At 47.5% G+C, this 71,174-nt stretch overlaps 3 protein-coding genes, 1 long non-coding RNA gene and 2 pseudogenes across 6 annotated transcripts; 2 read left to right on the forward strand and 4 right to left on the reverse strand.

The window, feature by feature from the left end:
* Positions 1-1,256: 1,256 nt before the first annotated feature.
* On the forward strand, positions 1,257-3,938 carry LOC100502193 (uncharacterized). The gene is made up of 8 exons (NM_001196670.1): positions 1,257-2,162; positions 2,267-2,497; positions 2,611-2,676; positions 2,801-2,869; positions 3,009-3,086; positions 3,194-3,400; positions 3,504-3,600; positions 3,690-3,938. The coding sequence occupies exons 1-8, from the start codon at positions 1,506-1,508 to the stop codon at positions 3,725-3,727; spliced, it is 1,443 nt and encodes a 480-aa protein (NP_001183599.1). The 5' UTR covers positions 1,257-1,505; the 3' UTR covers positions 3,728-3,938.
* A 4,934-nt stretch (positions 3,939-8,872) lies between these two features.
* LOC103636365 (uncharacterized) lies at positions 8,873-10,665 on the reverse strand. Its single transcript, XR_557962.2, has 3 exons — positions 10,564-10,665; positions 9,282-9,403; positions 8,873-9,117 (listed from the first exon to the last, which is right to left on the reverse strand). It is a non-coding gene; the product is annotated as an uncharacterized lncRNA (long non-coding RNA).
* A 12,357-nt stretch (positions 10,666-23,022) lies between these two features.
* On the reverse strand, positions 23,023-23,779 carry LOC100280555 (cysteine proteinase inhibitor B). The gene has a single exon (NM_001153474.2). The coding sequence runs from the start codon at positions 23,653-23,655 to the stop codon at positions 23,188-23,190; it is 468 nt and encodes a 155-aa protein (NP_001146946.2). The 5' UTR covers positions 23,656-23,779; the 3' UTR covers positions 23,023-23,187.
* Positions 23,780-29,745: 5,966 nt separating this feature from the next.
* Positions 29,746-31,267, forward strand: LOC103636366 (uncharacterized). Its single transcript, XM_008658722.4, has one exon. It carries the CDS (start codon positions 30,095-30,097, stop codon positions 30,959-30,961), a length of 867 nt encoding a protein of 288 aa, XP_008656944.1. The 5' UTR covers positions 29,746-30,094; the 3' UTR covers positions 30,962-31,267.
* A 2,186-nt stretch (positions 31,268-33,453) lies between these two features.
* Positions 33,454-34,663, reverse strand: LOC103637488 (pyrophosphate-energized vacuolar membrane proton pump; annotated as a pseudogene). The gene is made up of 3 exons (XR_004549274.2): positions 34,073-34,663; positions 33,943-34,002; positions 33,454-33,848 (listed from the first exon to the last, which is right to left on the reverse strand). The product of XR_004549274.2 is annotated as a pyrophosphate-energized vacuolar membrane proton pump (transcript).
* A 238-nt stretch (positions 34,664-34,901) lies between these two features.
* Positions 34,902-35,397, reverse strand: LOC103636367 (uncharacterized; annotated as a pseudogene). Its single transcript, XR_557964.3, has 3 exons — positions 35,344-35,397; positions 35,123-35,176; positions 34,902-34,944 (listed from the first exon to the last, which is right to left on the reverse strand). The product of XR_557964.3 is annotated as an uncharacterized protein (transcript).
* Positions 35,398-71,174: the final 35,777 nt, after the last annotated feature.

A 71,174-nucleotide genomic window follows, 5' to 3' on the forward strand; every position in this document is an offset into this window, starting at 1 on the left:
GTGGTGGAACACGCCAAATCTTACATGTTTTCCTCGCCGCCGTTTTTCATATTCAAAGCGTTGCAGCGTATTTCCTTCCGTTGCCGGTGTGTACAACATCATCTGAGTATCTTGTAGTTTGCCTTGCCTCTCCCCTCCAACGCTCATTTCTGATTGGTCTGTTTTTAACTTGATGATTCTATCTGCTATATTTCTCACGATCACCACTGACACGCTAGCCCAACGCGCGAGTGACGCAGGAAACAAGTGCCTGGGCACGCGCGGAGAGGATTGGGCAGTGGCGGACCGACGTTGAGCTGAGGCCCACTCAATTTTCTTGGTGTAGTGGATTTTTTACCTTATTTACTATAGTTACAAAGGTTTATAAATTTAACAGCACTTCATTTAGGCCCCTACTAATATTTAGGCCCCCACTTAATATTTGGGCTAGATCCGCCACTGAATTGGGGAGCTTTCTGGCTCACCAAAATATGCGGGAGATGCAAACTTAGGGCAGGTACATTTAAAGTGAGTATTTGTAAAAAAAAACAGTAGAGTCGTCTTTTCGCGAAGAAACGTTTCTGGCTCGTAACGCAAGTAGCAACAGACGTCCAACTTCCACTGTACGAATTTATCGTCTCTTCTATCGATCCGGTACTATACAAACGTATTTAATTCTGTATTTATTAATATATTACATTTGTAGACATTCCGTTGTATAATATATTCTCTTAGTCGCGAATATCTCCCCACTATACATACCCTTAGCGGGGATAGTGAAAATATTGAAAAAAGATGAGGGAGTTGTTAGAGCCGAGAAGTCCGTCATTTCCTACTAATATCACTGTTTGGGCGGTTTTTTTAGCCGCGTTGTTAGAGTTGGTCTTAGGAGAACAAACATTATGAGCTGCTAGAGATGTTCTTAGCTGATATGCTAATTTGTGTGGCACATGCACACGAAAAATGTAAAATTTAGGACTAGTTACTGTTTTTATGATAAATTTATAGTTACCGTGATAAAGCTGATGAAAACAACCTCTGTCACTGTCAAATAGTTGGATATCCTTCTAACCTCTTATTTGACACATGCCATCGTCGCTCTCTATACATACTGCCAGTGCCACCCAGAGCCGGCACTCGCAATGTCTACTTGTCTACCGTCGCTGCGCTAGCCCTCCTCCCTGCTTCTTGCTTTTGCCTGAGCCTGCAGCCTGCTGCAAGCTTTTGCTTTGGTTTAGGTGCTTCTTTTCCACCCCTTTACTGTTCCCCCCACTTTTGCTTGCTTTGTCACGCACACGAAAAGCTCCTGCCTTTACCTTATCTCCGCACCCGTAGTGGGATTTGGTGGGAGCTGCGCTGCTCGCCCCTCGCGTTTCTTTGCTCAATTGGGGGTCACGGTCACGGCCCGCGGGTGCTGCGCGTGCTCGTGGGCGGGCGGAATTCGGGGTTCTTGCGCGGTCCCGGTCCCCTCGGCGATTGCGGACGCTCTCTGCAGATCTTCGCGTAACTCCGGGAGCGCGCCGGAGATGAACTGCGGGCCGCCCGACCAGCTGCCGCCGGGGTCGGCGCCGTCGTGCTTCCTCAACCTGAACTGGGACCAGTCTATGGCCGCCGACCAGCTCGACCCGGCGCTCAGCTCGATGGTCTCCTCCCCGGCGTCCAACTCGACGGCCGCCGCCGCGGTTACTGACGGCCGCGCTCTCCACGGGATCTCTCCGCAGCAGCAGTACGGAGGCACTCCGCTCAGCTCGCCCCCCAAGCTCAACCTGTTCCACCAAACTCGCCCCCAGTTCCACCACTTCCCGCCGCCGCAGGTCGGCGGCCTGCCAATCCTGGAGAACCTGATGCCGATGGGCCATCTAGACCAGTTCCTCGCCGACCCAGGCTTCGCCGAGCGCGCGGCGCGGCTGTCCGGCTTCGACGGCCGCCCCGGTGGAAGTGGCTATGGAGGCGTCGGCGTCCCGGGACAGTTTGGCATCCCGGACGCCGGCCCCATCGGCGCATTGAAGGAGCTGGAGCTCGGGAACGGCCGGGACGAGTCGTCGGTGTCCGATCCGGCGTCCGGCAGCGCGGAGATGGCGCTCAACAAGGGGCCTTCCGACGGCAATGCGAAGAAACGGAAGGCTAGCGGGAAGGGCAAAGGCAAGGACGGCCCCGGGTCCGCCGCCGCCGGCGCCGCCAAGGTACGCGCGCACACAATTGCGTTGCTTTGGTTCCCCCGATTCCCCACGCGGTTCAGGTTCGGGGCAAAAGGCTTCATTCCGGGCGCGTTTTTACCTTTTTACAGGAGGAGTCGAGTGGGAAGCGGTGCCGATCGGCGGACGAGAGCAGTGGCGCGGAGGACAACAACCCCACCACCAAGGGCAAGGCCGCGCAGAGCAGTAGCGAGAATGGTGGTGGCAGGAAGCAGCAGGGGAAGGAGAGCGCGACGAAGCCCCCCGCCGAGGCGCCCAAGGACTACATCCATGTCCGGGCGCGGCGCGGCGAGGCGACGGACAGCCACAGCCTCGCGGAGAGGGTACGTTTTGCACTGTTCTTCCTTGCCATCGTCGTCCTTTATTTCCTCGCTGGCTGCAGAGATTCGTGTGCTGAGTTTTTCTTTTCTCTCGCTTCTTGTGGTCATCAATTCAGGTGAGAAGGGAGAAGATCAGCCAGCGGATGAAGCTGCTGCAGGATCTCGTGCCGGGTTGCAACAAGGTACTAACCGAGAAGACACTCAATCACTCACTCGATCGACATCAGGCACCTGCACCTGCTGTCACTCGGGTACGTAGTTCGTTGTACCCAGGTCTGAATTCAGGGGAAATGTTTCTCGTTTCAGGTGGTGGGCAAGGCAGTGATGCTGGACGAAATCATAAACTACGTGCAGTCCCTGCAACGGCAAGTCGAGGTATAGAATATATATCCCAACTGCCAATTCACAGCTGGAATGGCTGCGAAACCGCGGTTCCTCCGCCGTTCTAGAACGGAACAAACAGCGTGTTCTAATCTGAAAACCCTTTCTCCCTTTCTCGCGTTCCGTCTTGCAGTTCCTGTCCATGAAACTGGCCACCGTGAACCCGCAGCTGGACTTCAACAGCCTGCCCAACCTCCTCCTCCCTAAAGACGTGAGGGGGACACGCACGCATAACATGATCGCTCGCTTCGCATTACTACGTTTGGTTCCTAGCTCACACGAGTCATATTCCATTCCTGTCTGTCTGTCTGTGATCAGATACACCAGCCCTGTGGGCCGCCGCATTTCCCGCTGGAGACCTCAGGCGCTCCGCTGCCGTACCTGAGCCAGCCTCACCATGGGAGCCCTCTAGGCTGCTGCATGGACACCCAGGGGGGCTCTATGCACCCGCTCGACGCGGCGTTCTGCCGGCCGATGAACCCTCAGCATCCTTTCCTCAACGGTGCTAGCGACGCGGCGTCTCAGGTAAAGGAGAGAGAAGAAGAAAAAAAAACGCAGCCAGTGTCTTGTGACTCCTGATCATACTCATGCAGCGACGACACTGACATCGATTCATGTCATCACACAGGTCGGGACTTTCTGGCAAGACGACCTTCAAAGCGTGGTTCACATGGACATCGGCCAAAGCCAGGAGATCGCTCCCACCTCTTCCAACAGCTACAACGGTATGAACCAACGTCCTATACGCTACGCCGATACATCTAGCTGACAAACATCTCGCAGTATGCGAAACCTGACACCGAATTACCACCAGGTTCATTGCAGACAGTCCACATGAAAATGGAGCTTTGAGGCATGGCCGGGGAAAAAGAAAGAAAGAAAACCCCAGTCCGAAGCTCGACGCCGTCGTCCCCCCTGTACATACGGAGAAGAGAGGACACAGCTCGCACCGGAAGCAGCGGGCTCTTGGGGGGTCCAATCCAACCTAACGACGTTGGCCCCTAGCAGTGTTTCAGCCTCTAATTTTCCCCACCCCCGCCCAATGGTGTGACGATTCTTTCTTTGAACAAGATGCGGAAGACCGCCGCGCCGGCAGCTGCTCGCACCATCCCCGTCGCCTGTTTCGTTTCAGCTTTAGCAAGATCCCGCCGGCGCGGTGCGTCCCAGACTCTCCCCCAGTATATTCCTTCCCGATCAGAGACCCCCCGCACGTAATGTCATTTGTATTGCCGTCATATTTGTAGCTGATATATATATAGTGTATATTTAAGATCGCCATTTCTCGTCTTCTCCCTGTGGGGTTGGTTCTGGAAATGAATTCTGCCGAGATGCGGGACATGGACAGAAGGAAGAAGAAGCAGGTTGTGCTGGGAGTGGATTTGCGTGTGGGTGCCTTTTAGCTGTATGGCAAGTATACCAGGAGAAAGGGACACAGCATAGGGCAGGGGCAAGCATTCAGCGCGACGCTACGCTGCTTCTGCTTGCTCGCCGATGGCTGCGTCGAGATTTTTTGAAACAAAAAATAGGGAGAGAGGGAGAGAAAAGATCCCTCTCTTTAGTCGTTAAGCAGTTAAGAATTGAGCTACCGATCCACTTCGGTCAGTCCAAATCATCCAGGCTGTGATCACGCGCCGGAACGGAACGGAATCAGCGGAGCCAGCTAGCTGTCTCCATCGCTCGCTTTCTCGAGAAGCCTGAGACGACGAGCTTGTGCAGGAGCGGGATATATCTGAGCAACAAGCCACTACTTGCTTGCTTCCTGCCAGAGGACTGCGGCCGAGATCGACCGTTGCCAAGTAAATGCCCAAACGGGCCGGCCTGGCTCGACCCGACACGGCCTGTTTTAGGCACGGTCCGTCAGGCTCGGATAGTGAACCGTGCCATGCTAAATGGGCCCACGTATCGCGATAACGGCCTAGGCATGGTCCGTCAGTCTGCTAGCCGTGCCGGGTCGGTCTGATGGCACGTTGGCCTATCTAAGTATATTGTAAAAATCAGCAAAAAAATGTGTAGATATGGTGACTCAAACACACAACCAAGTGTATAAGTGACTTAAACACACCCATCTAGCTAGTGTGGCTGTAGTTTTATTGTGTTAAATGTTGATTTTTTATATTTAATATATGTAAACTATTATTTTTAAAATAAAAATATAACCGTGTCGTGCTCGTGCTTGCACTACGGGTCGAGATTGTGGTCTAGGCATGACACTATAGCCGTACCGTGCCCGGCACTGGCACTATCCTTGCCGGACCGGTTATACTTAGGTCGTGCTTTTCTGTGTCGTGTCTGGACTGGTCCATCGTATTAGTGCCAAATGACCATCTATATGGCCAAGCAAAAGCAAGGAAACCGTTGCCTTTTGTTAATTAATCACAGAGAAAATATCCAGCGGTAAGATGATCTTTTGTGTAGTATGATTTCTGAGAGGACCACGGGATACACCGACTGGTGCGTGGATTGGATTGGGCCCAGGAGTGGGCCGCCCGCCTCGTCGTCTTTCCATGTCGAGGTGCTGCAGGCCAGCTGCAGCTGGATCGAGCGAGGCGTCATTTCGCGTTGGCTTTGAAGCCAAGACTAGTGCGTCACAATGCTGCATTACAGAGGGGATGGGGACGGGAATGGGATGCGATCGCAACCACAACCGCAAGTCAAACGCCTCGCTTTTGGCCCCTTTTTTTTTCTTTTTGGTTATGTGAGAAGATATATATGTGTGTGTATCCACAGCTGGACCAGCGCCAGGCGACTGGACTGCACTGCGTAGGGATGATGACACGAAAAAAAAAGCTGGGCGCCTTTTTCTGAAGCCATCGAGTCTGAATCTTATTACCACTCCTATACTAGCGAGCATACTACGTGCAAAAGAAAATAAAGGGCTCTGAACTGTCCGTGTCCGTTCCAGCTTTTTGTATCGCCCATGCAATGCTGCAATCGTCAAAGCCGAGATCAAGTGATGAAGCCATTGCTGACCTATGTAGCTCTAGAGAAATCGTATGATTACATAACTTGGTAGCTAGCTAAACGATAGCTAGAGAAGGGTTTTACTTTAGCTAAGATTGACTGTATTAATTAGATGGTTATAGTGATACTGATGCAGGTATATTATACGTATGTATAGACGTGTATGAATAGTATCGACCCATATCAGTACACCCAACGGGTAGAGGTTCTTGTTCATTAGCATACCCGTGAGTAAAAAAATCATTCCGTACCTGATTTTATATCAGATAAATATCGTCAGAATTTTGAGCTTCGGGTACTCATTGCCATCTCTTAACCTTGAGCCGCAAACTCGAGATTTCCATCATTGCCTTGCACACTATGAGTAAAGACCGAAGCGATGATTAGTGGCCCACGAGACAAGACGGAGGCATGTCATGTTTCAGGTTTAGCTCATCGATCATCAGAGGCGAGAGAGGGCCCTGCAACCGCAACCGCAACCGCAACCGAGGCGTAGGCATGCCAGCAGCACTGGCTCGCAGTTGGCATGATGGAGATCCCCCTCCTAATCCGCGCCACCTCACTCCGCGCCCACACCCACACCCCGACAGAAGCAAGCGCGCGAGGCGGGGGCGCACAGGCACAGTCGCCCTCGCCCTCGCCTCTGCGTGCATTGCATGCCAATGGCTGGTGACCCGTCGGCGTTGTCGCGTATCCCCATCATCGGTAGACGGCAGGTATAGAAGATAGACTCTCGGTGTCTCTCGTCCATCAAAGCTCGCCTCGCTGCTCTTCATCGGACCCAGTCCACACCGTCGTACGTAACGTAACGAAACGAATGCGGTCCAGCGTGACCTTGTGTTAGTAGCGAAGCGTAGCGTGTGTGTCTTTTGAGAGGGGATTTGGGATTCCCTGTGCAGGTTCTATGGTGCAGGAGGCATGAAGGGGGGAGCGGTAGGTCGACAAGTGGGTGAGGGAAGATGAGATGAGGAGCAGGAGTGGGCCGTACGTCTTGCAGCCTCCTTCCTGTTTCCAGGGGCCTGCGTGCGTTGGTATGTGCCTATCATATCAGACCGGCTGCTCTCCCCGCCCGTGGACCCCCACGGCAGACGGCACACAGCCGGCCCCGCACAAGATTAAGATCTTCTGGATCTAAATTCAGTCCTGCCCCGTAGGGCTTGCGATCATCGGTCAGCCAGCACCCTTCGCGCGTAGGCTCCTCGCGCACCGCTTGGGTTGGGTTGTGCGGCCTGCTGCCTGCGGTCCCGCCGGCCCCCCCAGCCTCTAGAAATCTTCACGGCCGCGTCCGGAAACGAAACGGGTGCGGTGGCGATGGCGATGGACTCCGCGGGGTGGGGTCCGTTGGTTCGGCTCGCGACGGGGAGCGAGGACCGACGTGACAGGGTTCCGGCCTCCGGGACGGACACACACGAACGACGCATCAGATCGGTCGGATTGGCGGACGGGACAGATGGATGATGGGAGGCGTCCCTGCGCCCGTCACGTGCTGTGAGGCTCGACGAGTCGGCCGGCGTGCAGGGCCAGCACTGGTCTACGTGACTCTCGCTCGCTTCCGGTCCTGGTGCGGGCGGGGTGAGCCGGCTGACGTGCACGTACAGGTACAGTACAGGACCGCGCCTTGTGTTGTTGTTGTTGTAGCAGCTGTACTGTGCTTGCATAGAGTTCAGTTCAGCATCTGGGTTAGCCTACAAAGGCTAGGCAGGCTACACACAGCTATTAGCTGTCGTTTCGGGTTCGGTTTCGGTTCGGTTCACGTGGCCTAAACTGTAATCGAGCATCTAGCCAGGTCCAGTCCAGAACGAGACTTTATTGTGCATAGCCGAGATCGACTTTATTGTGCACAACAGTAAATAAAGCAGTCAACATTTTCGATCCATTTTGATCGTACAAGTTTAATATGAACAATACCAAAACAATCATACGAACCAGTTAATTTTAACAGGGAAATCACGTAGGTACGGTAAACAAAGAAGAAGAAAAAAACCGCACTCCAACGGGGCCTAACTGTTGGGGAAAAAAGAGAGGCATGCAGAGACACTGCAATCAATAACCAGCTTTGGCATTAATCTGAAATAAACCCAACACAAAGTGTACTTGCGCTACAAACCGTAGCGCGTTGATGGAACGAGGCACGCACTTCAACTATAAAGACGGTCGATAGATGCAGCTAGGCATCTCATGCGCTGGTGCACGATCTCCCATTCTCCCTCGTCAAAACGGGGAGAAGAAGGTGAATCATATATCCATTAATATTCTACAAATACTTATTTACAGGGTACACGTCGTGTAGTATTGCACCTCCGTTTCTCGCGTTATTTGGGCCATTGTATTTTCGGCCCAAATTTATCCTCGGCCAAATGCTGCCAGCCCAAACAAACAACGGCAAAACAGGCCCATCAAGTAACCCAGCTCGTAAGTTACCACATCCCCTCCGGCCTCCGTCCGAAAACACCAAAGTAACTTTTTCTTTTTTATATATATTTAAAAATCGAAATTTAAATTTTATAATCTGACTCCAAAAAATCAGAAATAGGTACATGTCTCTCGGAGGAGAGACGGGTACCAAGTTGTAATTATTTTTTCCCATTTTTTTTGCAAAATGATCCATGTCGCTTCGGGAGGGGGGAAAGCCCCTTGGCGCCCGATTCGGGACGGCATATGTTGCCTCACCTATAAAACTCTTCCGCGCTTGTTTCATGGCGTAAGGGTATCTGGGGTGGAGTAAGGATTGATAGAGTTTCATGGCGACAAAGCCTTGCCGGACTTTGCGCATACCGTGACTCGACATTCAACATATATATATTAATGTTCATGTTATTTAGTGGACTAGTTTGTTAGTTGTCTAAATCCTACGTTGTTCCTCCTTGGTTTCCTCATCGGTTGTGCATAAAGTGGTTTGTTTTTTCCTTTAAACTAGTTGCTTGCATAATTATGAATCATTCGAGTTGAAAATTGTTAGATACTAGTAACTTACTCGCGCCTCGCACGAGTTTTTGACAGATACGTTTACAAAGTCAACAGTGTGTTATCGTAGACATGTAGACGAAGCAATACGTGTGGATATATACATATAGAAATAAAAGAATTAGCTAACAAGCTACAATAGTAAAACATCCCAGACTATAAATACGTGTAGCTCAGACCTATTGGTGCAAGCAGGAGCTGGCATCACCACCACTTCTTGCTAGCAAAAGCTTAGAGCATTGGGGATTAGTCCAAGGATCTTGAACATCGTCTGGTCCATGTCAAAGTTGTTGTTTGCAAGTGTGAGAAGTTTCTCGCTAGCAAAGATGGAGTTGGTCTCAGGAACGAAACAAAGCACTTGTTCTAGCATGGAGAACCATATTACAAAGACATAGATACTCTTTCCATGCATGTGATGTAAGATCGTGCAGCAGCCGCAACCATCTAAACTATATAGAAAATAATTGGCAGTGCGAGATACCTTCTGATCCTCAAGAGGAGTGCCTTCATTAATATGGACACTCTCTCAGTGTGTAGGCAAGGTGGCAAGTGTACCCAACGATCCTACCCGGTCCTCTGCTTCACCAAGACCAATAATTGCATCTAAAAATCAAATGGAGCGCCAAATTATGCACTATAAAACTAAAGAGGGAGGAGATATATTTTCCAGTTTTTGTAATCTGGAAGATGGCAGAGTATAGTTCTCAGTCCTAATAAAAGCAACAAACATCAGTGACTTCATCGATGCTTTCTGAGATTTCATTTCTTTTTTACTTTGGTTAATAAGAATTGGGTACTTATTTATTGTAGTGTGAAAGTAATGCACGCTCTGTAAAATGGAAAGATGGAAGTATGCAGCTTCTGATTGGCAATGAGGTTCTTGATATATCTATACATGAGGCTCATCATGACCAATTCCAAATATTTTTAGGCATAGGAAGGTTAGTCTATTAATTCCAAATTTTGATTCAGGGAATTCTATAGTCGCAAGGAAGGCCTTTGCCCAAAAAATGTGAATTATTAACTGCTCCAATTGATTTTCCATCCTTCTTGTATTCAAAGTCACGTCACTTATTAACTGCTCCAATTGATTCTCAGAATAAGAAAACTGTTAAGATGCAAAAAATGGTTTGAGACTAAGGATCTTTAGAAAAAAAATGAAAATGAAAGGAGTGCTTGTTCGGCACTTCTGATAACTCCCAACCATCTATGCATGTACATATGCATACAAAATTGTATTATATAGAATATAGAAAAATGCTTATTTTTCAAATATTCTCCATGATATCATTTAGGAAAGTCAGCTATATACATAACCAGTGTATATCTTTTTTTCTACTTGTTACATATACTGTAACGCTCCGACAATATATGTAATCAAAGCATGCTACTTATATTCTTTTCTGACCGGGCACTGGGCTTTCAAGCACGCCCTTGCTCTGCCATATAATGATAATTTAATTATGTTTTAATTAAACTTGACCAATTTTGAGTCAATAATTTTGAACCTATAGGGCCTTTGAAATGATATTATTTTAGCAAGTTACATATGCTGTAAAGAAGGCAAGCGTGGCAAATACTACTTCTCTAGACATTTTATCGAGCATTTTGTGAGCACAATAGTACTCAATCTATTTTGGCACATGAAACAACTGAATATCTGATGGACAAATCAGCGAGCAAGAAATAGCAAGCAAGGAGAAGCACACAGAATCGTTGTGCCAACAGGTACGGGTAATGGTGGAGATGGAGGGTGGCTTGACCTGATCTTGATGAGGAACTCGTGGCTTCTTGCACAACCCACGCAAGGCCATCCACTGCTAACACTGGGATGGTGGCCTCGAGAAGCACCTCTGTGAGGAGTGTGAGAGCACCTAGAGGGGGGGGGTGAATAGGTGATCCTGTAAAACTTAAACTTATAGCCACAAAATTCTTGGTTAATCGTTAGCACAATAACTGCCAAGTGGCTAGAGAGGAGTCAAAACACAATAACCACAAGAAATCAATCACAGAGATGACACGGTGGTTATCCCGTGGTTCGGCCAAGTACAAAACTTGCCTACTCCACGTTGTGGCGTCCCAACGGACGAGAGTTGCACTCAACTCCTCTCAAGTGATCCAATGATCAACTTGAATACCACGGTGTTCTTCTTTACTTTGATCTTTTCCCGTTTGCGAGGAATCTCCACAACTTGGAGTCTCTCGCCCTTACAATTGAATTTCACAAAGAAACACGGAGTAAGGGAGGGAAGCAACCCACACAAAACCACAGCGAAATGCGCACACACACGGCCAAGAAACGAGCTCAAAAGACTATCTCAAAGTTCACACTAGAACGAGCTCGAATCACTGAGAATGACAAACGAATGCGCAAAGACTGAGTGTGGATGATCAAGAATGCTCTAAGGTTGCTTGGTATTCTCCTCCATGCGCCTAGGGGTCCCTTTTATAGCCCCAAGGCAGCTAGGAGCCGTTGAGAGCAAATCTGGAAGGCCATCCTTGCCTTCTGTCGTCGGGCGCACCGGACAGTCCGGTGCACACCGGACACTGTCCGGTGCCCGATTTCTTTCCTTAACAGGCGCAGCCGACCGTTGCCGACCGTTGCAGATCTGGCGTACCGGACAGTCCGGTGCACACCGGACAGTCCGGTGCCTCCTTCCGACCGTTGGCCAGACCACGTGTCGCGCGCAGATTCCGCGGCCGACCGTTGGCTCTGCCGACCGTTGGCTCACCGGACAGTCCGGTGCACACCGGACAGTCCGGTGCACACCGGACAGTCCGGTGAATTTTAGCCGTACGCCGTCGGCAAATTCCCGAGAGCGGCGTCTTCAGGTCGAGACAGCCTGGCGCACCGGACACTGTCCGGTGCACCACCGGACAGTCCGGTGCCCCAGACCGAAACAGCCTGTTGGCTGTACACAGCCAACATTCTCCTTTTCTTCTTCTCTCTGTTTCTAACACTTAGACAAATATATTAGTACTCAAAACCAATGTACTAAGGCTTAGAAACATACCTTTACTTGTGATTTGCACTTTGTTCATCCCTGGGCATAGATTCACATTTAAGCACTTGTGTTGGCACTCAATCACCAAAATATTTAGAAATGGCCCAAAGGCACATTTCCCTTTCAATCTCCCCCTTTTTGGTGATTTATGCCAACACAACATAAAGCAACTAGAACAAGTGCAAAATCACTTCAAATAGAACTCAAATCTATTTTGATTCATTTTTGGCATATATGGATCATCCTTTGCCACCACTTGGTTTGTTTTTGCAAATCAAACTCAAATCTCTATCTCTAAGTCAAACACACATGTTGAAGCATAAAGAGAGTCATTTCAAAAGAGATTGATCAAAGATTTCAAAAACTCCCCCTTTTTCCCATAATTACTACTTTTCCCCACAAGAAGCCAACTTTTCACAAAAGAGACAATAAGAGAGTTTTGACAAAACAAAAGCTCTACTGTACTATTTTCAAATCTCTCAAGTGGTAGCTGATCCATTTATTGCTTTGGCCTTTATTTTCTCCCCCTTTGGCATCAAGCACCAAAACGGGATCAATCTTGGCCCTTTAACCCCATTGCTTTACCAAAATCTTCAATAAGAGCAACTGGCAATAAGAGTTCATGAGATGAACTTGGAATAAGTTACCCTCTCATCGGAGTGCAGTGGAAGTCTTTCATGGTCCAAGTCCACCTTTTCCCTTTCAATTTTCCTTCGAGACTAAATCAAGCAACTCAAGCATATGGTTAGTCTCAAAGGGTCAAGTTGTAACATAACTCCCCCTAAATATGTGCATCACTTACACAAGGACTTGTGAGGTCCAGGGAATGTTTGTACAACTTGAGCACCACAATAAGCAACAAAATGCAGAATGAACATGATCATAGGCATAAACACATGTATGCTACAATTCAATCCAAGTTCCGCGAATCTAAGACATTTAGCTCACTACGCAGCCTGCAAAAGGTCTTCTCATCTAGAGGCTTGGTAAAGATATCGGCTAGCTGGTTCTCGGTGCTAACATGAAACACTTCGATATCCCCCTTTTGCTGGTGGTCTCTCAAAAAGTGATGCCGGATGTCTATGTGCTTTGTGCGGCTGTGCTCAACAGGATTTTCCGCCATGCGGATAGCACTCTCATTATCACATAGGAGTGGGACTTTTGCTCAGATTGTAGCCAAAGTCCCTGAGGGTTTGCCTCATCCAAAGTAGTTGAGCGCAACACTGTCCTGCGGCAACATACTCGGCCTCAGCGGTGGATAGGGCAACGGAGGTTTGTTTCTTAGAGTTCCATGACACCAGGGACCTTCCTAAGAATTGGCACGTCCCCGATGTGCTCTTCCTATCGACCTTACATCCAGCATAGTCGGAATCTGAGTATCCGACCAAGTCAAAGGTAGACCCCTTTGGATACCAGAGCCCAAAGCACGGCGTAGCAACTAAATATCTAAGAATTCGCTTCACCGCCACTAAGTGACACTCCTTAGGATCAGATTGAAATCTAGCACACATGCATACGCTAAGCATAATATCCGGTCTACTAGCACATAAATAAAGCAAAGAACCTATCATGGACCGGTATGCTTTTTGATCAACGGACTTACCTCCTTTGTTGAGGTCGGTGTGTCGGTCGGTTCCCATCGGAGTCTTTGCGGGCTTGGCGTCCTTCATCCCAAACCGCTTTAGCAGATCTTGCGTGTACTTCGTTTGGGAGATGAAGGTGCCGTCCTTGAGTTGCTTCACTTGGAACCCAAGGAAGTAGTTCAACTCGCCCATCATCGACATCTCGAATTTCTGCGTCATCACCCTGCTAAACTCTTCACAAGACTTTTGGTTAGTAGAACCAAATATTATGTCATCGACATAAATTTGGCACACAAACAAATCACCATCACATGTCTTTGTAAAAAGAGTTGGATCGGCTTTCCCAACCTTGAAAGCATTAACAATTAGAAAGTCTCTAAGGCATTCATACCATGCTCTTGGGGCTTGCTTAAGTCCATAGAGCGCCTTAGAGAGCTTACACACATGGTCGGGGTACCGTTCATCCTCGAAGCCAGGGGGTTGCTCTACGTACACCTCCTCCTTGATTGGCCCGTTGAGGAAGGCGCTCTTCACATCCATTTGGTACAACCTGAAAGAATAGTGAGCGGCATATGCTAGCAAGATACGAATTGATTCTAGCCTAGCCACAGGAGCAAAAGTCTACACAAAGTCCAAACCTACGACTTGGGCATAACCTTTTGCCACAAGTCGAGCCTTGTTCCTTGTCACCACCCCGTTCTCGTCTTGTTTGTTGCGGAACACCCACTTGGTTCCCACAACATTTTGCTTGGGACGAGGCACCAGTGTCCAAACTTCATTGCGCTTGAAGTTATTGAGCTCCTCTTGCATGGCCAACACCCAGTCCGGATCTAGCAAGGCCTCTTCTACCCTGAAAGGCTCAATAGAAGAGACAAAGGAGTAATGTTCACAAAAATTAACTAATCTAGACCGAGTAGTTACTCCCTTGCTAATATCACCCAGAATTTGGTCGACGGGATGATCCCTTTGAATCATCGCTCGAACTTGGGTTGGAGGAGTCGGTTGCGCTTCTTCCTCCATCACATGATCATCTTGTGCTCCCCCTTGATCACACGCCTCCTGTTGATGAACCTGTTCATCGTCTTGAGTTGGGGAATGTACCATAGTTGAGGAAGAAGGTTGATCTCGTTCAACTTGTTCCTGTGGCCGAACTTCTCCAATCGCCATGGTTCGTATAGCGGTCGTCGGAACATCTTCTTCATCTACATCATCACAATCAACAACTTGCTCTCTTGGAGAGTCATTAGTCTCATCAAATACAACGTCGCTAGAGACTTCAACCAAACCCGATGATTTGTTGAAGACTCTATACGCCTTTGTATTTGAGTCATAACCTAACAAAAACCCTTCTACTGCTTTGGGAGCAAACTTAGAATTTCTACCTTTCTTTACCAGAATGTAGCACTTGCTCCCAAATACACGAAAGTAAGATACATTGGGTTTGTTACCGGTTAGTAGCTCATACGATGTCTTCTTGAGGAGGCGATGAAGGTAGACCCTGTTGATGGCGTGGCAAGCCGTGTTCACGGCTTCCGTCCAAAAGCACTCGGGGGTCTTGAACTCTCCTAGCATCGTCCTCGCCATATCGATGAGCGTCCTGTTCTTCCTCTCTACCACGCCATTTTGTTGTGGTGTGTAGGGAGCGGAGAACTCGTGCTTGATCCCTTCCTCCTCAAGGAACTCCTCCACTTGAAGGTTCTTGAACTCGGACCCGTTGTCGCTCCTTATCTTCTTCACCTTGAGCTCAAACTCATTTTGAGCTCTCCTGAGGAAGCGCTTGAGGGTCCCTTGGGTTTCAGACTTATCCTGCAAAAAGAACACCCAAGTGAAGCGGGAAAAGTCATCAACAATAACTAGACCATACTTACTCCCTCCTATGCTCAGATAGGCGACGGGTCCGAAGAGGTCCATATGCAGCAGCTCCAGCGGTCTTGAAGTGGTCATCACATTCTTGCTGTGATGAGCTCCTCCCACCTGTTTACCTGCTTGACAAGCTGCACAAGGTCTATCTTTTTCGAATTGAACGTTAGTCAAACCTATCACGTGTTCTCCCTTTAGAAGCTTGTGAAGGTTCTTCATCCCCACATGAGCTAAGCGGCGATGCCACAGCCAGCCCATGCTAGTCTTAGCTATTAAGCATGCATCTAGACTAGCTTCTTCTTTTGCAAAATCAACTAAGTAAAGTTTGCCGTCTAATACACCTTTAAAAGCTAGTGAACCATCACTTCTTCTAAAGACAGACACATCTACATTTGTAAATAGACAATTATATCCCATATTGCATAATTGACTAACTGATAGTAAATTATATCCTAGAGACTCTACTAAAAACACATTAGAGATAGAGTGCTCATTAGAAATTGCAATTTTACCTAACCCTTTTACCTTGCCTTGATTCCCATCACCGAATATAATTGAATCTTGGGAATCCTTATTTTTGACGTAGGAGGTGAACATTTTCTTCTCCCCCGTCATATGGTTTGTGCATCCGCTGTCGATAATCCAGCTTGAACCCCCGGATGCATAAACCTGCAAGGCAAATTTAGGCTTGGGTCTTAGGTACCCAACTCATGTTGGGTCCTACAAGGTTAGTGCAAATATCCTTAGGGACCCAAATGCAAGTTTTGTCTCCCTTGCATTTTGCCCCTAACTTCCTAGCAACTATTTTCCTATCCTTTCTACAAATAGCAAAGGAAGCATTTAAAGCACAATAAATTGTAGAAGGTTCATTCACTACTTTCCTAGGAGCATGAGGAATATTCTTTCTAGTCACATAATGAATAGCATTTTTCCTAGACATATTTCTACCATGCATATAGGAAGAACTAGAAGCAAACATGGCATGAGAGTCAAAATCATCATATGCATTATAACTCCTAATAGCATTTCTAGTTTGTTTCCTATCATGATACATAAAAGCATGGTTCCTTTTAGTACTAGTAGCCATAGGGGCCTTCCCTTTCTCCTTCGCGGGAATGGGAGCCTTATGTCTTGTTAAGTTCTTGGCTTCCCTCTTGAAGCCAAGTCCATCCTTAATTGAGGGGTGTCTACCAATTGTGTAGGCATCCCTTGCAAATTTTAGTTTATCGAAATCATTCTTGCTAGTCTTAAGTTGAGCATTAAGACTAGCCAATTCATCATTAAGCTTGGAAATTGAAACTAGGTGTTCACTACAAGCATCAATGTCAAAATTTTTACACCTAGTACAAATTACAACATGTTCTACACAAGAATTGGATTTACTTGCTACTTCTAATTTAGCATTTAAATCATTGTTGACACCTTTTAAAGTAGAAATGGTTTCATGACAAGTAGATAGTTCAAAAGAAAGCATTTCATTTCTTTTAACTTCTAAAGCATAGGATTTTTGTGCTTCTATGAATTTATCATGTTCTTCATACAATAAATCCTCTTGTTTCTCTAAGAGTCTATCCTTCTCATTCAAGGCATCAATCAATTCATTGATTTTATCAATCTTATTTCTATCCAATCCCTTGAACAAGCTAGAGTAATCTATTTCCTCATCGCTAGACTCATCATCACTAGAAGAAACATAAGTGGTGTCTCGAGTACTCACTTTCTTCTCCCTTGCCATAAGGCATGTGTGACGCTCGTTGGGGAAGAGGGTTGATTTGTTGAAGGCGGTGGCGGCAAGCCCTTCATTGTCGGAGTCAGAGGAGGAGCAATCCGAATCCCACTCCTTTCCGATATGTGCCTCGCCCTTGGCCTTCTTGTAATGCTTCTTCTTTTCCCTCTTGTCCCCTTTTTCCTGGTCACTTTCATTATCGGGACAGTTAGCAATGAAATGACCAATCTTACCACATTTGAAGCATGAGCGCTTCTCCTTTGTCTTGGTCTTGCTTAACTGTCCCTTGCGACCTTTAAGCGCCGTTTTGAAGCGCTTAATGATGAGGCCCATCTCCTCATTATTTAGCCCGGCCGCCTCAACTTGCGCCACCTTGCTTGGTAGCGCCTCCTTGCTCCTTGTTGCCTTGAGAGCAATGGGTTGAGGCTCATGAATAGGACCGTTCAACGCGTCGTCCACGTATCTTGCCTCCTTAATCATCATTCGCCCGCTTACGAACTTCCCAAGAACTTCTTCGGGCGACATTTTGGTGTACCTGGGATTCTCACGAACATTATTCACCAAATGAGGATCAAGAACGGTAAAGGACCTTAGCATTAGGCAGACGACGTCGTGGTCCGTCCATCGCGTGCTTCCATAGCTCCTTATCTTGTTGACAAGGGTTTTGAGCCGGTTGTATGTTTGGGTTGGCTCCTCCCCCCTTATCATAGCGAATCTTCCAAGTTCGCCCTCCACCAACTCCATCTTGGTGAGCATGGTGACGTTGTTGCCCTCGTGGGAGATCTTGAGGGTGTCCCATATCTGCTTGGCATTGTCCAAGCCGCTCACCTTATTGTATTCTTCCCTGCACAAAGATGCTAAAAGAACAGTAGTAGCTTGTGCATTTCTATGGATTTGTTCATTTATAAGCATAGGACTATCCGAGCTATCAAATTTCATTCCATTCTCTACAATCTCCCATATGCTTGGATGAAGAGAGAATAAGTGACTACGCATTTTGTGACTCCAAAATCCATAGTCCTCCCCATCGAAGTGTGGAGGTTTGCCAAGAGGAATGGAAAGCAAATGCGAATTCGAATCATGTGGAATACGAGAATAGTCAAATGAAAAGTTCGAATTGACTGTCTTCCTGTAGTCGTTGTCGTCGTCCTTTTGGGAAGAGGAAGATTCGTCGCTGTCGTAGTAGACAATCTCCTTGATGCGCCTTGTCTTCTTCTTCTTCCCATCTTTTCGTCTATGGCCTGAGTCCGAGTCGCTGGACTTGTCATCCTTTGGCTCGTTGACGAAGGACTCCTTCTCCTTGTCGTTGATCACGATTCCCTTCCCCTTAGGATCCATCTCTTTGGGCGGTTAGTCCCTTTCTTGAAGAGAACGGCTCCGATACCAATTGAGAGCACCTAGAGGGGGGGGGGGGTGAATAGGTGATCCTGTAAAACTTAAACTTATAGCCACAAAAATCTTGGTTAATCGTTAGCACAATAACTGCCAAGTGGCTAGAGAGGAGTCAAAACACAATAACCACAAGAAATCAATCACAGAGATGACACGGTGGTTATCCCGTGGTTCGGCCAAGTACAAAACTTGCCTACTCCACGTTGTGGCGTCCCAACGGACGAGAGTTGCACTCAACTCCTCTCAAGTGATCCAATGATCAACTTGAATACCACGGTGTTCTTCTTTACTTTGATCTTTTCCCGTTTGCGAGGAATCTCCACAACTTGGAGTCTCTCGCCCTTACAATTGAATTTCACAAAGAAACACGGAGTAAGGGAGGGAAGCAACCCACACAAAACCACAGCGAAATGCGCACACACACGGCCAAGAAACGAGCTCAAAAGACTATCTCAAAGTTCACACTAGAACGAGCTCGAATCACTGAGAATGACAAACGAATGCGCAAAGACTGAGTGTGGATGATCAAGAATGCTCTAAGGTTGCTTGGTATTCTCCTCCATGCGCCTAGGGGTCCCTTTTATAGCCCCAAGGCAGCTAGGAGCCGTTGAGAGCAAATCTGGAAGGCCATCCTTGCCTTCTGTCGTCGGGCGCACCGGACAGTCCGGTGCACACCGGACACTGTCCGGTGCCCGATTTCTTTCCTTAACAGGCGCAGCCGACCGTTGCCGACCGTTGCAGATCTGGCGTACCGGACAGTCCGGTGCACACCGGACAGTCCGGTGCCTCCTTCCGACCGTTGGCCAGACCACGTGTCGCGCGCAGATTCCGCGGCCGACCGTTGGCTCTGCCGACCGTTGGCTCACCGGACAGTCCGGTGCACACCGGACAGTCCGGTGAATTTTAGCCATACACCGTCGGCAAATTCCCGAGAGCGGCGTCTTCAGGTCGAGACAGCCTGGCGCACCGGACACTGTCCGGTGCACCACCGGACAGTCCGGTGCCCCAGACCGAAACAGCCTGTTGGCTGTACACAGCCAACATTCTCCTTTTCTTCTTCTCTCTGTTTCTAACACTTAGACAAATATATTAGTACTCAAAACCAATGTACTAAGGCTTAGAAACATACCTTTACTTGTGATTTGCACTTTGTTCATCCCTGGGTATAGATTCACATTTAAGCACTTGTGTTGGCACTCAATCACCAAAATATTTAGAAATGGCCCAAAGGCACATTTCCCTTTCAGAGTGCCAGGGCGACACCATGGGTTCCCATGGTCACAATCTGCAGCAATCGAAGGCAGAGCCAATGACAGGCATGATGAATAGATGGGGCTTCCGTGAAAGGAAAAAGGGAGAAAGAGGCGAGGCCGTGGGAGGCCGGCATGGACAACAACGGCCATGGGCGGAGCGAAGTTAGGTGGTCGGAGGGGAGGGCGGCATGGGCGTGACGAATTGTCGGAGGAAGAAACTGTGGCCGCCCATTGGGAGAGGTGGTGGCAGAGCCTGGAAATGTCGCGATGCTAGGAGACAGTGAAAAGCTGATCCGACTGTGTTCGTTGGATGACGATCTAACGACTATTAAGAATAGGGACGACGTGGATGGCCTGTGAGACGAGCTTTGCGTCGGCCTTTGTATATAGGAAATGGCTCTATTTCCCTATTGTACATATATAGAACTCTATGTTGTACCTGTGTATATATACACATGTACAACATAGTGGTTGATGCTCGTACCGGAGGTTGTTAGCACGGTTTGGGTGGTTCAGATACACAATAAAACATGTTTTTGCTACTCCGCCGTCTTATGGCCTCTACATTGACAGGAGTTGCTCGTTCTGTAACTCAACCCTCCTTACCTACAGTTTTTGTTGTTGTTTCTTAGCTTTCCACTGAGGGACTACCTCCACCATCCACTTTAGGTATGTATATGTGGATTCTAGACTCAAATGTGTATTTTCATATGACCCCACTTTGCACGAGTCTCTTATCTACGAGTCCTTTCTCTCGTCCATTAGTCTATAACGGTAGAGACTAACAAACTAACAAAAAATAGAGGTTAACCATGTTAGGGTGTCCTCCACCGAGAGGATAAGGGGGAGCTCTGACAGGGGGCTGAGAGCACCTAGAGGGGGTGAATAGGTGATCCTGTAAAAATCAAATACTAATAGCCACAAAACTTAGTTTTAAGTGTTAGTACGGCTAAGTAGCTTGAAGCGAGTTCTTGTGAACACAACAATCACAGAGAAAGCAACACAAGACACGCGATTTTTATCCCGTGGTTCGGCCAAGTAGCACTTGCCTACTTCCACGTTGTGGCGTCCCAATGGACGAGGGTTGCACTCAACCCCTTTCAAGTGATCCGATGATCAACTTGAATACCACGGTTTTTTCCTTTAGAGTATTGTTCCCGTTTGCGAGGAATCTCCACAAATTAGAGTATCTCGCCCTTACAATAGAGATCACAAAGAAAGCACAGAGTAAGGTTGGGAAGAGCAACACACACAAGACCCAAATATGCAGCACAACCACACGCGCAAGTGAAGACTTGAGCTCAAATGACAACTCAGGGAGTGCACAACTCGAATGGAGCCCAAATCACTAACACAATGAAGCGAATGTGCGAGAGCAGACTCTGGATGCCTTATAATACTTAGTGAATGCTTAAGTAGCTCCTCCAAGCGCCTAGGGGTCCCTTTTATAGCCCCAAGGCATCTAGGAGCCGTTGGAGACAAACTTGGAAGGCCATCCTTGCCTTCTGTCGAGTGGCGCACCAGACAGTCCGGTGCGCCACCGGACAGCTACTGTAGCATGTCCGGTGCGCGTTTTCCTTCCAAATCGGGCACAGTCGACCGTTGCAACTTCGGGCCCGTTGGCACACCGGACACTGTCCGGTGCCCCCTGCCGACCGTTGGCGCGACCACGTGTCGCGCGAAGATTGCGCAGCCGACCGTTGGCGCTGGCGACTGTTGGCTCACCGGACAGTCCGGTGCACCACCGGACAGTCCGGTGAATTATAGCCGTACGCCGCCGTCGAAACCCGAGAGCGGTCTTTTCACCGGAGACCAGCCACCAGACAGTCCGGTGTGTGAGACTGAGCTGAAGTTTGTTGCACATAGCCAACTCTTTTTCCAATTATTTTCTCACTGTTTCTAGCACTTAGACAAAACACATTAGTACTCAAAACAATGTACTAAGTCTAGAAACGTACATTTTTCTTTGATTTGTACTTCTCACTTTACTTGACACATAAAAACTTAATTAACCGTGCTGGGCACTTAATCATCAAAACATTATTGAAATTGGCCAAGGGCACATTTCCCTTTCAGGGGCGCCACATCATCCAATGTTCGTGGCCCCAGTCACCAAGCTCCATATAAAATAGAGGTCTAGGCGCCGACATTGTGAACCAACATAATTACTACTCGCCTAAACCCTAGCTCAACAGTTGTCATCCTGATCTATTGACTGCATTTGTAGTGACCGGAAACACCACAAACGATGGCGACAAACGGGGGTCGTGGATACCTCCCCAACCGCAATGAGGAGAAGACACGCATGGAGGAGGCAATCAGGCAACAACGCCACCTAGGACGCCGCACGACATCGTCATTGTGGCCATGAACAACAACAAAAGGTATGGTTTAGATTTGACCTTACAGTTAGTTTAGGAATCACACATCACAAAGGTTTTGGCATTCGGATAGGCTTTTTAGGGTCTTAGACAACATCCTAGAGTTATTGGAATCAATAAATGGCATCGGAACCACCTTAGTGACCCTAGATTCCCAAATCCATTTTAAATTAAGAACAACTCTCGGGCAACATGTGGATGGGCCCAAAGAGTTCATCCTTGCCCTCTCACCCTGAGCGAATAAGATCAGAGAAGAAGTGTATGTAGAAAAAAGCATATCACAAAAAATAGATTAGGTTAGGGTCTCGGGTTAAATAGATATTAATCTTAATTTCTAAGAACCAGAAGAAGAATAAGAAAAATGGAGGTTTAGGTTTTAGAAAAACACTAACCCTAATCCCGAAATGGAGATCACAGAAACACAGGGGCTCGATATTTCAAGGTCCACGACCCAAATCAACCGATCAAGAACAAAGATGAACACATAACCAATTTCCCCCAAAATCGACGGATCAAGTGCACATTTGCACCAAGAACTCAGTAGGCCCTAAACTGAGGCAAATGAAGTAGGCCCTTAGAAAATTAGGTAATTGCCGTTGGCAAGAACACGACTGCAATTAGATATCTTATGCCGATTGAAAATTAGGTAATTGCCGTTGGCAAGAACACGACTGCAATTACCGACTTGTCCATTAGTCTGTAAAAGTTAGATGTCAACGAAACTATAACAACAAAAATCACCTATTTTTCATGAGCGTAGATTTATTTTCATTAACCTCTAATCTAAAAAACTAAATTTTTTGGATGTAGGCTTATTTTCGTTAGACTAGCTAGAAAATTATCCAGATTAGTGCTCACTAGTTCAATCGAAACTCGATCACTCGTTCAAATTTATATAGAAACTGAATAATCATAATTCGGGATCTCTGGTGAACAAAACAGCATGATTTGTTATAGAAGCACAGCGATTTAATTATTCTCTCTCAGTCTCAGACTCTTGTCTCCTCTATTTATGGAACAGCCTTTCAAAAAAAAACATCGATCTGCGCGCGGCAGCGCAGAGTTCGTCCATCTTCACTCTCTAGTACGCTTCGCTTATACAAAACACACAAGACTTTATTCAGCGTCCATGGTCTCCGAGAAGGGTAGACCAGAGATACTACACTACACCGGCGGTAGCGCCGCGCTTACTTGGCGGCCGCGGGCGCGAACGTGAGCAGGGTACGCGAGTCGAGCCAGGGCTTGACGACGACGACGGCGTCGAACACGCGCTCGCCGCCGTTCCCCGCGCCGCCGCCCTCCTCCACGGCCACGACGCGGAGGTAGTACTTGAGCCCCGACACCACCTGCCGCTGCGCCGCCACCACCCTGCCGAACTCGAGCCTGCCGCCGCCGCCGCCACCTTCTCGGAGCTGCCGGTTGTACTCGGCGACGGAGAACCGGCCGAGCTCCTGCACCTCGCCGTCGCCCTCCACGTCCCGCACCTCGGTCCTGGCCCCCACCTTCCTCCCGCGGTACTCGCCGCTCGGCTGCCGTATGCCGGCCCCGCTGCCCTGGTCGTCGTGGGCGCGCGCGGCCGCCGCCGGCGCCGGCGCCGGCGCCAGGGCACCGAGCAGGACGGCGAGCAGCACGCAAGCGCCGAGCGCACGAGCCATCGCAGTCCGCGCCGCGTGTCCTCCCGCTCTGCTTCTCACTAGCGGTGCCGTGGTGTGGTGTGTGTGTGTCAGTGTGATTGTGTGCTGAGTTTGTGACAGCTTGTGATGAGCGCGCGCGCACGCAGTGTGCGGTGCTGTGGTGTCGCCGTTATATACCATAGCGGGAGGCGGCAGCTCGCCTGCTTGGAACGGAAAGGCGTCGCCAGTTTTGGAAGGCTCTGTGTGGTGCGGCCAAACGCGGCGCGGCGCGCAGTGGGTGCATGAACTGCGCGTCCCGAGGCGGCGGCGCGCGGGAGGGATAGGGACGACGGCATCGGAGCGGAGGACACGTCGGGCGTGCTTGCGAGGGCGTGGTGCCGCGTAGACGGGGCTGCGTCCTGCGTGGGGTCGGCTCCTGATGGGCGATGACGTGGCGTGGCGAGGGGTTGTTTGTGACCAACAAACTGAGGGTTTTGTCGCGGCGCCACCTGCTGTGCGGCGGCCGGAGTGACCGGCACCACGGCTCCGGCTCTGTATCACCCCGGCCCTTGCTCAGCTCAGCTGCTTGCCTAGTTGCACCCGTAATTATACAGGCTTGACTATGCTGAACTCTTAATCCCACGCTATATCACACTGATTCCGAGGTCAATGATGAACACAGTCAGCTCGTGTCCATTTCCTCTCCCTCCGGGCGTGTTTCAATGTTTGGAGGTCTCGATTGCTCTTGCCTCACCTTGTCGGGCCAGAAACTAAAAAAACAATGGTTTATTGTTGTATTTGGATCTCTTACTAGCTGCTTGCTTGCCTCAGTCTGTGAAAGCAAGGTGTTCTTTGCTCGCTTCTGTAGTTGTGCTATATCTTTTTGGAATCTTGCTCTTAATCTCTAACCACTAGAACATATAGACCTACTAACAATTTACCTTTGACAGTAGAGCAATGACCCATGCCTCTGCTTGGAAAATCAAAAGAGGCACAGCACACAAGACCGACGATAGACATAGGTCTTTACGGTGCTTCGGACTCCCCTGATCGGTGAGTGCTTAGGGTATCAATAATGTCGAGCACCCTACGACCAAACCAAAGGGTATAAGCCAGTTAGTTAGGACTATCCAAGTACTATCCCTACTTCAACAACATGACCTTCGTCCTCAGTTGAATGGTGGTAGCTGGACCCTCGACGTCGACGACGAACGACACAATGGGCTTTGGAATGACGACGACTTTCTCCTCAGGAATAAGGGAAGGGTGATGCATCAAGCAGTGACCAAATATGCACATACATCCAGTGGCGGAGACAGGTATAGGGCCACTAGGGCTTAGCATTACTCTTGGGCCAAAAAAATTATATGGGCCCAAATATATTATGAAGGAATGAGAAAATTCGTATAATTCGTTCATTGTCATGTGTCATTATCTATGCATTTGTATAATTTAAGATTTTCTAACTGATATAAATATTTGTTAGTGTTATATCAGGCCCTACACTTCCTGGCTCCGCCACTGCATACATCCCTCTTGCATGATGTGCCCAGGAAGGGGATGCCCTTGATTTTTATGAGGACCTTGAAATGAAAGGAGCCAACAAACACCATGAACTGCCTAGTCCAACGCTTCTAGACGAGATAGAAGGGCGTGCCCCTCGGCAATGACGCAAGGAGGACATCGGCCATGCATGTCTTCCTCGAAGAGAGGAAATGGACGAGGCAGGAAGTCCTCAGGTTCCTCAAAATGCTTTACTATAAAAAACATATTTTATGATTACTCAAATAATGCTTATTTAATACTATAATAAAATCAATATTTTTTCCTATAAATTTGATAGAACTTCCTGTTCGCATGTTAAATCTTTGCGCGTTCTTATACTCATGGTAATTCTTTGCGTTCTTATACTGTTGCTCACTGTGGATCGGATCGGAGGGAGATACATCTCCACACAGATGAACGGAATAATAGAAGTCCAAATCCGGCCCATCAGAATCAGAAGGAATGTATCGTTATTGTATCGACCAGCGGGCCCGAGGACAAGTACGGCTTCATATATAAACAGCCGAATAATTGCACGGCCACGAATTAATCATCAGATAGTGCTCATGATCATAGCTAGAAATTTATCACTTCAAATGTTGATGGAACGTAACCGGAAGTGGGCCGGGCCCCAACGACACGCATGGCTATTTCTCGGCCATTCTGCTGGTTCAGCCCACAAACTAGGTGACATGACATATGGGTATTTTTATTTAGAGCGGCAGTGCTCCTTGACAGATGTCTAGAATTTTTATATAGGCCGTTCAACTCTATTATATAAGTTTTGAACACATAAGCAATGCGTTACAAATTGATCACATATACATCGTTTTTAGAACGTGTCAAGAGACCATCATTTCTCTTGTGATTAAGGGATCTGTTTCCTGTAGACCCCAATTAGGTGAAGGAATTTGTTAATTGAAAAAAGGCAGGTATCATTGGTGTGCAGATCTGTGCTTGATAATCCCAAATCAAATAAACTATGCACAAGGCGAGATACACATTATCTCATCTCCTTTAGCGTTCACTGCTTCGCTTTACACGTGTAGCACTAATCCATCACTATTAGTGCTTCCTGCTGCTAGCTAGTTTCCCTTTGGCAAAGTCCAAGCAAAGAGGATCATATCTGATCCGAAAGGAACGGAAAAGGACCGAGCAGTTTGCTCCTGGGAGACAGTATCATGAAAAGTTGAAAACAATTTCGACTTTTTCTTTATACATACAAAAACATGTAATTTCTCCCCCGCCCCAAACCGTAACATTACTTTAAGTTCTACTAGAAAACTAGCGCGCAACCTTACTGAAAGGATTACTAACAGCGCGGCGGTGATAAACTGAAAACCATACTTAAGCTTGTCCAGCAAATTAAAGGACTTAGAACAAAGGATTATTTCTGAATCCTGCATCTGCGTTTTTTGAACTAATTCCTATTAAATTCTTATACCATCACTATGAAATTCCTGCGTTTCAAAAGATGCCTAAATTTTTAGTGTCCAGAAACCGCCCCATATTGATTATGAATCAAAGAACTAAGAGCATGTACAACCTTATTTATTATAGTCTTTTGAGGAGTCTCTAGGTTCTAGGAGATTAGTTGAAAAAAATACAAGAGACGGACTCTTCGTGAAGAGCACGTCTATACACTATTCTCTATACAATTTATCTCTTAACTGCATTTATGATTCAGAGGCTCGGAGTTGAATCATGTAATTTCTTAACTGTATTTTATACTTGGAAAACAAAACCATAGTCTCAGGGTTTTTCATGTCCTAAGCCATATTGTCCAGCCATTGGCTGTCAAATCATCCAGAAAATGAGACTCCATTAAGCTGCACTTTCTATCAAACACCTTATGAGCGGTGCCCATGGTTCCATCAATCCACAAGTGTTAATGAACACAATAAACTGGGAAATGTAAGGACATGAGAGATCAACATACATGGAGGAGCATACATTTATCAAAAGTTTGTGTAGCATGCAATTTCTTATACACTGTCACTGTCTTCCGTGTCATCGCAAATGTCTTAATCTATTCCGTGTCACCCGGATATAATTTTTTATCCTTGTATGGCATCGCTAGTAGCATAGAAGGGTAAGAAATTGTATGTCTTAATCCCTTCTGCACCACTGAGGATGACATGCAAGGGTAAGAAATTATATCCAAGTGACATAAAAGAGATTAAGACGTTTATGACGACAAATATAAGGTACTAAGTAAAATTACAGTGACATATAAGAATTTGCCCTTGGAATAATATTTTGCGTCAAACTTTTATACTGAATAGAACTTAGTAATATTTAGTTGTATTTAATATTCTACTAGTTAGTTGCTTGTGCATTGTTCCAGTATATATATATATATATATATTTGGTGCATGATAAATATACTTATTTTTATATTAGGTGAGTGCTCGTGCGTAGCAACAGAAACATATAATATCACGATGGTGTGTGGTGAACACTCAACTACGTGTGGGTGAAGGAGGGGATGATGGACGATTAAACTCCTACTCTATATTTGTAAAGATGGTACTTACGTGAACTACTATCTTGCAACAAACATTTAGGAATAGTTTGAGAGGTTCAAACAGGAGAAGATTGGATGAGCTAATTTCTCGTTTCTAAACTAGCACATAGTGATATTCGTTACTAGTTTTAGTTACCAGGTGTAGGTATTCGGTATTATTCTACACTTAGGGATGTAGAATAGCACTAAGTTTTTATATATGAACACCCTACCTCGCTTGGTGGTCGTCTCTCTCTATTTTATAATAGGTACAGATGATGGATCAATAAAGCTAGCTAACTGATAACTCACTTCATCAACAGTGCACTTGCAGCAAGCTACGCGTGCCTGCATCGAACCAATTTGCCGTCCGGATGCACGCGTAACGCACATGCCCCTTGTTTAGCTAGCGAAGCCGTACGTCGAGCTGAACGATGCACACACATGACACATGCATGTACATGTACTCAGTACTCTGCGGTTACAACGTCCGCGTACAAAGCCGCGTCGCGCGCTCGGGTGAGCGAGCAGGTTCGTTGCATCCGGCCGCGGTCCCGGAGTCCAGAGGCCAGAGCGGGGTAATGTATGGTGATTCAAATGGTTCTTCACAAGATGTCAATGTCCTAAATAAATTATAGTTTAAAAATGACTAAAAATAGAGCACAATTCTAACTCGATTCGATCTTTAAATCTTATAGTGCAAAATTTATAGCTCATTATGAGCCCTAGCCAGAGCACAACAAGTGGACCGGACTGTTCCATTCTAGTAGTACTACTACTCTATTTCTAGTACGTAGAACTGGCACGCACGCAACGCGGCCATGACGCAGCAGACACGACACGAGCCTCGGCGCGGCCGGCCCGCGCCGCGCGCGTGCTCGCTCTTCCGGGGAACGAGCCCGTGCGAGTGCGATACGTATCGGGCTCGGGCTGCCTCCCGCCTCCTGCATGGGGCTGGTTGTTCGGCGGAAACCGCGAAGGGGCTGGGCACTTGGGCAGCCACCAGTGACCAGCCGCAGGGCAATAGCAAACAGGCGGAGCGGGCGGCGAAAGCGAAACCGTGGGTCTCGCGGCGAAAGCCCGTGGTCCGGGCGCCCTGCTGGACGCAGGTCACGCAGCACGTACGTGCCCTCCCGGATGCAATGCTACTTGCTACGCGTCACGCGTGGGTAGGTTAACCCGGAGGCATGGACCGGAACTGGGTTGGTGGTGGTGGTGGCCTGGTGGGCCGGACGAGGGAGTCGCCGCAACCGCCGGGCAACCTTCTCGTGGCCCACCTCTCCATCGGGATCGACAACCCCCGACACATGCCTCCGTCCTCGTGCACGAGAGTTCTCAAAGCGATCGCGACTTCTGCCACCTCGCAAGTCGCGAATGCGGAGTAGATACACGATGCAGGCAGGTGCAGGTGGGGCACCGGGAGCCCAGGAGGCAGTGGGCAGGGCGCCCGTTGCCTCGAGAACGAAAGGGCAAGGTCCCTGTCAGCGGCACCCGGCTCGGGCGCACGGCTAGTACTAGTAGCGACGCCCCCACGGCAGCGCCAAGGGCCAGCCAGAGCCAGCCCAGACACATGCGGCGGGGTACGGGCAGGCGTCCCACACGGCACCTGGCACGCGCTGACCTGGTCCGCCGCATATCCGCAGCAGCCCCGCCACGCAACGCAACGCAGTTACCAACTGTGGCGGTGTGGCCACCGTGTGCTCACCTTGTCCCCTCCACGGGTCCACCACCATGGACCTTTCTTTCCGTCGCCTCCGTCGAGTCTCGGCATACGAACGTGACGTGACGATGATTATCAGTTAATCTGGGTGCCTAGTCACTTGCCCCGTCTACAGGATAGGATCTCCAGAAGATGCTGCGTGTTGATCCTTTTGGAGGGTCGCTTCTAAACACTGTACAAAAATGCTGAGGGTAGGGTAGGGCACGCACTTAAATACGAAGACGGCGTTATGGGCTACAATCACGTGCCTACAACTTCGCAAAACAGCTACTGCAAATCTCTGTACCGGAAACATATGTATAGTACAGAACAACAGGAAAAAAAAGGGGGCAGTGCGCACGGTAACAAGAATTTAGACATTGTAGCGTGCCTGTGCCAGCCATTGGGTCCCCGGAATGGCTACCAGTCCCAGCGCGTCATGACAGAATTAGCCGGAAAGGCCCTACTATCTTTAGCGCCATTCCATCGGGAGAGCATATTCCAGGCTCTAATCCGTTTTCTCAAACAATAATAGTAGTGTCGTGTCTCCGGGGGCGCCTAACGCCGCGGTTAATCCAGGGAATAAACCCTCCTCCCCGTTGTCATGCGCCCGCCCGTCGCCGAGCCACCACACCACCACCCTATAAAACCCGGGCGCCCGCCTCCTCCCCACCGTCGCAGCAGCTCAACACCACCGCACCGCCCCCGCCCCGCCTCTCCTCGCCGCCGACATGGCCGCGTACATCCGCCTCGACGACGCCGTCCGCGCGCGCCTCCGCGGGGGCGCCCACGCCGCGGGGTGCACCACCAGCAGCAGCAGCGGCAGCGACCACGACGCGTCCGCCTGCCTCTCCGAGCTCGTCCAGGCGTTCCTGGAGACGGGCGCCGGCGGCACGGCCGAGGAAGGGCCCCGCGCGGCGCCCAAGGAGTACGGCTCCGACGACGAGGACGGGGCGGCGGCCTCCGCCGCGGCGACCGTGCGGGCCCTGCTCGACCCGCCGGCGGAGGAGGACGCGTTCCGCATCAGGCTGGCCGCGGCGGTGGCGGCCGCGGCGGAGGCGGAGGCGGCGCTGCGGGCGCACGGGGCGGCGTTCAGGCGCGCGCTGGCGCGGCGGCTGCGCGGCGCCGGGTACGACGCCGGCGTGTGCAGGTCGCGGTGGGAGGCGTCGGGCGGCGCCGCGGCCGGGACGTACGAGTACGTCGACGTGGTCGCGGTCGCGCCGGCGGCGGCCAGGTACATTGTGGACGCGGACTTCCGGGCGGCGCTGGAGGTGGCCCGCGCCACGCCCGAGTACGCGGCCGTCGTGGCCGCGGTGCCGGCGCCCGCGGTGGTCGCGCGCGAGGAGGCCGTCGGCCGCGCCGTGCGCGTCGCGTCCGACGCCGCGCGCCGCTCGCTCCGCGCCCACGGCCTCCACGTCCCGCCCTGGCGCAAGACGCGCTACATGCTCGCCAAGTGGCTCGGGCCCTACAAGCGCTCCACCTCGTCCGCTGCTGGTGGGGTAATGTCGATGCCCGGCGGCGCAGGGCTGGACGTCAAGTGCCGCGCCGTCGGGTTCTTCGCGCCTCCGGCCGCCGCGCCGGCGGCCAGGATCAAGTAGCCTTGCCGTGTTTCTTATTAGTGAGATCGAGAGTTTGTGTTTGACTTTGGGTTGCTCTCGGACTTGTTTTGTATAGAGTTTTTGGTTGGAGATTATCACAGCATTTTGCTTCTTTTCTTTCTTTCTTTTTTTTTTTAAAAAAAAGGAGCTGGCGCGAGGAATCATTTAGCACTCACTCGAACGGACCTGATCTTCCCTTCCTCAGAAAACACCACAGTGGAGCAAAAAAACGATGTACGCGGCGGGCAGGTGTTGTGCTACAATGGATTAGCATAGATAACAAACCAGCATGATCGCATTGTTTTATGGCAGAACCCTAGCTGGATGGCGCCGTGCTTGTCGGCGAGAGATTTTTATAATCCAGCCAAGCAGGGCGCTGCCCGCTGTGTGTGATCTGCGTTTGATCTTCACTCCTTTGAAAACCAGCAGAGCTCTAGCGTCCTGATAAGCAAAGCACATGGCACTGGCAGCCATGCTACGTACTACTGATGATGAAGATTGAAGAGTCGCCTGCAGAGTGCAGAGGTCAGGTCACCGGATTAAACAAAGCGATGCTTATGCTAGAACCTGTAAGCACTGCATGTCTGCATGCACTCTGGTGTTCGTAGGAAACATGGGCGTGTGCGTGCCTTGCCGGAGGAACCATGCCCGTGCTTATCCGACGATCGAAGGATGCAGATAGAGAGAGAGAGAGAGAGAAGAATAGAGCACTGTTGCGTGGCATGGTCCATTGCAGCTTGGAAGAATGGGAGTCGCTCTGGAACCTTTCATGCCAGGGGCGCATGAAGCGGAATGGATCGGGGTCGAGAAAGGCGACGGAAATTATTGTCACTGGTCCAGAGTTAGATGGATAAAACGAACGAATAATGCATGCGGCGGCGGCGGCGAGACGGAGACGGATCGTCCCGTGGACACATGCCGTGCTCCCCGCTCCACTCCGAGGCGTCCGGCGCGGCTGCGTCTCCGTGGGGATGAAGTGGAGCCGCAAGCTGCGCCCGCGCGCGCTCCCCTACAAACGCCACGGGAGCTGCAGCGGGTTGCAACTTGCAAGCAGCCGGGGAAAGAGTCGTGGCCGGGTGGGTAGACCGGGCACCGGGATGAGGGTGGGGGCACAGCGGCAACACCGCAGCAGGCAGGATGGCACGGACGTGTCCGCTCTCTCGCATTCTCGCTGTCGGGATGGTTCCGTCCTCGTCCGGATATATGAATGTGAAGTGTGGTCTGCATCCGCAATTATACCAAGATCTCTGTTAACTATCCAATAAAGATTGAACTATATACGTGTATGATTTAGTTGCCGTTTAGATACACTAGAGATAATAGTTAGTTGATTACAGATTTACCAGTGAAATTAGATAGCTAACAAATAGTTAGCTAACTATTAGCTAATTTGCTAAAAGTAGCTAATAGCTAAACTATTAACTAGACTCTTTGTATATCTCGGCTAATTTTAGGAGCTAACACCTCCCTAACTAATTTGCTCCAACTATATCGACTGGGCAGGCGTGGAGTTTTGAGTCACGGACCCACCAGATGCATCCAGATTCCAGAGAAGATGTCGGCCATGGTTGGATCGCGCGGCTCTAATCTCATTACGTGTGTTGAGTACGAAGCGCAGCACTCGGTTAACCCGAACTATGCAACAGGATGTCGGGCACGCATGGGCGCAGGCCCATAGCTCATCATCGCATGACAAGTGCGCGCCATGCTTGTTTGCTCCTCCATCCTCTTCTATGACTGTGCGCACCAACCAGCTGAAACCGATAGGGTGTAGTAGGAGCATACTCTCACTGCCTGACAGGTGTGTCAACCAGCCACCACTAGACGGCAGACGATAGTGTGTAGTAGTAGTATGATATGTGTGAGAGCACGGATCACGAGCACAAGATTACTGTAGTAGTTGATACGGCCGGCACGTGTGCAATCAATCATGAACCGGCCGGTGATGGAGCCACCGGGCCAGCTTTGATGTGGACGAATTTTGCCAACGATTTTTTTGATGATCAGCGGTGAAACATCGGGCATGGCGAAACCTCTGGATGGCTGCTGGATATCGACCCTGTGGAGTGTGGACGTGTTGGATTAAGAACTGAGTTTTTTTTTTTGCGAGACTGGCTCCGATCCATACGTGTAACGTGTTGAACACTTTTCTTTTTTTATTACTGTTGAGTGTATAGGTGGATTTTTTATGTGCTCCTCGTAGCTTAAACTTTTGGGTTCAATTGATTAGTGTGTCTACTCTAACATGGTATTAAAACCAAAGATATCGAGTTTAAATCCCTTTTTAAGCTGAATTAGTTATTACGTCCACTTTAACCGTTACTACAATTTCCTTAACCTGTGTATAGGGTAGACCTAAAGCACATATGACTCAATGGGAAATGTTTGAATTGTTCTACCGATTTCTCTCTTTTTTATTAGATAAAAAAGAAGTATACACACACATGTGATGTACGTTCCGAAAGATTCTTCGTTCACCACGGGATGACAATGGCTGGTTTGAAATACTAGAAAAAGACAGCGCCCTATCGGGCACTGTATGAGGCATATATACATAAGTATCGGGCAAGGAGAAAATACGAACAATGAGACCCAAAAAAACAGCAGTGTAGCTAGGCGGCTAGCGCACAATACACATGAACTGGCGATTTGGCAGGAGTTATTCGAGATGTTGTGGCCCTTACAGGTACTTGAACAACAGGCCGCCGTGGGTGGCGAAGAAGGGGGCAAACACAAGGGACTCCACCGCCATAAGCTTGATCAGGATGTTGAGGGACGGGCCCAAGGTGTCCTTCAGGGGGTCACCAATGGTGTCACCTATCACAGCAGCCTTGTGGCAGTCAGATCCCTTGGGGCCGAGGGTCCTGGCATGCTCGCTGGCACCAGCCTGAAACAAGGAAAGAATGATGTTGAGGACAAAGTTAGCACTACCCATAGATGGTAAGACATGGCGTTCGACAAGAGTTTTTCAGAACATTGACCTCAATGTACTTCTTAGCATTGTCCCATGCACCACCGATGTTGGGAGCAAAGATGGCAATCTGTCAAGCAGAAATCCATAAATCCTAGAACAAGCAAACACATTGAAGTGCACAAGAAGGCAAAGCACGCACCTGCAGAAACCAGGGCACCAGCAAGAACACCAGAGAGAGTCTCAACACCGAAGAGGGTTCCAACAATGAGGGGAGTGAGCATGACCAGAGCACCAGGAGGAATCATCTCCTTGATGGAAGCATCAGTGGAGATCTTCACACAGGTTGCATAGTCAGGCTTGGCAGTTCCCTCCATCAACCCAGGAATGGTGTTGAACTGTCTGCGGACCTCCTCCACCATCTTTAGGGCGACACTTCCAACACTCTTCATGGTCATGGCAGAGAACCAATAGGGAAGCATGGCTCCAACAATCAAACCAATGAAAACCTTGGGGGAGAGGACATGGACAACCTTCACTCCAGCTCTGCTGATGAAGGCACCAAAAAGTGCCAGAGACACAAGAGCAGCTGAACCAATGGCAAATCCCTGCAGTCAAAGGGCGCTTCCTCTGAAATGACCGTGAGAGGAAGAGGACTGACCAAGAAGAAACTCGCCACAATAAAGCTGAAACCTTTGCAGTCGAAGGGCGCTTCCTCTGAAATGAAGTAAGCTGAAACAGAGGATGAAATGACGAGAGATAAGAAACTTCCGATAGAAAACATTGTGCATGTTGCACATAAATATATGAAAAGTTTTGAATTCGATACCAGAAAGTCAAGTGCTTACAGGTCAGTGGACTCATAAATTGTGGTGCCAACAATATAGTTATAGACTGCACGGTTGCAATAAAACCTTGCGCTTTTCCCTGTAAATGACACAAACAATGCATATGGTTAGTAACTTAGGATAAAAGTTTTGAAGTTCGAATCACTAAATAAACGCAGGGGAGGTCAGGTTTGTATATGTACCTGGTCAGTTGACAGTACTTCACCAGAAATTATCGCATATATCTGCAGAATTCCATATTTTGCATGTCAACAAGTTTATGAATACCACTGGAATGTACTCAAATATAAAAGGCATATTCTTTCTGAATTTTTTTTGGACACTGCCACCTTAAAGATATTTTTTAACTGTGAAAACTTGAAGTCATAGTGCAGATTTGACAAATCTGTAGGATTCACTTACTGCTGGTTTGGCCAGAACATAGATGATACCCAATGAAGAGCTAAAATATGGAACCTGCATGATATAGTAGCAGATAAATGGACAAAGCTTCTGTAACTGTACCACCAAGTGGTAAATCCATCAAGATGCGATATTTTTTTCTTAGAGCATCAATTAGCTGAGGTTCGTTAACGAAAATATAAATCAGTTGATGACTTCAGTAAATTTGATTGGATACATACCCACGAAGCCCATGCAACACCATAAAGCAAAGCCTGGAAAAAAAATCCCCAAAACCAGTGCCGACGCTGTAGAGGAGGACCAGAGGAGGAGGAAGACGCCCTCGTGGCGTGGCTGAAGGCGCAGCGGTCCTTGCCGCAGCCGCCCTTGGGAGAGGGGGTCGACGGGACGGGCGGAAAGGGAAGGAGACAGAACGGCATACTCCTCCTCGAGACCGGGAGCGCCTCCTCGGTGAGTTCCTCAACCTGCCTCTTGGTACGCCACCCTCCGTTACAGATGCAGCACCACCGCAGGCTTCGCCGCGACGGGCGAGACCAGGTCTATTGCCGCGTACTCCTCCTCGAGACCGGGAACACGAGCGGCGCCACCACGCCGCGCCGGCGATGGCAAAAGGGCGAGGATGGCTAGGCGACCGCGGCGGCCTTGACGAGCACCGAGCTGGCCATGACCATGGACGCAGTGACCATGGCGCGCGTGAGGCGGCGGCGCTGCATCTCGGCGGGGAGCACGAAGTAGATCTGCGCCGCATGGAGCTCCTTCCCGCGTCGACCAGCAAGCAGGACAGACGCGCTCCGGCGCAGGCGCGCGGGAGACCTCGGCCACAGACGACGCGCTCTAGGTTCGGTGGCGTCTCCGGTGGGCAGAGTGGCGGAAGGGACGACGTGTGAGGGACAGGGTTAGCTCGGAAGAGAGAGGAACGCGGAACAGATAACTCTATTGAAGAAAAATTTCGGGTCCGGGAGCGGACGCAGCGCCGCCACGCGTCACGAGACGGATGGCGCGGAGGCCGCCGAGTGCGGACGGGCGCCTAAAAGGGTTGGAGTTTTAATAACTTTGATAAGTTCGGACGAACGTGTTTTGAGTGGCTATCCCTATATACATCAACATGTTGATAGTCTAGCCTACCTACTACGCTGACACAATTTTGGTCTCTCACTACGTCAAAACATGCATGGTTGACAAGTGCTATGATGTTTAAGCATGATGAACAATTGTCAAGAAGACGATGGACTTTGGTTTAGTGTTGATTAACCTTAGCATGAGTTATGGTATTGTGCAACATATCTTTTGCCTTATGGTGCATAGTTGTGAAATACAGAGACGCAATCGACGGTGATGATGAAGGTAAGCGGGTTTGTATGAATGAACTAGGTGCGGTGAAGAACGAATGTCATAAGGCTTGGATCGAGGGATCACCAAAGAGGTTGAGAGACTGATCATGTGTAGCTACCATATGGGAAAACTGACAAGTACAAGAGTACACAGAGGAGTAGACTATATTAGACAACGGTTGACCAATTCAAGTGGAGACGTTGTAGGACTTAGTGATTAGATGATCGAGAGGTGGAGGTGACATGGCCGAGATTCTAGAGGGAGTGTATTAGATACACTACTCACGAGGGTTTTGGTGGTTTGGACCTTAAAATTATCAGCGGGCAAGTTTCAAGTTTGGGCCGATGTTAGGGTTTCGATGGAAATAAAAGGCAACACGTGGTGCTATCGTGAAGCTTTTTGCGGCGAGGTGTTGCAAAGTTGTGAAGACCACGTAGCCATCCATCAGATATATCGAGGAAAGAGTTGGAGCATTTTTTTTTTGGTTCAGCATAAAATATTTAAGATCAACTTAGGCATGTGTAATAGGCACCATAAATAAGAGGATGAGTGATTCTAAACACTAATCTCGTTGCTAAATATGCCTCACAGCCTCACACAATGACACGATATGTTAATCCCTTTGCTAATTGGCTCATCACTCGGGTAGTGGACACCCAATGTCCTAGAATATTAGCACGCTGTTCGCATGGTTACCGAAAAGGCAAGCAAACAGGCATCTGAGACCGGTTGACGATATCATGCGTACACATAATCTACCAACGAATACCCAAAAGGTAATGGATTGGGGAAGAGATAACATGGGGGGGCCAAAGTGCCAAGTGGCATATTATCCCGCGCCATAGAACCTAACCGATGAGATCAACGAAGCGCTAGCTAGCTAGCATGACAGCTGACAAAAAAAAAACAATGTTATCCTGAGCTCTGCGGTGTTTGACGTTACTGACTGGAGAAGTGTCACGTCACATGCATGCCCGTTGTTAGGCGCATCACACCGAATAGAATTTTGTCGGAGTCGTGCTTCTTTTGCACGAGTAAAAAAAAAATCTCATCTTTCTTTTCCTGCTGAACCAAAGCCTCATCTGAAAGCTGGACCTATCTCGGGCATGCAGTCGGGCGTTCAGAAGCTTCCAGTGACTGACAGAGATGATCATGGACACTTGAAATTACACCTTCAAGACTGACTTGAGCGTCAAGACACCCACTTGTTGCTTACAAGTGCAGTATATATATATAATAATAATGGATATACTGCCTCCAGAATTGCAGCGTGAAGATTATTTCTAAAATCCTTACCACACGGCTGCAACGCGAAATTCACAGTCTCATTTCATTGGATCAAACTGGCTTTCTTAAGGGCAGGTCGATCTCTGAAAATTTTGTCTACGCCCTGGAACTCATCCAATGCTGTCACAAGAGGAGGTCCCCCACCATAGCGCTGAAATTGGATTTTGCGAAAGCTTTCGACTCCGTCCACTGGGATGCGCTGCGCTGCGTCTTGCGCGCTCGTGGGTTCAGTGTACGATGGCAGAACTGGATTGACAACCTTCTTAACACATCACTGTCCGCTGTGCTGATGAACGGTTGTCCCGGACCCTGGTGGAGCTGCGGCAGGGGCCTTCGTCAGGGTGACCCACTGTCGCCATATTTGTTCTTGCTGGTGGCTGACATCCTGCAAACTCTCATAAAGCGTGACGGTCGTGTCAAACACCCCCTGGCCCCTGCAGAACCCTGTGCTGTGCTACAATATGCGGATGATACTATGATTGTGATGGAAGGGAACCCGGCCCATGTGTGTATACTGAAACAGCTCCTGGACAGCTTCAGCAAGGCAACTGGGTTGTGTATAAATTTTCAGAAAAGTGTGCTGGTTCCAATTCACATGAATGAGACTGCCGTCCAACAATGTGTATCCCTGCTCGGTTGTCGGCGTGAAGGCTTCCCTCAGACATACCTAGGGCTCCCCCTCTCCCTAACAAAGACTAGGCTCTCAACCTTTGTTCCATACATGGCAAAAACAGACAAGTATTTAGCAGGCTGGCAAGCCGCTCTCCTCAATCCAATGGGTCGCCTGGTGCTGATCAACTCGGTTCTGGACAGCCAGCTGGTATATGTCATGAGTTCCTTGCAGCTGCTTCCAGGCTTCGTGAAGAGAGTGGACAGCAAACGTCGCTCCTTTTTGTGGTCTGGGAAGGATAGCTGCTCCGGTGCAAAATGCCTGATCGCTTGGGGCAACGTCTGTTCAGACAAAAGTGAAGGGGGCCTGGGCGTCACCGATCTGATTACAAGGAACACCTGCCTACTACTCAAGTTGCTGCATCGGATCTTCACTGCTTTTGATTCTTCCTGGGCCGGCTGGGTCAGGGGGCGAGTCTGCTTAGCCACGCTGACAGGGGACCTGTCTGGTGACCACTGGACGACCCTACGCGCCCTGCTCCCTCTCTACAGATCAATTACCACGTGCTTGATCAAAGATGGCCGATCCACAGCTTTCTGGTTTGACGCCTGGCTAGGGGAAGATGATCTGTCTACCAAATTCCCATCTCTGTTCAGCCATGCCAAGAAAACTGAGATCAGCGTGCGGGGAGTCCTGGAATCTGGTCTTTCGGCGCACCTCGTGCCACGCCTGACCCCCCAAGCTGCTTCAGAGCGTGATGCGCTTCAGTTGGTCCTTGACGACGTGATGCTGTCTGAGGCGCCGGACGTACGCCACTGCCCCCTTGCTGCCACTGGAGGCAACCTGCACACTGGGGGACTTTACCGTGTCCTCCGCAATGGCGAGGGAACACACAGCGCTGAGGCTTCTTTTGTTTGGCAAAACCAAGCCCCCCCTCGGGTGCGCTTCTTTGGCTGGCTTGTCAACAACGGCCGCGTTCAATGCCGCGTCAATCTGGCCAGGAAGAGGATTGTTCAAGACGCTACGTGTGAGATATGTGGGCAAGCTCCCGAGGACACGGCACACATCTTCATCCATTGCGGGTTTGCCTCCCGCTTCTGGGGTGTTCTGGGTGTCCAGATTGACCCGGGCAGCAGCAACGTCCTTTTAAGCCTGCTAAGGCCACCTACGGTTCCGGCGAAACACTACAACATGTTTGTCCTTCTCTGCTGCTGGCAGCTGTGGAAACGCAGAAATGATGTGGTTTTCCGTGGGGAAAGATCGCCGCTCGCAACAACCATGTCATTGTGTCGCGCTGAAGCGGAATTATGGAAATGCAGGCTGCGACAAGAAGACCACCATATAGTGACTGCCTGGTGTCGTGTTTTTTGTGTAACATAGCATAAATTCCATTGATGTAACCCCCACCCCCATGCTGTAAAACACAGGGCGTTTTGGCCACAAAGGAATGAAAATTCAGGTGGGGACCCTCTCCCCTCCGGTGACATTCAAAAAAAAAAATAATAATAATGGATATATTGCGCGTCCCACTTCCTTCTTCCACAACGAGATGTTTGACCGGTTAAAGCTCCGTCCGGCTGACTTTTTCAGACACAATGCGATTTATTATCTCATATACTGATAGACAGCGTGGAGCTCTACGAAGGGACTGGATGCGACAAGCGGCCACCAAACTAACGGGTAACGGCAGCCACATGGCCTTGTTAGTTTTACTTTCAATCCAAATGTATTGAGTGAGATAGAGTGAGTTTAAATCTCAAAAAAATCATCATCTAATCCATGTGAGTTAAGAATAACAGAACAAGACCTTACTGAGTTTCTGCGTACAATCTCTTCCACCCAACCTTTTGGTTTGGCCTTCTAATTCCAATGACATTTACTCCTTTCAATCTTTATTTAGAGTTACTCTCCACAGTCTATGTACCTGCTGCTGTGTGGAGGCTGAAGATCCATCCCAGAGTGCAGTTCTTTTATGGTCGCTTTCCAAAAACAAGCTGCTGAGTAGAGATAAGTGTTAGGAGAAATCTTGTCTGTTTTGTAAGGAGTTGGAAACGACCAATCACTTGTTTTTTTTTTTTTTGAATGCACTGTTGCTAGACATCTTTGGTGTCATCTTTTCAGAGATCTTTGACAAGGAACTGAGTTTAGATTTCCTGTCCGTTCATTGTTGGCTTAGTAATAAGAAGTTTTTGGTTTGTAAAATGCTCTGTGCTGCTGCCCTGTGGTGGCTGTGAAATCTAAGGAATAACTTGTGTTTCCAGGATACGAGCGAGATATGTACGACCAAAATATACTAGCCACTAGCCCGATGAAAACAAAGAAACGAAGAAACATGAGAATTGAGCATGGCTCTCTGAAGGGGCGGAGGGCTCTATATGACAAAGTATGGCCCACACTTAAGGATAGATATAAACATCTGAATTATATTATAAATTTAATGATTTAACACAGTTATGCATGAAATTTAGGGTTAATCTTTAGTCATGTTATTAAAAATAATATGAAAGATAAGAATAAAATATTGTATTTTTTGCATTATTTTCTCCCTGCGATAAAAAATATGAAAAAACACCGAATCCAAATTTTCTATCAACTATTTAAAAATATATAAAATAAATTTGATATTTACGTTTTATTAATCTTAATAAATTTATTGTTAAAAATATAAATAGCAAATTCTTTCCTTAGTTCATGAGGAAAACACAGTAGTTGATGACAATGGCATTAATAGAGTTGCTACTGCTTTCTATAAAGATTTATTTGGTCTGTCTGTTCCTTCCAATATAAATATGTCGAATTTACATATGAATAAATTAAATGATGAAGATCGTGCTTTGCTCACTGTACCTTTTTCTATTGAGGAAATTAAGAAGGTTGTGTTTGGTTTAAAACACAATAGCGCCCCTGGTCCTGATGGTTTTCCAGCTGAAAATTTTCAAGAATTTTGGGATCTCATTCACATTGATCTGTGGAATCTTTTCAAGGATTTTTATGGAGGGGTGCTTGACATTAAAAGACTTAACTTTAGGTTAGTGACTCTTTTACCTAAAGTAGATAACCCTGTTGACATGAGGAACTTCAGACCTATCTGTCTCCTAAATGTCTGTTATAAGATCATTACCAAAGATCTGACTAATAGACTTTCTACCTGCATTACTAAAGTGATTAGTGAATATCAATATAGCTTTATCAAAGGGAGATACATTATGGATGGTGTGGTTTCCTTGAACGAAATTCTTCATGAAGTGAGACAGAAAAAGCAAAGTGGGGTGGTTCTTAAAATTGACTTTGAAAAAGCTTATGATAAAGTTAATTGTCAATTTCTTCATTGTATGATGGAAAAAAGGGTTTTGGGGATATTTGGTGCGATTGGGTTATGAGGACTGTCAGAGGTGGTAAAGTTGCCATCAAAACTAATGATGTGATTGGTCCTTATTTTTGAGAGCACCTAGAGGGGGGGGGGGTGAATAGGTGATCCTGTATACTTCAACACTTAAGCCACAAAACTTTGATTAAGCGTTAGCACAGTTAATGCCAAGTGGCTAAAGAGAAGATCTTGCACAATATGATAACCACAAGGAGTTCAACACAGAGAAGACACAGTGATTTATCCCGTGGTTCGGCCAAGTACAAAACTTGCCTACTCCACGTTGTGGCGTCCCAACGGACGAGAGTTGCACTCAACTCCTCTCAAGTGATCCAATGATCAACTTGAATACCACAGTGTTATGCTTTTCCTTTCAATTTCCCGTTTGCAAGGAATCTCCACAACTTGGAGTCTCTCGCCCTTACACTTGAGATTCACAAAGAAATACGGAGTAAGGGAGGGAAGCAACACACACAAATCCACAGCAAAATGCGCACACACACGGCCAAGAATCGAGCTCAAAGACTATCTCACAGTTCTCACAAGAACGGAGCTCGAATCACTTAGAATAACAAATGGATGTGCAAAGACTGAGTGTGGATGATCAAGAATGCTCAAAGGTTGCTTGGTGTGCTCCTCCATGCGCCTAGGGGTCCCTTTTATAGCCCCAAGGCAGCTAGGAGCCGTTGAGAGCAATTCCAGAAGGCCAAACTTGCCTTCTGTCGTCGGGTGCACCGGACAGTCCGGTGCACACCGGACACTGTCCGGTGCCCGATTTCCTTCCTTAAACAGCGCAGTCGACCGTTGCAGATGCGGGAGCCGTTGGCGCACCGGACATGTCCGGTGCACACCGGACAGTCCGGTGCCCCTTCCGACCGTTGGCTTGGCCACGTGTCGCGCGCAGAATCCGCGGCCGACCGTTGGCCCTAGCTGACCGTTGGCTCACCGGACAGTCCGGTGCACACCGGACAGTCCGGTGCACACCGGACAGTCCGGTGAATTTTAGCCGTACGCCGCCGGCGAATTCCCGAGAGCGGCCTGTTCGGCCGAGGCAGCCTGGCGCACCGGACACTGTCCGGTGCACCACCGGACAGTCCGGTGCCCCAGACCGAAACAGCCCCTTGGCTGTACACAACCACCCTTTTCTTTTTTTTTTCTTCCTGTTTCCAATACTTAGACAAGTATATTAGTACACAAAACCAATGTACTAAGACTTAGAAACATACCTTTGCTCTTGATTTGCACTTTATTCATCCATTGCACAAATTCACATTTAAGCACTTGAGTTGGCACTCAATCACCAAAATACTTAGAAATGGCCCAAGGGCACATTTCCCTTTCAATCTCCCCCTTTTTGGTGTTTTATGCCAACACAACATAAAGCAACTAGAACAAGTGCAAAAACCACTTCAAATAACACTTAAATTTATTTTGATTCATGTTTGGTATATATGGATCATCCTTTGCCACCACTTGGTTTGTTTTTGAAATCAAACTCAAATCTCTATCTCTAAGTCAAACACACATGTTAAAGCATATAGAGAGTTATTCCAAAAGAGATTGATCAAAGATTTCAAAAACTCCCCATATTTCCCATAATCACCACTTCTCCCCACAAGAAGCCAACTTTTGACAAGAGACACAATAAAAGAATTTTGCTAAAACAAAAAGCTCTATTCTACTATTTTCAAAATCTCTCAAGTGGCAGCTGATCCATTTATTTCTTTGGCCTTTATTTTCTCCCCCTTTGGCATGAAGCACCAAAACGGGATCGATCTTGGCCCTTTAACCCCATTGCCTCACCAAAATCTTCAATAAGAGTACAAAGAGGCAATAAGAGTCTAAAGATGAACTTGGAATAATTTACCCTCTCATCGGAGTGCAGTGGAAGTCTTTCATGGTCCAAGTCCACCTTTTCCCTTTCAATTCACCTTCGAGACTAAATCAAGCAAACTCAAGCAAATGGTTAGTCTCAAAGGGTCAAGTTGTAACACATCTCCCCCTAAACATGTGCATTACTTTGCAACGGACTTGTGAGGTCCAGGGAGTGTTTGTACAACTTGAGCACCACAATAAGCAACAAAATGCAGAATGAACCTGATAAAAGGCATAAACACATGTATGCTATAATTCAATCCAAGTTCCGCGAATCTAAGACATTTAGCTCACTACGCAGCCTGCAAAAGGTCTTCTCATCTAGAGGCTTGGTAAAGATATCGGCTAGCTGGTTCTCGGTGCTAACATGAAACACTTCGATATCCCCCTTTTGCTGGTGGTCTCTCAAAAAGTGATGTCGGATGTCTATGTGCTTTGTGCGGCTGTGTTCAACAGGATTCTCCGCCATGCGGATAGCACTCTCATTGTCACATAGGAGTGGGACTTTGCTCAGATTGTAGCCAAAGTCCCGGAGGGTTTGCCTCATCCAAAGTAGTTGCGCGCAACACTGACCTGCGGCAACGTACTCGGCCTCAGCGGTGGATAGGGCAACGGAGGTTTGTTTCTTAGAGTTCCATGACACCAGGGACCTTCCTAAGAATTGGCACGTCCCTGATGTACTCTTCCTATCGACCTTACATCCAGCATAGTCGGAGTCTGAGTATCCAACTAAGTCAAAGGTAGACCCCTTTGGATACCAGAGCCCGAAGCAAGGCGTAGCAACCAAATATCTAAGAATTCGCTTTACCGCCACTAAGTGACACTCCTTAGGATCGGATTGAAATCTAGCACACATGCATACGCTAAGCATAATATCCGGTCTACTAGCACATAAGTAAAGCAAAGAACCTATCATTGACCGGTATGCTTTTTGATCAACGGACTTACCTCCTTTGTTGAGGTCGGTGTGTCCGTCGGTCCCCATCGGAGTCTTTGCGGGCTTGGCGTCCTTCATCCCAAACCGCTTTAGCAGATCTTGCGTGTACTTCGTTTGGGAGATGAAGTTGCCGTCCTTGAGTTGCTTCACTTGGAACCCAAGGAAGTAGTTCAACTCGCCCATCATCGACATCTCAAATTTCTGCGTCATCACCCTGCTAAACTCTTCACAAGACTTTTGGTTAGTAGAACCAAATATTATGTCATCGACATAAATTTGGCACACAAACAAATCACCATCACATGTCTTAGTAAAAAGAGTTGGATCGGCTTTCCCAACCTTGAAAGCATTAGCAATTAGAAAGTCTCTAAGGCATTCATACCATGCTCTTGGGGCTTGCTTAAGTCCATAGAGCGCCTTAGAGAGCTTACACACGTGGTTGGGGTACCGTTCATCCTCGAAGCCAGGGGGTTGCTCCACGTACACCTCCTCCTTGATCGGCCCGTTGAGGAAAGCGCTCTTCACATCCATTTGGAACAGCCTGAAAGAATGGTGAGCGGCATATGCCAGCAAGATACGAATTGATTCTAGCCTAGCCACAGGAGCAAAGGTCTCCTCAAAGTCCAAACCTGCGACTTGAGCATAACCTTTTGCCACAAGTCGAGCCTTGTTCCTCGTCACCACCCCGTGCTCGTCTTGTTTGTTGCGGAACACCCACTTGGTTCCCACAACATTTTGCTTGGGACGAGGCACCAGTGTCCAAACTTCATTGCGCTTGAAGTTGTTGAGTTCCTCCTGCATGGCCAATACCCAATCCGGATCTAGCAAGGCCTCCTCTACCCTGAAAGGCTCAATAGAAGAGACAAAGGAGTAATGCTCACAAAAATTAACTAATCGAGATCGAGTAGTTACTCCCTTGCTAATATCACCCAGAATTTGGTCGACGGGATGATCCCTTTGAATCATCGCTCGAACTTGGGTTGGAGGTGCCGGTTGCGCTTCTTCCTCCATCACTTGATCATCTTGTGCTCCCCCTTGATCAAGCGCCTCCACTTGAGGTACCTGTTCGTCATCTTCGGTTGGGGGATGCACCATAGTTGAGGAAGAAGGTTGATCTCGTTCATCTTGTTCCTGTGGCCGCACTTCTCCAATCGCCATGGTTCGTATAGCGGCCGTCGGAACATCTTCTTCATCTACATCATCACAATCAACAACTTGCTCTCTTGGAGAGCCATTAGTCTCATCAAATACAACGTCGCTAGAGACTTCAACCAAACCCGATGATTTGTTGAAGACTCTATACGCCTTTGTATTTGAGTCATAACCTAACAAAAACCCTTCTACAGCTTTGGGAGCAAACTTAGAATTTCTACCCTTCTTCACTAGAATGTAGCACTTGCTCCCAAATACACGAAAGTAAGATACATTGGGTTTGTTACCGATTAGAAGCTCATACGACGTCTTCTTGAGGAGGCGGTGAAGGTAGACCCTATTGATGGCGTGGCAAGCCGTGTTCACGGCTTCCGACCAAAAACGCTCGGGGGTCTTGAACTCTCCAAGCATAGTCCTCGCCATGTCGATTAGCGTCCTGTTCTTCCTCTCTACCACACCATTTTGCTGTGGTGTGTAGGGAGCAGAGAACTCATGCTTGATCCCTTCCTCCTCAAGGAACTCCTCCACTTGAAGGTTCTTGAACTCGGACCCGTTGTCGCTCCTTATCTTCTTCACCTTGAGCTCAAACTCATTTTGAGCTCTCCTGAGGAAGCGCTTGAGGGTCCCTTGGGTTTCAGACTTATCCTGCAAAAAGAACACCCAAGTGAAGCGGGAAAAGTCATCAACAATAACTAGACCATACTTACTCCCTCCTATGCTCAGATAGGCGACGGGTCCGAAGAGGTCCATATGCAGCAGCTCCAGGGGTCTTGAAGTAGTCATCATATTCTTGCTGTGATGTGCTCCTCCCACTTGTTTACCTGCTTGACAAGCTGCACAAGGTCTATCCTTTTCGAATTGCACGTTAGTCAAACCTATCACGTGTTCTCCCTTTAGAAGCTTGTGAAGGTTCTTCATCCCCACATGTGCTAAGCGGCGATGCCACAGCCAGCCCATGCTAGTCTTAGCTATTAAGCATGCATCTAGACCGACCTCTTCTTTTGCAAAGTCAACTAAATAAAGTTTGCCGTCTAATACACCCTTAAAAGCTAGTGAACCATCACTTCTTCTAAAGACAGACACATCTACATTTGTAAATAGACAATTATATCCCATATGACATAATTGACTAACAGATAGCAAATTATATCCAAGACTCTCTACTAAAAATACATTAGAGATAGAATGCTCATTAGAAATTGCAATTTTACCTAACCCTTTTACCTTGCCTTGATTCCCATCACCGAATATAATTGAATCTTGGGAATCCTTATTCTTGACGTAGGAGGTGAACATCTTCTTCTCCCCCGTCATATGGTTTGTGCATCCGCTGTCGATAATCCAGCTTGAACCCCCGGATGCATAAACCTGCAAGGCAAATTTAGGCTTGGGACTTAGGTACCCAACTCTTGTTGGGTCCTACAAGGTTAGTGCAAATTTCCTTAGGGACCCAAATGCAAGTTTTGTCTCCCTTGCATTTTGCCCCTAACTTCCTCGCAACTATTTTCCTATCCTTTCTACAAATAGCAAAGGAAGCATTTAGTGCATGATAAATTGTAGAAGGTCCATTCATAACTTTTCTAGGAATATTAACAACATTTCTCCTAGGCATATTATGAACAACATTTCTCCTATCAACATTTCTATCATGCACATAGGAAGAACTAGAAGCAAACATGACATGAGAATCAAAATCATCATAAGCATTAAAACTCCTATAAGCATTTCTAGTTTGTCTCCTATCATGGTACATAAAAGCATGGTTCTTTTGCACACTACTAGCCATAGGGGCCTTCCCTTTCTCCTTGGCGGAGATGGGAGCCTTATGGCTTGTCAAGTTCTTGACTTCCCTCTTGAAGCCAAGCCCATCCTTAATTGAGGGGTGTCTACCAATTGTGTAGGCATCCCTTGCAAATTTTAGTTTATCCAAATCACTCTTGCTAGTCTTAAGTTGGGCATTAAGACTAGCTACTTCATCATTTAATTTAGAAATGCACTCTAGGTGTTCACTACAAGCATCAACATTAAAGTCTTTACACCTAGTGCAAATCACAACATGTTCTACACAAGATGTTAATTTACTAGATTTTTCTAGCTTAGCATTTAAATCATCATTTATGCTCTTTAAGCTAGAAATTGTCTCATGGCAAGAAGATAATTCACAAGAAAGCATTTCATTTCTCTTAACTTCTAAAGCATGGGATTTTTGTGCTTCTACAAATTTGTCATGCTCTTCATATAAAAGGTCCTCTTGTTTTTCTAGTAATCTATTCTTGTCATTCAAGGCATCAATCAACTCATTAATCTTATCAATTTTAGATCTATCTAATCCCTTGAATAAGCATGAGTAATCTATCTCATCATCATCACTAGACTCATCCTCACTAGAAGAAGCATAGGTAGGGTTTTGAGTACATACCTTCTTCTCCCTTGCCATAAGGCATGTGTGACGCTCGTTGGGGAAGAGGGTCGATTTGTTGAAGGCGGTGGCGGCGAGTCCCTCATTGTCGGAGTCGGAAGAGGAGCAATCCGAATCCCACTCCTTTCCGATATGTGCCTCGCCCTTGGCCTTCTTGTAATGCTTCTTCTTTTCCCTCTTGTCCTCCTTTTCCTGGTCACTTTCATTATCGGGACAGTTAGCAATGAAATGACCAATCTTACCACATTTGAAGCATGAGCGCTTCTCCTTTGTCTTGGTCTTGTTTGGCTGTCCCTTGCGACCTTTAAGCGCCGTCTTGAAGCGCTTAATGATGAGGGCCATCTCCTCATTATTTAGCCCGGCCGCCTCAACTTGCGCCACCTTGCTTGGTAGCGCCTCCTTGCTCCTTGTTGCCTTGAGAGCAATTGGTTGAGGCTCATTGATCGGTCCATTCAAGGCGTCGTCCACGTATCTTGCCTCCTTGATCATCATCCGCCCGCTTACGAATTTTCCGAGTACCTCCTCGGGCGTCATCTTCGTGTACCTGGGATTCTCACGAATATTGTTCACGAGATGAGGATCAAGAACGGTAAATGACCTTAGCATTAGGCGGACGACGTCATGGTCCGTCCATCGCGTGCTTCCGTAGCTCCTTATTTTGTTGATAAGGGTCTTGAGCCGGTTGTATGTTTGGGTTGGCTCCTCGCCCCTTATCATTGCAAACCTTCCAAGCTCGCCCTCCACCAACTCCATTTTAGTGAGCATGGTGATGTCGTTCCCCTCGTGAGAAATCTTGAGGGTGTCCCATATCTGCTTGGCATTGTCCAAGCCGCTCACCTTATTGTACTCGTCCCTGCACAAAGAGGCTAGCAACACAGTAGTAGCTTGTGCATTTTTATGAATTTGTTCGTTAATAAACATAGGACTATCCGAGCTATCAAATTTCATTCCATTCTCTACAATCTCCCATATGCTTGGATGGAGAAAGAATAAATGACTACGCATTTTGTGACTCCAAAATCCGTAGTCCTCCCCATCAAAGTGTGGAGGTTTGCCGAGAGGAATGGAAAGCAAATGCGAATTCGAACTATGTGGAATACGAGAATAATCAAATGAAAAGTTCGAATTGACCGTCTTCCTGTAGTCGTTGTCATCGTCCTTTTGGGAAGAGGAAGATTCGTCGCTGTCGTAGTAGACAATCTCCTTGATGCGCCTTGTCTTCTTCTTCTTCCCATCTTTTCGTCTATGACCCGAGCCCGAGTCGTTTGACTTGTCATCCTTTGGCTCGTTGACGAAGGACTCCTTCTCCTTATCGTTGATCACGATTCCCTTCCCCTTAGGATCCATCTCTTCTGGCGGTTAGTCCCTTTCTTGAAGAGAACGGCTCTGATACCAATTGAGAGCACCTAGAGGGGGGGGTGAATAGGTGATCCTGTATACTTCAACACTTAAGCCACAAAACTTTGATTAAGCGTTAGCACAGTTAATGCCAAGTGGCTAAAGAGAAGATCTTGCACAATATGATAACCACAAGGAGTTCAACACAGAGAAGACACAGTGATTTATCCCGTGGTTCGGCCAAGTACAAAACTTGCCTACTCCACGTTGTGGCGTCCCAACGGACGAGAGTTGCACTCAACTCCTCTCAAGTGATCCAATGATCAACTTGAATACCACAGTGTTATGCTTTTCCTTTCAATTTCCCGTTTGCAAGGAATCTCCACAACTTGGAGTCTCTCGCCCTTACACTTGAGATTCACAAAGAAATACGGAGTAAGGGAGGGAAGCAACACACACAAATCCACAGCAAAATGCGCACACACACGGCCAAGAATCGAGCTCAAAGGCTATCTCACAGTTCTCACAAGAACGGAGCTCGAATCACTTAGAATAACAAATGGATGTGCAAAGACTGAGTGTGGATGATCAAGAATGCTCAAAGGTTGCTTGGTGTGCTCCTCCATGCACCTAGGGGTCCCTTTTATAGCCCCAAGGCAGCTTGGAGCCGTTGAGAGCAATTCCAGAAGGCCAAACTTGCCTTCTGTCGTCGGGTGCACCGGACAGTCCGGTGCACACCGGACACTATCCGGTGCCCGATTTCCTTCCTTAAACAGCGCAGTCGACCGTTGCAGATGCGGGAGCCGTTGGCGCACCGGACATGTCCGGTGCACACCGGACAGTCCGGTGCCCCCTTCCGACCGTTGGCTTGGCCACGTGTCGCGCGCAGAATCCGCGGCCGACCGTTGGCCCTAGCTGACCGTTGGCTCACCGGACAGTCCGGTGCACACCGGACAGTCCGGTGAATTTTAGCCGTACGCCGTCGGCGAATTCCCGAGAGCGGCCTGTTCGGCCGAGGCAGCCTGGCGCACCGGACACTGTCCGGTGCACCACCGGACAGTCCGGTGCCCCAGACCAAAACAGCCCCTTGGCTGTCCACAGCCACCCTTTTCTTTTTTTTCTTCCTGTTTCCAATACTTAGACAAGTATATTAGTACACAAAACCAATGTACTAAGACTTAGAAACATACCTTTGCTCTTGATTTGCACTTTATTCATCCATTGCACAAATTCACATTTAAGCACTTGAGTTGGCACTCAATCACCAAAATACTTAGAAATGGCCCAAGGGCACATTTCCCTTTCAATTTTGCTACTCATAAAGGTGTTAGACAGGGTGATCCTTTTTCGACCCTCTTGTTTAACCTTGTTGCAGATGGCTTGGCCTGTATTATTCACAAAGCTCAGGAAAGAGGTCTGATCCGTGGCCTTATTCCTCATATCATTCAAAATGGTTGCTGTTGTCTTCAATATGCTGATGATACTATCTTCTTAATTCAAGATTGTTTGGAAGGTGCTAGAAATCTTAAATTTATTCTGTCTTTTTGAGCACATGTCTGGTTTGAAAAACAATTTTCACAAAAGTGAAATTTTCTGCTTAGGGGAAGCCAATGAGTTTGAGAATATGTATGCTGACATTTTTACTTGTCCTGTGGGGCATCTCCCGATGAAATATCTTGGCGTTCCAATTGATAACAAGAAAATGAGTAAATCACTTTGGTGTCCTATGATGGAAAAGATGGATAAAAGGCTTGCTGGTTGGCAAGGAAGATTTTTAAGCCTGGGGGAGATTGACATTATTAAATAGTTGTCTTTCTAATGTTCATCTATACATGTTATCGATTTATCCGGCTCCTAAATCCATTATTAGGAAACTGGATTTATACAGGAAGAGACTTTTATGGCAAGGAGGCTCACAAGCTAAAAAAATCCATTTGGTTAACTGGAATTCTGTTTGCACTCCTAAAAATCAAGGAGGCTTAGGGGTTTTGAATTTGGAATATATGAATGATGCCTTGTTGTCAAAGTGGCTTTGGAATCTGGAAAATTCAAATGGTTTATGGCAAAAGATTATTACAAAAAAAATATATTAAGGGAAAACCACTTATCTCTGTTAAACAAAGACAGAATGACTCTCAATTTTGGAAAAAAACTTCTAAGTCTCAGAGAGGTTTTCTTTAAATACTGTAAAGTTGCTGTTGGTAATGGTTGTAAAACTAGTTTCTGGAAAAATTCTTGGATTGGTGATTGTCCTTTGGTAGTTAAATTCCCTGTTCTGTTTGACTTGGCTCTTGATAAGGATATTTCGGTTAATAAGGTCTTGTCCTCAAATTTTGATGCTCTTTCCTTCGGAAGAAGAATGATGGGTAATCTGCAAGTACTTTATGGTGAATTAGTTGCTTTATGTGCTACTTATACTCTGTCAGTTCAAGAGGATAGAGTGTTTTACTATTAATTCTTTATATAAGAAAAATTCGATTGATCAGGCAACTGTTCCTTACAGGTTCTTATGGAAATCTAAGTTACCACAAAAAATCAAAGTCTTCATTTGGCTGGTGGTAAGAAATAAAATTCTTACAAAAGATAATCTGATAAAAAGAAGTTGGCATGGCTCTAGTGAGTGTTGTTTTGTGGTGGTCTTGAATCGATTGAACATTTGTTCTTTAAATGTTCCATTGCTAGATTTGTATGGAGAGTGATTCAAATTGCATTAAATCTTGATTTCATTCCAAAAAGCATTGGGGAACTTTGTGACAGATGGCTGAACAAATCTAAAGACAGAATCTCCAATTTAATGATATTTGGGTGTGGTGCTGTGTTTTGGGCTATTTGGAGAACGGGAAATGATTGTTTTTTTGTGATAAAATTCTCCTTGATCCTGCTAACATAATATTTCTCTGTTGCTTTTGGCTGGATTCTTGAGCTATTCGTCAGAGAGAGAAGGAAAAAGAGATGGTGGTCCAAGGAAGCTGTCAGGGACCATAATTAGGGGTACCCCCAAGACTCCTAATCTCAGCTGGTAACCCCCATCAGCACAAAGCTGCAAAGGCCTGATGGGTGCGATTAAGTCAAGGCTCGGTCCACTCAAGGACACGATCTCACCTCGCCCGAGCCCAGCCTCGGGCAAGGGCAGCCGACCCCGGAGGATTCACGTCTCGCCCGAGGGCCCCCTCAAGCAACGGACACACCTTCGGCTCGCCCGAGGCCCAGTCTTCGCCAAGAAGCAACCTTGGCCAGATCGCCACACCGACCGACCGCACCGCAGAAGCATTTAATGCGAGGATGGCCTGACACCTTATCCTGACGCGCGCCCTCCAGTCGACAGAGCCGAAGTGACCGCAGTCACTTCGCCGCTCCACTGACCGGCCTGACAAGGGGACAGCGCCGCCTGCGCCGCTCCGACTGTTGTGCCACTCGACAGAGTGAGGCTGACAGCAGCCAAGTCCGGCCTCGGGCGCCATAGGAAACTCCGCCTCGCCCGACCCCAGGGCTCGGACTTGGCCTCGGCCCCGGAAGACGAGGAACTCCGCCTCGCCCGACCCCAGGGCTCGGACTCGGCCTCGACCCCGGAAGACGACGAACTCCGCCTCGCCCGACCCTAGGGCTCGGACTCGGCCTCGGCCCCGGAAGACGACAAACTCCACCTCGCCCGACCCCAGGGCTCGGACTCGACCTCGACCTCGGAAGAGCCTCCGCCTCGCCCGACCCAGGGCTCGGACTGACCACGTCACAGGGGGGCCATCATTACCCTACCTCTAGCTAGCTCAGGCTACGGGGAACAAGACCGGCGTCCCATCTGGCTCGCCCCGGTAAACAAATAATGATGGCGCCCCGCGCGCTCCATGAAGACGGCGGCTCTCAGCCCCCTTACGGAAGCAAGGAGACGTCAGCAAGGACTCGACAGCCCCGACAGCTGTCCTTCCGCAAGGCTCCAGTGCTCCTCCGACGGCCACGACATCACATGAACAGAGTGCCAAAACCTCTCCGGCTGCCACGACGGCATGTACTTAGGGCGCTAGCTCCTCTCTGCTAGACACGTTAGCACACTGCTACACCTCCCATTGTACACCTGGGCCCTCTCCTTACGTCTATAAAAGGAAGGGCCAGAGCACTCGTACAGAGGGTTGGCCGCGCGGGGGGAGGACGGGACGGCGCGTGCAGGCCTCTCGCTCCCTCCCACGCGGACGCTTGTAACCCCCTACTGCAAGCGCACCCGACCTGGGCGCGGGACAAACACGAAGGTCATGAGTTTCCCCTTTTACGCCAGGTAGGGCCTGCTGCGTGTTGACGAACAGCTTCCCGTCAAGCTCCAGATGGGTAGTCTCCAGCAACCTTTCCAGCCCGGGACGGTGCTCCGTTTCGGGAGTCTTGAGTTCATGTCCCTCGACGGCAGCTACTACATGATACTCCTTCCTCCGTCGCGCGATAGCGACAATGGCGGCCGACAATCCGCCCGCCGGCGGCGGAATCGACGACGTCTTCCCCACGTGGCGGAAGAACAACATTCGGGTTTGTCCCGTCGCCTCCCCCGCCGATGAAGGAGGAGGCACGGCAACCAAGGCCAAGCAGGAGGCGACACCTCGTCGGCTGTCGAGCGAGTCGACGGCGCCAGCGCCCCAACGGGGGACACGTCGGGCATCGATGTGACACCCGGGTTTTAGGGGTCCAAAGCCCGGGCGCGAACATAATCACCAGGTGTGCTGGGACCAAGTCTCACACATATGATGAATCATGGCACATGATCGAATGTCACAACTTTACTATATAATAGGAGTTCTATACAAAATAAATAATTACATATAAGGAGACAACGGTCCAGCAACCCAAAGTTGACTGGGAGACGACGACCTAGACCTCTCACGAACACATCGCAGCATCCTCCATGCGCCTCATCCTGTGGTACCTGTTCTTGACCTGTGGGGGGGGGTGAGACAGCAAGAGTGAGCTCACATACGTTCATCGCTCAACAAGTTGTGGGGAATAATGTGCATGAACTCGTCAAAGGTGGGAGCTCACGTGAAGTGTAAGGCTTACCAAAGAGGATGGTTAGAGCTGAGCATTGCTTTTAAAGTTGGTCAAAATTTTATTAGCAATTACTAAGTATAAGTAAATACCAACCCAATTAAGTAGTAGAACAAAAGTAACAACATCCCCTGCGATGCAATGCATATGACAAATTGAATTTAGTTCCATAAGTTAATCATCAGAGAGTCCTGAGCTGCTCATGACCGTGAGCTCGGCTAGTATACCAGTTTTACACTCTGCAGAGGTTGTACCCTTTACCCACAAGTCATGTTACCCATCTGCCAAGGGATCGTGACTTCCCATACACCTCTACCAAGGGGGCGAGGCAGGGTAACACTACGAGGCCTTTACAAAGTTCCACTAGCTTCAGAAAACCCGCTACAGTTTATAGGAAGCTCCAATGCAGGGTTCTTGCCTGACCGACATCGCAGCAAAATCAACCAAGGACCTCCCTACACTGACCACTCCCCTACTGCCCTTGCCCCTTTCTGGTAAGGTAGTCCTCCACTAGCTTTCCTAATTAATCAGCCAAGGGCGTCCATAAACCCTTGTGGTGGCACGTGTTTCTCAAGTTAAGCTCTATGTTCCAATTAACATTAATGATCTTGACATGAACATACATAGAATAACAAAATAACTGGAACATAGATATGATAAATAATTATCCCAAATCCATGTAAAGCAATAGCAAACTACCCAAGTGATTCAGGGGTAAACAAGGTAATGAGATAAACAATCTAGGGTAACCTATTGGGTCCCATCAAAATTAACCTATGCATGAATAAATGATATTAAAGAACATTATTGGGTAAAAAGTGGTCAAGGGCACAACTTGCCTGGCACTTGAGATTTCGGGTGACAAGATGAACTTCAGATCCTCGTAACCTCACTCCGATGTCAGTGCAGACGACCATGCCCGCGGTGGCGAGCGGCCTGCCGCAGAAGCAGATGACTCCGACGAGCCATTGTCGGTTCCCTCGGCCACGATTCCGCCAGACGAAGCCACGGTAACATCCGGTGAGCACCCGCAAATCCACCCAGCTGAGCCACGAATTCGACCGACGACCCACGATTTACGATGGCGCGGAGCGACTTCCTCGGCCCTCTCTCTCCCTTCTCTTGGTTTGCTCAGATCTTGTATGGGTCTAGGCGAGGGCGCGATAGCTTGTATACACCGAGGGGATCACATGACGGTCGAGCAAATCAGAGATTAGTAGTGGAGTTTGTTACAGAGTCTGTTGGCCGGGGCGCGCGCGGTTTCCGCGGATCTCGTTGGCAGTAGCGAATCCGAGCGCGAGGTAGGAGATGAGCAGTGCCCGGTCCACGCTTCGGAAGGGAAAGCGGCTGCGCCAAGGGTCCCACATGCCGGAGAAACGTCCGAGTCCGAGTCGCAGCTAGGAGGTAGGAGACGCCCGCAGTTGTTGCAGCGCTGAGCCGAGTTCTTCGGGTGATTTCCGTTGTTCTGTTGGTGTTCCATGCCGAGAAGGGATAGGGAGAGGAAGAGGATAGCCTGACAGGTGGGGACCACCTGAAGCCACTGCCCACGCCCTAGGGAGCCACCCGTCGGCGGTGTGCGCGCGATGGAGCCGTTCAGGTGGAGATGGGCCACGGTAGATTCAGCCCAAATAGGTCTTGTTCCCCTTTTTTTATTTTTTTCCTGTTTTCTTTCCCATTCTTTATTCTTTTGAATTTGAACTTCAAATAAATTCAATTCTGAGTAAAAAATAATAAAAAAATAATCCTAGCATGATGTGATGATATTTTATTATTTATTTTATTATTTGAATAATATCGATGCCTAATTCATGAGAGAGAGAAAAGAATAATTCACTCATCCAAGATTAGGATTCTTTACGTTTATTAAAAGATTTTTCAACTTTGACTTTTGGTTTTGAGACACAAATCTATTTTTGATAAAATAAAAATATATAATATTGCCACTTACGTATTTCCAAGAAATATTTACTAAGCTAATAAAATTCTTATTTATTTGTTTTCTCGTTTCAAGTTGAATCCCAGATCCAAACTTTAACTCAAATATTTTGGACAAACTTTTATGAAATTCCCAAGTTAGGATTTTGGGATGTTACAAATCCTACCCCCTTAAAAATAATCTCGTCCTCGAGATTTGTAAGAAAAGGGTTACAATAGGTTTGGTCTAGAATTTTAGTTTCTCATTTGGTTTTGGGAATCAAAGTTTTGTTCCAGTTTTTTTTACATAACAGTTAGTAGATGATTTGGAAAATATGAATATTGTATGTCTAGCCACTTATTAGGTCAGATGAGGTACGATTATGGCCAGTGGAGGTTGCGGCAAGGGTATGATAAGGAGAGACTTCATCCTGAACTCTGGATCTTGATTCCGCTGGCGATTTAACTTGATCTTTGAAGACTTGGGTTGATGCTTATCCTTCTTTGATGTGGTTGGTCTTCTTTGGACTTTCTTCTTGGAGTTGTCATCCGAGTTAAGGACATATGGCTAAGGATATATAGTTAGGATAACCGGGGTACACGAGGCAGGTAGGTTTGAACAGAGTTTACTTTGCTTTTGGGATATCTGGATTAGGCAACCTATGATGTAGGTTAGGTTGTTGTTTACGGACGAGTTAGTCCAAGGCATTAATTTAGGGTAAGATATGTTTATAGAATCAGGGCCTAATTTATGTCTAACTTACTTAAGTAACTCAATTTGGATTAGCTCATGTTAGATTAGGTGGGATCTAGATCAGATTGGTATAACTAGATAAGATCTATTTATTTTAGGCTAGATCATGGTTGTTACTCTAGGATGAGGTAAGCAAAGTGGTTATGACAAGTCGGAAGGATAAGATAGAATCCTTTTAAGGTAAGATGAATCTATTAAGATAAGAGAGAATCTTTTAAGATAAGATAGATCTATTAAGCTAGATATATTTTAATGAGGAATAATCTAATTTGTTGAGTTATCATATAATTTTTTTACGCCTATATGTATATGCAGATGTAATTGTGGATATTACTCCACAATTCATCACACTCAATCAAAGAACCAAATCATACATGTATCATAAGAACAAACATTCAAGCACATATATACCTATAAAAATAGTTTGTTTTTGTTACTAAGATTAGGTCTCCTATTCCTAAAGGTCACTTTAGGCACCGGTTTTCAAAGTGTGAAATCCACATTTGTCTTTAGAATGAAAAGGTAAGAATAATCAGAGTAAAGCGGAAATAGATGAGAAAAGATTAAGAAGAGTTTAGAAAGAATCTGAGTAGCAGAGGTAAATATATAATGGTTATTCAGTTCTATCTAGGTTTCGTCCTACAATCAACATTTCTCTGATACCACTTCTGTCACACCCGGGTTTTAGGGGTCCAAAGCCCGGGCGCGAACATAATCACCAGGTGTGCTGGGACCAAGTCTCACACATATGATGAATCATGGCACAGGATCGAATGTCACAACTTTACTATATAATAGGAGTTCTATACAAAATAAATAATTACATATAAGGAGACAACGGTCCAGCAACCCAAAGTTGACTGGGAGACGACGGCCTAGACCTCTCACGAACACATCGCAGCATCCTCCATGCGCCTCATCTTGTGGTACCTGTTCTTGACCTGTGGGGGGCGGTGAGACAGCAAGAGTGAGCTCACATACATTCATCGCTCAACAAGTTGTGTGGAATAATGTGCATGAACTCGCCAAAGGTGGGAGCTCACGTGAAGTGTAAGGCTTACCAAAGAGGATGGTTAGAGCTGAGCATTGCTTTTAAAGTTGGTCGAAATTTTATTAGCAATTACTAAGTATAAGTAAATACCAACCCAATTAAGTAGTAGAACAAAAGTAACAACATCCCCTGCGATGCAATGCATATGACAAATTGAATTTAGTTCCATAAGTTAATCATCTGAGAGTCCTGAGCTGCTCATGACCGTGAGCTCGGCTAGTATACCAGTTTTACACTCTGCAGAGGTTGTACCCTTTACCCACAAGTCATGTTACCCATCTGCCAAGGGATCGCGACTTCCCATACACCTCTACCAAGGAGGCGAGGCAGGATAACACTACAAGGCCTTTACAAAGTTCCACTAGCTTCAGAAAACCCGCTACAGTTTATAGGAAGCTCCAATGCAGGGTTCTTGCCTGACCGACATCGCAGCAAAATCAACCAAGGACCTCCCTACACTGACCACTCCCCTACTGCCCTTGCCCCTTTCTGGTAAGGTAGTCCTCCACTAGCTTTCCTAATTAATCAGTCAAGGGCGTCCATAAACCCTTGTGGTGGCACGTGTTTCTCAAGTTAAGCTCTATGTTCCAATTAACATTAATGATCTTGACATGAACATACATAGAATAACAAAATAACTGGAACATAGATATGATAAATAATTATCCCAAATCCATGTAAAGCAATAGCAAACTACCCAAGTGATTCAGGGGTAAACAAGGTAATGAGATAAACAATCTAGGGTAACCTATTGGGTCCCATCAAAATTAACCTATGCATGAATAAATGATATTAAAGAACATTATTGGGTAAAAAGTGGTCAAGGGCACAACTTGCCTGGCACTTGAGATTCCAGGTGACAAGATGAACTTCAGATCCTCGTAACCTCACTCTGATGTCAGTGCAGACGACCATGCCCGCGGTAGCGAGCGACCTGCCGCAGAAGCAGATGACTCCGACGAGCCATTGTCGGTTCCCTCGGCCACGATTCCGCCCGATGAAGCCACAGTAGCATCCGGTGAGCACCCGCAAATCCACCCAGCTGAGCCACGAATTCGACCAGCGACCCACGATTGACGATGGCGCGGAGCGACTTCCTCGGCCCTCTCTCTCCCTTCTCTTGGTTCGCTCAGATCTTGTATGGGTCAAGGCGAGGGCGCGACAGCTTATATACACCGAGGGGATCACATGACGACCGAGCAAATCGGAGATTAGTAGTGGAGTTTGTTACGGAGTCTGTTGGCCGGGGCGCGCGTGGTTTCCGCGGATCTCGTTGGCAGTAGCGAATCCGAGCGCGAGGTAGGAGATGAGCAGTGCCCGGTCCACGCTTCGGAAGGGAAAGCGGCTGCGCCAAGGGTCCCACATGCCGGAGAAACGTCCGAGTCCGAGTCGCAGCTAGGAGGTAGGAGACGCCCGTGGTTGTTGCAGCGCTGAGCCGAGTTCTTCGGGTGATTTCCGTTGTTCTGTTGGTGTTCCATGCCGAGAAGGGATAGGGAGAGGAAGAGGATAGCCCTGACAGGTGGGGACCACCCGAAGCCACTGCCCACGCCCCAGGGAGCCACTCGTCGGTGGTGTGGGTGCGATGGAGCCGTTCAGGTGGAGATGGGCCACGGTAGATTCAGCCCAAATAGGTCTTGTTCCCCTTTTTTTATTTTTTTCCTATTTTCTTTCCCATTCTTTATTATTTTGAATTTGAACTTCAAATAAATTCAATTCTGAGTAAAAAAATAATAAAAAAATAATCCCAGCATGATGTGATGATATTTTATTATTTATTTTATTATTTGAATAATATCGATGCCTAATTCATGAGAGAGAGAAAAGAATAATTCACTCATCCAAGATTAGGATTCTTTACGTTTATTAAAAGATTTTTCAACTTTGACTTTTGGTTTTGAGACACAAATCTATTTTTGATAAAATAAAAATATATAATATTGCCACTTACGTATTTCCAAGAAATATTTACTAAGCTAATAAAATTCTTATTTATTTGTTTTCTCGTTTCAAGTTGAATCCCAGATCCAAACTTTAACTCAAATATTTTGGACAAACTTTTATGAAATTCCCAAGTTAGGATTTTGGGATGTTACAAATCCTACCCCCTTAAAAATAATCTCGTCCTCGAGATTTGTAAGAAAAGGGTTACAATAGGTTTGGTCTAGAATTTTAGTTTCTCATTTGGTTTTGGGAATCAAAGTTTTGTTCTAGTTTTTTTTACATAACAGTTAGTAGATGATTTGGAAAATATGAATATTGTATGTCTAGCCACTTATTAGGTCAGATGAGGTACGATTATGGCCAGTGGAGGTTGTGGCAAGGGTATGATAAGGAGAGACTTCATCCTGAACTCTGGATCTTGATTCCGCTGGCGATTTAACTTGATCTTTGAAGACTTGGGTTGATGCTTATCCTTCTTTGATGTGGTTGGTCTTCTTTGGACTTTCTTCTTGGAGTTGTCATCCGAGTTAAGGACATATTGCTAAGGATATATAGTTAGGATAACCGAGGAAGATGACGAGCCCGACTTTTGTTGGGATTTCTCCGGACTTGGTAACCCCAGTGCCATGCGGGACTTCATGACCGCATGCGACTACTGCCTTTCCGATTGTTCCGACGGTAGCCGCAGCTTCAGCGACGAGGACTGCGGCCCAAGTCGTGAATGTTTCCACGTCGATCTAGGGGGTCCCGGCGAAGGCAACCATCTTGGTATACCGGAAAACGGTGATTCCCCTAGGCCTGCGCCTCGCGTTGACATCCTTCGGGAGCTAGCTGTGGTCCCAGTCCCTGCGGGGGGTTAGGACTCACAGCTCGAGCAAATCCGCGAGATGCAGGCCAGGCTCGACGAGGGAGCAGGAACACTTGAGCCATTCCGCTGGGACATCGGGCAGGAATGGGCAGGCCAACCTCCGGCCGGAGAAGCGCGTCATCTACCCCAGGGCATCCAGCACCGCATCGCCGATGATGTCAGGGCAAGGCCTGAAAGGGAAATGTGCCCTTGGGCCATTTCTAAGTATTTTGGTGATTTAGTGTCCAACACAAGTGCCTAAGTGTAAAATGGTGGACAAAGTACAAATCAAGGATAAAGGTAAGTTTCTCAGACTTAGTACATTGTTTTATGGACTAATGTATTGTGTCTAAGTGCTGGAAACAGGAAAAATCCAATTGAAAATGCCTTGGCTCGAGCAGCCAAAGTTTGCTCAGTCTGGGAGCACCGGACTGTTCGGTGCGCCAGTCGACAGAAGGCAAGATCAGCCTTCCTAGATTGCTCTCAACGACTCCTAGCTACCATGGGGCTATAAAAGGAACCCCTAGGCGCATAGAGGAACACACCGAGCATTACTACAACATTCCTAAGCACTAAGACATCGATTCCGCGCCTTTGATTCTTTGCGATAGCAATTAGAGCTCTAGTTGAGTGGTGAACTCATTGAGTTGTGTTGTGAGCTCTCGTTGCGACTTGTGTGCGTGGTGTTGCTGTGATTTCTTGTCTTGAGTGTGTTGCTAATCCCTCCCTTGCTCTGTGCTTCTTTGTGAATTTCAAGTGTAAGGGCGAGAGGCTCCAAGTTGTGGAGATTCCTCGCAAACGAGATTGAGAAAAGCAAGCAAAACACCGTGGTATTCAAGTGGGTCTTTGGACCGCTTGAGAGGGGTTGATTGCAACCCTCGTCCGTTGGGACGCCACAACGTGGAGTAGGCAAGCGTTGGTCTTGGCCGAACCATGGGATAACCACCGTGCCATCTCTGTGATTGATCTTGTTGGTTATTGTGTTTTGTTGAAGATTCTGAAAGGGAAATGTGCCCTTGGGCCATTTCTAAGTATTTTGGTGATTGAGTGCCAACACAAGTGCTTAAATGTGAATCTATGCCCATGGATGAACAAAGTGCAAATCAAGAGCAAAGGTATGTTTCTAAGTCTTAGTACGTTGGTTTTGTGTACTAATAAACTTGTCTAAGTATGAGAAACAGAAAGAAGAAGAGAAGAAAAGAGTTGGCTGTGTATAGCCAAGAGGCTGTTTCGGTCTGGGGCACCGGACTGTCCGGTGGTGCACCGGACAGTGTCCGGTGCGCCAGGCTACCTCGGCCGAAGTGGCCGCTCTCGGGAATTTGCCGACGGCGTACGGCTAAAATTCACCGGACTGTCCGGTGTGCACCGGACTGTCCGGTGTGCACCGGACTGTCCGGTGTGCACCGGACTGTCCGGTGAGCCAACAGTCGGCCGGGCCAACGGTCGGCCGCGCGATCTGCGCGGGACACGTGGCCGAGCCAACGGTCGGAAGGGGGCACCGGACTGTCCGGTGTGCACCGGACATGTCCGGTGCGCCAACGGCTCCTGCATCCGCAACGGTCGGCTTCGCTGTTTAAGGAAGGGAATCGGGCACCGGACAGTGTCCGGTGTGCACCGGACTGTCCGGTGCGCCCGACGACAGAAGGCAAGGATGGCCTTCTGGATTTGTTCTCAACGGCTCCTAGCTGCCTTGGGGCTATAAAAGGGACCCCTAGGCGCATGGAGGAGGATACCAAGCAACCTAAGAGCATTCTTGATCATCCACACTCATTCTTTGCGCATTCGTTTGTCATTCTAAGTGATTCGAGCTCCGTTCTAGTGAGAACTTTGAGATAGTCTTTTGAGCTCGATTCTTGGCCGTGTGTGTGCGCATTTTGCTGTGGATTTGTGTGTGTTGCTTCCCTCCCTTACTCCGTATTTCTTTGTGAATCTCAAGTGTAAGGGCGAGAGACTCCAAGTTGTGGAGATTCCTCGCAAACGGGAAATTGAAAGGAAAAGCATAACACTGTGGTATTCAAGTTGATCATTGGATCACTTGAGAGGAGTTGAGTGCAACTCTCGTCCGTTGGGACGCCACAACGTGGAATAGGCAAGTTTTGTACTTGGCCGAACCACGGGATAAATCACTGTGTCTACTCTGTGTTGAACTCCTTGTGGTTATCATATTGTGCAAGATCTTCTCTCTAGCCACTTGGCATTAACTGTGCTAACACTTAATCAAAGTTTTGTGGCTTAAGTTTTGAAGTATACAGGATCACCTATTCACCCCCCCTCTAGGTGCTCTCAATTGGTATCAGAGCCGTTCTCTTCAAGAAAGGGACTAACCGCCCGAAGAGATGGATCCTAAGGGGAAGGGAATCGTGATCAACGACAAGGAAAAGGAGTCCTTCGTCAACGAGCCAAAAGATGATAAATCCAACGACTCTGGCTCGGGCCACAGACGTAAAGATGGGAAGAAGAAGAAGACAAGGCGCATCAAGGAGATCGTCTACTACGACAGCGACGAATCCTCTTCTTCCCAAAAGGACGATGACAACGACTACAGGAAGACGGTCAATTCGAACTTTTCATTTGATTATTCTCGTATTCCACATAGTTCGAATTCGCATTTGCTTTCCATTCCTCTCGGCAAACCTCCACACTTTGATGGGGAGGACTACGGATTTTGGAGTCACAAAATGCGTAGTCATTTATTCTCTCTCCATCCAAGCATATGGGAGATTGTAGAGAATGGAATGAAATTTGATAGCTCGGATAGCCCTATGTTTATTAACGAACAAATTCATAAAAATGCACAAGCTACTACTGTATTGCTAGCCTCCTTGTGCAGGGACGAGTACAATAAGGTGAGCGGCTTGGACAATGCCAAGCAGATATGGGACACCCTCAAGATTTCTCACGAGGGGAACGACATCACCATGCTCACTAAAATGGAGTTGGTGGAGGGCGAGCTTGGAAGGTTTGCAATGATAAGGGGCGAGGAGCCAACCCAAACATACAACCGGCTCAAGACTCTTATCAACAAAATAAGGAGTTATGGAAGCACGCGGTGGACGGACCATGACGTCGTCCGACTATTACTAAGGTCCTTTACCATTCTTGATCCTCATTTGGTGAATAATATTCGTGAGAATCCCAGGTACACCAAAATGTCGCCCGAAGAAGTCCTAGGAAAATTCGTCAGCGGGCGAATGATGATTAAGGAAGCAAGGTACGTGGACGACGCCTTGAATGGACCGATCAACGAGCCGCAACCTCTTGCTCTCAAAGCAACAAGAAGCAAGGAGGCGCTACCTAGCAAGGTGGCACAAATTGAGGCGGCCGGACTTAATGATGAAGAGATGGCTCTCATCATCAAACGCTTCAAGACGGTGCTAAGAGGTCACAAGGGGCAGCCAAGCAAGACCAAGACAAAGGGGAAGCGCTCATGCTTCAAGTGCGGTAAGATTGGTCATTTTATCGCTAACTGCCCCGATAACGATAGTGACCAGGAACAGGGGAACAAGAGGGAAAAGAAGAAGAATTACAAGAAGGCCAAGGGCGAGGCACACATTGGAAAGGAGTGGGATTCGGATTGCTCCTCCGACTCCGACAATGAAGGACTCGCCGCCACCGCCTTCAACAAGTCATCCCTCTTCCCGAACGAGCATCACACATGCCTTATGGCAAGGGAGAAGAATGTGAGTACTCGAAACTCCACTTATGCTTCTTCTAGTGATAATGAGTCTAGTGATGATGATGACATAGACTATTCATGCTTATTCAAGGGTTTAGATAGATCTAAAATAGACAAAATAAATGAATTGATTGATGCCTTGAATGATAAGAATGTGCTTTTAGAAAAGCAAGAAGATTTGTTGTATGAAGAACATGACAAATTTGTAGAAGCACAAAAATCACTTGCATTAGAGATTAAGAGAAATGAAATACTTTCTTGTGAGTTGTCTACATGTCATGATTCAATTGCTAGTTTAAAGAGCAAAAATGATGATTTAAATGCTAAACTAGAAAAATCTAGTAAATCAACATCTTGTGTAGAACATGTTGAGATTTGCACTAGGTGTAAAGATTTCGATGTTGATGCCTGTAGTGATCATTTAGTTTCAATTTCCAAACTAACTGAGGAATTGGCTAGTCTTAATGCTCAACTTAAGGCTAGCAAAAGCGAATTTGATAAGCTAAAATTTGCAAGGGATGCCTACACGATTGGTAGACACCCCTCAATTAAGGATGGACTTGGCTTCAAAAGGGAAGCCAAGAACTTAACAAGCCATAAGGCTCCCATTCCCGCTAAGGAGAAAGGGAAGGCCCCTATGGCTACTAGTGCTAAAAAGAACCATGCCTTTTTGTATCATGATAGGAAAAATTCTAGAAATGCTTTTAGAAGTTATGATGCTTTTGATTCACATGCTTATGATTCTTATGCCATGACTGCTTCTAGTTCTTCCTATATGCATGGTAGAAATATGACTAGGAGAAATGCTATTCATCATGTGCCTAGAAAGAATACTATTCATGCTCCTAGGAAAGTAGTAAATGAACCTTCTACAATTTATTGTGCTTTAAATGCCTCCTTTGCTATTTGTAGAAAGGATAGGAAGATAGTTGCTAGGAAGTTAGGGGCAAAATGCAAGGGAGACAAAACTTGCATTTGGGTCCCTAAGGATATTTGCACTAACCTTGTAGGACCCAACAAGAGTTGGGTACCTAAGTCCCAAGCCTAAATTTGCCTTGCAGGTTTATGCATCCGGGGGTTCAAGCTGGATTATCGACAGCGGATGCACAAACCATATGACGGGGGAGAAGAAAATGTTCACCTCCTACGTCAAGAATAAGGATTCCCAAGATTCAATTATATTCGGTGATGGGAATCAAGGCAAGGTAAAAGGGTTAGGTAAAATTGCAATTTCTAATGAGCACTCTATCTCTAATGTGTTTTTAGTTGAGTCTCTTGGTTATAATTTGCTATCTGTTAGTCAATTATGCAACATGGGGTATAACTGTCTATTTACAAATGTAGATGTGTCTGTCTTTAGAAGAAGTGATGGTTCACTAGCTTTTAAGGGTGTATTAGACGGCAAACTTTATTTAGTTGATTTTGCAAAAGAGGAGGTCGGTCTAGATGCATGCTTAATAGCTAAGACTAGCATGGGCTGGCTGTGGCATCGCCGCTTAGCACATGTGGGGATGAAGAACCTTCACAAGCTTCTAAAGGGAGAACACGTGATAGGTTTGACTAATGTACAATTCGAAAAAGATAGACCTTGTGCAGCTTGTCAAGCAGGTAAACAAGTGGGAGGAGCACATCACAGCAAGAATGTGATGACCACTTCAAGACCCCTGGAGCTGCTGCATATGGACCTCTTCGGACCCGTCGCCTATCTGAGCATAGGAGGGAGTAAGTATGGTTTAGTTATTGTTGATGACTTTTCCTGCTTCACTTGGGTGTTCTTTTTGCAGGATAAGTCTGAAACCCAAGGGACCCTCAAGCGCTTCCTCAGGAGAGCTCAAAATGAGTTTGAGCTCAAGGTGAAGAAGATAAGAAGCGACAACGGGTCCGAGTTCAAGAACCTTCAAGTGGAGGAGTTCCTTGAGGAGGAAGGAATCAAGCATGAGTTCTCCGCTCCCTACACACCACAGCAAAATGGTGTGGTAGAGAGGAAAAACAGGACGCTAATCGACATGGCGAGGACTATGCTTGGAGAATTCAAGACCCCCGAGCGTTTTTGGTCGGAAGCCGTGAACACGGCTTGCCACGCCATCAACAGGGTCTACCTTCACCGCCTCCTCAAGAAGACGTCATATGAGCTTCTAACCGGTAACAAACCCAATGTATCGTACTTTCGTGTATTTGGGAGCAAGTGCTACATTCTAGTGAAGAAGGGTAGAAATTCTAAATTTGCTCTCAAAGATGTAGAAGGGTTTTTGTTAGGTTATGACTCAAATACAAAGGCGTATAGAGTCTTCAACAAATCATCGGGTTTGGTTGAAGTCTCTAGCGACGTTGTATTTGATGAGACTAATGGCTCTCCAAGAGAGCAAGTTATTGATTGTGATGATGTAGATGAAGAAGATGTTCCGACGGCCGCTATACGAACCATGGCGATTGGAGAAGTGCGGCCACAGGAAAAAGATGAACGTGATCAACCTTCTTCCTCAACGACGGTGCATCCCCCAACTCAAGACGATGAACGGGTTCATCAAAAGGAGGCGTGTGATCAAGGGGGAGCACAAGATGATCAAGTAATGGAGGAAGAAACACAACCGGCACCTCCAACCCAAGTTCGAGCGGTGATTCAAAGGGATCACCCCGTCGACCAAATTCTGGGTGACATTAGCAAGGGAGTAACTACTCGTTCTCGATTAGTTAATTTTTGTGAGCATTACTCCTTTGTCTCTTCTATTGAGCCTTTCAGGGTAGAGGAGGCCTTGCTAGATCCGGACTGGGTGTTGGCCATGCAGGAGGAGCTCAACAACTTCAAGAGAAATGAAGTTTGGACGCTGGTGCCTCGTCCGAAGCAAAATGTTGTGGGAACCAAGTGGGTGTTCCGCAACAAACAGGACGAGCACGGGGTGGTGACGAGAAACAAGGCTCGACTTGTGGCAAAAGGTTATGCCCAAGTCGCAGGTTTGGATTTCGAGGAGACTTTTGCTCCTGTGGCTAGGCTAGAGTCAATTCGAATCCTGCTAGCATATGCCGCTCACCATTCTTTCAGGTTGTTCCAAATGGATGTGAAGAGCGCTTTCCTCAACGGGCCAATCAAGGAGGAGGTGTACGTGGAGCAACCCCCTGGCTTCGAGGATGAACGGTACCCCGACCATGTGTGTAAGCTCTCTAAGGCGCTCTATGGACTTAAGCAAGCCCCAAGAGCATGGTATGAATGCCTTAGAGACTTTCTACTTGCTAATGCTTTCAAGGTTGGGAAAGCCGATCCAACTCTGTTCACTAAGACATGTGATGGTGATTTGTTTGTGTGCCAAATTTATGTCGATGACATAATATTTGGTTCTACTAACCAAAAGTCTTGTGAAGAGTTTAGCAGGGTGATGACGCAGAAATTCGAGATGTCGATGATGGGCGAGTTGAACTACTTCCTTGGGTTCCAAGTGAAGCAACTCAAGGACGACACCTTCATCTCCCAAACGAAGTACACGCAAGATCTGCTAAAGCGGTTTGGGATGAAGGACGCCAAGCCCGCAAAGACTCCGATGGGGACAGACGGACACACTGACCTCAACAAAGGAGGTAAGTCCGTTGATCAAAAAGCATACCGGTCAATGATAGGGTCTTTACTTTATTTATGTGCTAGTAGACCAGATATTATGCTTAGCGTATGCATGTGTGCTAGATTTCAATCCGATCCTAAGGAGTGTCACTTAGTGGCCGTGAAGCGAATTCTTAGATATTTGGTTGCTACGCCTTGCTTCGGGCTCTGGTATCCAAAGGGGTCTACCTTTGACTTAGTTGGATACTCAGATTCTGACTATGCTGGATGTAAGGTCGATAGGAAGAGTACATCAGGGACGTGCCAATTCTTAGGAAGGTCCCTGGTGTCGTGGAACTCTAAGAAACAAACCTCCGTTGCCCTATCCACCGCTGAGGCCGAGTACGTTGCCGCAGGACAGTGTTGCGCGCAACTACTTTGGATGAGGCAAACCCTCAGGGACTTTGGCTACAATCTGAGCAAAGTCCCACTCCTATGTGATAATGAGAGTGCTATCCGCATGGCGGAAAATCCTGTTGAGCACAGCCGCACAAAGCACATTGACATCCGACATCACTTTCTGAGAGACCACCAGCAAAAGGGAGATATCGAAGTGTTTCATGTTAGCACCGAGAACCAGCTAGCCGATATCTTTACCAAGCCTCTAGATGAGAAGACCTTTTGCAGGTTGCGTAGTGAGCTAAATGTCTTAGATTCGCGGAACTTGGATTGAATTGTAGCATACTTGTATTTATGCTTTTGATCATGTTCCTTTTTGCATTTTGTTGCTTATTATGGTGCTCAAGTTGTACAAACACTCCCTGGACCTCACAAGTCCGTTGCAAAGTGATGCACATGTTTAGGGGGAGATATGTTACAACTTGACCCTTAGAGACTAACCATGTGCTTGAGTTTGATGATTTAGTCTCAAAGATGGATTGAAAGGGAAAAAGGTGGACTTGGACCATGAAAGACTTCCACTGCACTCCGATGAGAGGGTAACTTATTCCAAGTTCATCTCTATGATCTTATTGCCTTTGTACTCTTAATTGAAGATTTTGGTGAGGCAATGGGGTTAAAAGGCCAAGATTGATCCTGTTTTGGTGCTTGATGCCAAAGGGGGAGAAAATAAAGGCCAAAGTGATAAATGGATCAGCTATCACTTGAGAGATTTTGAAAACAGTAGAATAGAGCTTTTGGTTTGTCAAATCTCTTTTGTTGTCTCTTTTGTCAAAAGATTGGCCTCTTGTGGGGAGAAGTATTGATTATGGGAAATAGGGGGAGTTTTTGGAATCTTGAATCAATTTTCTTTGGAAAACCTCTCTTTATGTCTCTACAAGTGGATTTGACTTAGAGATAGGATTTTGAGTTTGATTCGCAAAAACAAACCAAGTGGTGGCAAAGGATGATCCATATATGCCAAATTGAATCAAAATAAATTTGAGTTTTTATTGGAAGTGAGATTGCACTTGTTCGAGTTGCTTTATGTTGTGTTGGCATAAATCACCAAAAAGGGGGAGATTGAAAGGGAAATGTGCCCTTGGGCCATTTCTAAGTATTTTGGTGATTGAGTGCCAACACAAGTGCTTAAATGTGAATCTATGCCCATGGATGAACAAAGTGCAAATCAAGAGCAAAGGTATGTTTCTAAGTCTTAGTACGTTGGTTTTGTGTACTAATAAACTTGTCTAAGTATGAGAAACAGAAAGAAGAAGAGAAGAAAAGAGTTGGCTGTGTATAGCCAAGAGGCTGTTTCGGTCGGGGCACCGGACTGTCCGGTGGTGCACCGGACAGTGTCCGGTGCGCCAGGCTGCCTCGGCCGAAGTGGCCGCTCTCGGGAATTTGCCGACGGCGTACGGCTAAAATTCACCGGACTGTCCGGTGTGCACCGGACTGTCCGGTGAGCCAACGGTCGGCCGGGCCAACGGTCGGCCGCGCGATCTGCGCGGGACACGTGGCCGAGCCAACGGTCAGAAGGGGGCACCGGACTGTCCGGTGTGCACCGGACATGTCCGGTGCGCCAACGGCTCCTGCATCTGCAACGGTCGGCTTCGCTGTTTAAGGAAGGGAATCGGGCACCGGACAGTGTCCGGTGTGCACCGGACTGTCCGGTGCGCCCGACGACAGAAGGCAAGGATGGCCTTCTGGATTTGTTCTCAATGGCTCCTAGCTGCCTTGGGGCTATAAAAGGGACCCCTAGGCGCATGGAGGAGGATACCAAGCAACCTAAGAGCATTCTTGATCATCCACACTCATTCTTTGCGCATTCGTTTGTCATTCTAAGTGATTCGAGCTCCGTTCTAGTGAGAACTTTGAGATAGTCTTTTGAGCTCGATTCTTGGCCGTGTGTGTGCGCATTTTGCTATGGATTTGTGTGTGTTGCTTCCCTCCCTTACTCCGTATTTCTTTGTGAATCTCAAGTGTAAGGGCGAGAGACTCCAAGTTGTGGAGATTCCTCGCAAACGGGAAATTGAAAGGAAAAGCATAACACTGTGGTATTCAAGTTGATCATTGGATCACTTGAGAGGAGTTGAGTGCAACTCTCGTCCGTTGGGACGCCACAACGTGGAATAGGCAAGTTTTGTACTTGGCCGAACCACGGGATAAATCACTGTGTCTACTCTGTGTTGAACTCCTTGTGGTTATCATATTGTGCAAGATCTTCTCTCTAGCCACTTGGCATTAACTGTGCTAACACTTAATCAAAGTTTTGTGGCTTAAGTTTTGAAGTATACAGGATCACCTATTCACCCCCCCTCTAGGTGCTCTCAGATTCCTCTCTAGCCACTTGGCGGTTATTGTGCTAACACTTAACCAAGTTTTTGTGGCCTAAGTTTTAAGTGTTACAGGATCACTTATTCACCTCCCCCTCTAGGTGCTCTCAATTGGTATCGGAGCCGTTCTCTTCACAAAGGGACTAACCGCCCGAAGAGATGGATCCTAAGGGGAAGGGAATCGTGATCAACGACAAAGAGAAGGAATCCTTCGTCAACGAGCCGAA

This window comes from Zea mays, chromosome 8 (assembly GCF_902167145.1).
Source record: "Zea mays cultivar B73 chromosome 8, Zm-B73-REFERENCE-NAM-5.0, whole genome shotgun sequence".
Taxonomy (NCBI): Eukaryota; Viridiplantae; Streptophyta; class Magnoliopsida; order Poales; family Poaceae; genus Zea; species Zea mays.

What these genes read in the sequence shown, in the direction of transcription:
- LOC100502193 (NM_001196670.1), top strand. Translation starts at nt 1,506, where the DNA reads ATGAACTGCGGGCCGCCCGACCAGCTGCCGCCGGGGTCGGCGCCGTCG. An exon ending in CCCTGCAACGGCAAGTCGAG is followed by an intron (nt 2,870 to 3,008) that starts GTATAGAATATA and finishes TCCGTCTTGCAG; the next exon opens with TTCCTGTCCATGAAACTGGC. An exon ending in ACCTCCTCCTCCCTAAAGAC is followed by an intron (nt 3,087 to 3,193) that starts GTGAGGGGGACA and finishes GTCTGTGATCAG; the next exon opens with ATACACCAGCCCTGTGGGCC.
- LOC103636366 (XM_008658722.4), top strand. Translation starts at nt 30,095, where the DNA reads ATGGCCGCGTACATCCGCCTCGACGACGCCGTCCGCGCGCGCCTCCGC.
- LOC100280555 (NM_001153474.2), bottom strand. Translation starts at nt 23,655, where the DNA reads ATGGCTCGTGCGCTCGGCGCTTGCGTGCTGCTCGCCGTCCTGCTCGGT.